The following is a 59741-nucleotide window of genomic DNA, read 5'->3' on the forward strand; positions in this document are numbered from 1 at the left end:
AGAGATGCTGGATGTAGTCCTGTGGAACGGCTTGCCATGCCATTTCCACCTGGCGCCTCAGTTGGACCAGCGTTCGTGCTGGACGTGCAGACTGCGTGAGACGACGCTTCATCCAGTCCCAAACATGCTCAATGGGGGACAGATCCGGAGATCTTGCTGGCCAGGGTAGTTGACTTACACCTTCTAGAGCACGCTGGGTGGCACGGGATACATGCGGACGTGCATTGTCCTGTTGGAACAGCAAGTTCCCTTGCCGGTCTAGGAATGGTAGAACGATGGGTTCGATGACGGTTTGGATGTACCGTGCACTATTCAGTGTCCCCTCGACGATCACCAGTGGTGTACGGCCAGTGTAGGAGATCGCTCCCCACACCATGATGCCGGGTGTTGGCCCTGTGTGCCTCGGTCGTATGCAGTCCTGATTGTGGCGCTCACCTGCACGGCGCCAAACACGCATACGACCATCATTGGCACCAAGGCAGAAGCGACTCTCATCGCTGAAGACGACACGTCTCCATTCGTCCCTCCATTCACGCCTGTCGCGACACCACTGGAGGCGGGCTGCACGATGTTGGGGCGTGAGCGGAAGACGGCCTAACGGTGTGCGGGACCGTAGCCCAGCTTCATGGAGACGGTTGCGAATGGTCCTCGCCGATACCCCAGGAGCAACAGTGTCCCTAATTTGCTGGGAAGTGGCGGTGCGGTCCCCTACGGCACTGCGTAGGATCCTACGGTCTTGGCGTGCATCCGTGCGTCGCTGCGGTCCGGTCCCAGGTCGACGGGCATGTGCACCTTCCGCTGACCACTGGCGACAACATCGATGTACTGTGGAGACCTCACGCCCCACGTGTTGAGCAATTCGGCGGTACGTCCACCCGGCCTCCCGCATGCCCACTATACGCCCTCGCTCAAAGTCCGTCAACTGCACATACGGTTCACTTCCATGCTGTCGCGGCATGCTACCAGTGTTAAAGACTGCGATGGAGCTCCGTATGCCACGGCAAACTGGCTGACACTGACGGCGGCGGTGCACAAATGCTGCACAGCTAGCGCCATTCGACGGCCAACACCGCGGTTCCTGGTATGTCCGCTGTGCCGTGCGTGTGATCATTGCTTGTACAGCCCTCTCACAGTGTCCGGAGCAAGTATGATGGGTCTGACACACCGGTGTCAATGTGTTCTTTTTTCCATTTCCAGGAGTGTAGTTACAATTTTCTGTGACAGGTAAAATGACAACCATAGCTCCAGATCGAAACAGCCTTGCGGGTAATGATCGGAGTCAGTGTACTGGCCAGCCTGTATGTGGTTTTTAGGCGATTTTCCACATCCACCTAGATAAATACCAGGCTGGTTCCAATGTTCCACTTTCTATACACATTACACAAATGCTTCGCAAAGCAATAACACAGTTTACCATGAGACTACAGTAGACTCACGCAGAAGGAATACACGGATTCTCACTGCAGAGGAGGAGAGGGGAAACTGGCAATAGCTTTAAAATGCATTTGCACAGGCCAACACTGTCACTGTATGACGATGTGACTGTTTTCTATGAAACTGCAGAAGAACCGTAACAGTTCTGACCTGGCTGGATAAAGGGCACTAGAAAGGAAGGAAGACAGAAAGGCCACAAGAGTGTATTAGTGTTGTTCATGTTTAATGTTGCTACCAAGCCTGATAGGATATATAAGAGATGCTAACATAATCAACAGTTGAGTGATCACAGAGGTGTTGTGAGGCAGTGTTAACAGTGTCTGACATGGTTTGCCAGTAGGTCTAATTGTGGAATATCCAGATTTTTGAGGCATTTGAATGTGACAGTGGGCCAATTTGGACTGTACAGGAACGTGAGGGCAGGCATACTCGTCATCCAGGTTCCAGTCAACAGTGTCTAATCACCACAAGGTTGCATCAACATATTGTGCACGAAACACATCATACCCCTCCCACATCTGCACCTGTGATCCAAGAGCAAGTAATGGCCTTCTTACAACATTCCATGTCATCCCACACAAATGAGTAGATATGAAGTGGTGCCATGACTGGAAGCAGGGACTGTTGACGAATGACAAAACATTGTGCTTAGTGATGAATTGTGGTTCTGTAGTACCTCGAGTGAATATCATCAGTGAGTATGTCGACTACCTGGGAAGGGGTCCCATTCTTTCAACGTTTTGGTGAGATGCAGCAGTGTTATTCCTGGTGTCATGGTGTGGGGAAAAATCGGGTATGACTTTAGGTCACAGCTGGTAGTGACTGGGGGAACTCTGATGGCACAACAGTATGTCACGGACATTCTGTGTCCTCATGCAACAGTACCATTGTGCCCTTTGTAAAGAGGACAATGCTCGTCCACACAAGAAACATCTTTCTATGACCTACTTGCATGATGCTGAGCAAGATCCTCAGAGCTGTCTCCAATAGAACATGTTTTGGACCAGTGTGGATGTCAACTCCAACCCAGTGCCAGTATTTAGGATATCAGAGACTAGTTACAACGTTTGTGAGCCACTTTACCTCGGCAGAGGATACAACGACTTCATGACACTTTTCTCCACAGAATCATTGCATGCATCCAAGCCAGAGGGGGGGAACGTCATAAAGTAGGCTCATGTTACCAGATTTGTTGTGAATTTGATTCAATTTGGTAACCCCTGAAATAACATCCCATACTCTCTCAACCTGTGAAGTTTCATTTCGTGTCCCCCTCCCCTTCTGGGTGCTCCACTTTTTTTGTCAGGCTGTGTACCTGCAACGACGTCCAGACTGCTGTTACAAATATGGTTTGATACTCAGTAAATTGACATTGTAATTCTGTCAGAGACAGCAAAGGACTTGGAAGAGCAGTTGAATGGAATGGACAGTGTCTTGAAAGGAGGATATAAGATGAACATCAACAAAAGCAAAACAAGGATAATGGAATGTAGTCTAATTAAGTCAGGTGATGCTGAGGGAATTAGATTAGGAAATGAGGCACTTAAAGTAGTAAAGGAGTTTTGCTATTTGGGGAGCAAAATAACTGATGATGGTCGAAGTAGAGAGGATATAAAATGTAGGCTGGCAATGGCAAGGAAAGCGTTTCTGAAGAAGAGAAATTTGTTAACATCCAGTATTGATTTAAGTGTCAGGAAGTCATTTCTGAAAGTATTCGTATGGAGTGTAGCCATATATGGAAGTGAAACATGGACGATAAATAGTTTGGACAAGAAGAGAATAGAAGCTTTCGAAATGTGGTGCTACAGAAGAATACTGAAGATTAGATGGGTAGATCACATAACTAATGAGGAAGTATTGAATAGGATTAGGGAGAAGAGAAGTTTGTGGCACAACTTGACCAGAAGAAGAGATCGGTTGGTAGGACATGTTCTGAGGCATCAAGGGCTCACCAATTTAGTATTGGAGGGCAGCGTGGAGGGTAAAAATCGTAGAGGGAGACCAAGAGATGAATACACTAAGCAGATTCAGAAGGATGTAGGTTGCAGTAGGTACTGGGAGATGAAAAAGCTTGCACAGGATAGAGTAGCATGGAGAGCTGCATCAAACCAGTCTCAGGACTGAAGACCACAACAACAACAACAACTCAGTAAATTCGTAGTTCGTTCACTAAACGACTTTGTGGAACAGTATCGAATGCCTTTTGGAGTCAAGGAACATCACATCAACATGGGCTCCTTTGTTTATCGCATATTGGATCACATGGACAGATAGTCAGAGGTGGGTTTTGCAAGATTTTTTGTGTAAGCAATAATTGTAGAGGAGATTTTCGTTCTCCAAAATGGTGAGAGCATAATACATGTTCCATAACAAAGAAGAATGTGTAACTACGTGATTCTTTGGAACTGTATGTCTTAATCTGCTTCTAATTCCGACATTCTACCAACAAAAAGTATCCTATATAATAACGAAGACCTCGTTTTTGGAACCTCCTGATAGGATGACGAAAGATAAAAATCACGTTACTAGAAGGGCGAGTGGAGAAAACCGGCAGTCTCCCCATGTGGACGATAAACAACGAAAAAAGGCATAGTAGCACCAGCTCTTCCAACACCCTGGTGTTGCGTTGATAGTATCGTCTTTTGCAGTACAAAAATTATTATAGTATCGTAAAAGGGGTATAACTAACTTGGAAAGCAGGCGAAAATCTGGGGGGGGGGGGGGGGGGGGAAGGAATCAATTTATAAATATCGAAGAATAAAGTGGCACAAAACTAAGAGTCTCGAAGATGACAAGGATTCCAGAATATTACAAAATATCTTTAATACAGGATACTTACCAGTTGCTAGAACACATGGATGGACTTGCGGTCTAACTGGCTGCAGATAACAATGCAGCCAGGAAAAGGCGCCCATTCACTGGCTGACCATAGCTGCTGTCAACAAAAGTCCAACATGATTTGTGAGTCCACAATAAGAATTGGCAAACTACAAGAAGTTAAGTAGTGCAAGCCAGGAAACGAAAGATGCATTATGAAGAAAAAAAAGTAACAGCGACTGACTTGCCAGGATGTAAATGGAATCCTCTTAGAGAAACATCATTCCTCACCATTTACACCCTCACATAGCTGTCATCTACAGAGCCATGTTCACAATGATAGTGCTAAGTGAAACACTGATAATAATGAGCACACACTTTACGTTTATTGTGTTTAAATTAGGTCTTTGTCATGGTTATGAGAGTATTTTGCTGTTTAGTTTTTAGATAAATTGCACGAAACATGTAAATTTCAATTTTTCTAACAAACGCTTTTCATATTATGTGTTTCTTTGAATTATAATTCCTTGTAGTTTTGATAAAGCGATGTACTAAGCAATCATCAAAATAAATTATTGTTACAATTATTATATTAACTTTTTAATAGATTTTATTATTTTATTAAAATCATAGGTTTCTGTGACATTTTGGAAGTGAGAGTGAGGGCAAGATATAATTGAGGGGGGGGGGAGGGGGAGAGGCAGTAGCAAACTAGAATCCCTTTCCCCACACCCAGGTAAAAGGACGTTGCAGCCGATAACTGAAATATTGGAAATGGTAGATATAGACAGGGAAACGCCAGAAAGGAAGAGAAATGCAGAACTTGAGTCAGACACAGGATTTGCGCAAGGGAGAGAGAAAAGTGAAGCAGAGAGTCAAGCCAGGGTCAGTTTAAGACACAAGCGACACAATCCTCCACTTGGGGTGCCAAACTGAGAGAGGCATCAGATGTGCCACAGCAGTTAAGTTTTCTATCGGAACATATCATAATTAGTAACAGATGCTTGAGGCATCAAGGTAAGGAGAAAACCATGGGCGCCCAAGTGAATCATTTGTATACAATGCAATTCACAGTTAGTAGTGAAAATTAACATGGATTAAAGTGTGCAAGAGAAAAGGAGGTAGAGGGAAGGGCGCCAAATGGTAAGTAAATTGTGTGGATAAATGGGGCGAAGATTCGAGTAGAGCTCAGTGGCATGTTTTTGTGGCTTTCTTGCAAAAGCAGTAAGAGGCGCAGGGTATGGTCCCAGTAAATTCCTCCTCCCTCCCCTCCTGACTCAAGGCAGGTGATGTGCCTGTACAGTCATTTGCAGCTGAGTGAACAATATGTTCTTCCCCACAGATGCTAGTCATATTTTGTCACTGAGATCCTGCATAGCACTAAGTATGGCTCTCCTGAACCCTTCATTTCCATATTCACATGATATTCGTGGAATCCTAAACAACACAAGCAGCAATATATACATAAAATAAAGATTAAGAAGATACAAAAGCATGAAATCCATTATTTTAAAACGAGTGAGCCGGGCGAAAGTAAGTTAGCTTTCGATATCAGGAGACGATGAGGCCGCCAAAACTTCCTTTCCAAGAAACTGTGACGTGACGTGACGTGATGGTCCGTTGGTGGCTTGTGTGAATGCTGCCATTTAAATTGTACAGTGGAATGTTTTGACGTAATGTGACGGTCAGTGTGAATTGGGTTTAACTCCTAGATTAGCAGACGACACAGTCGGCCCACCAGCGTTCATGCAATAACCTTCTTCCTAAGTAAACTTGACTTCGACGTCCCGCTCTGTTCCGTTGACAGCGTATGTGAACTCCACCACTTGATTTTCCGTTCCTGTACGTCAAGTGTGAATCGACGTTAATCGTACTAACAGCTTCGTAAGCAACATTCGACCATAGATCAATATCTGTGGTGGAAGTTGTCAACAGCATCCATTGTCATCTTTGGTTGTTTTTGTTTTTCGCGCTTTGATTGAAAAACAAATCTGATACATATAAAGAGAAAAATGAAACTGTTAGTAACTGACGGCATAGTAAGAAATGAAACGATTTTGCCGATATTTAATGGTTTCTTCGTGTGTTGTTTATGTGGTTGTCACCCTGATAGCTGTGTACAAACTATACTGTGTGGTTGGTGACAAAGGTACGTTACTGTATTTTTCTTTGTTTCTCACTATCTCACAGCTGTGTTCCTGGACAACAAAGAGAATGTTTTTTCTGTGCTGGCTGTGTACCAGTTTTTCATTTAAGTTGCATTTCTTCACACAAATGGAGTTAGATAATAATTTAGTTTCATCGGCTCTTGTGACGTGAAAGTTTGTTTATATCAATCTTGTGAAGTATTATTGATCAACGGGTACGTATGGATAGAGGAACTGGTAATACGGATTGAGGAAGGGTATCTTTGTCCAACCTGATGCATGGTGTTAATGGTTCAAGGCTGTACAGTTTCCTTTGAGCCTCAGAACATTCCATATTCCTGACATACCTTTCATTTCGTACTGCCTCTGCAGCTTAACATCATTAGTGATGAAAATTAGTAGATATGTAGGAAGGATTAATAGTACCATTGGAAATTCATGCGTTAATGCCAAATAGTGAGCACAACTCTTTAGACGAGAACAGAAACATTGAGAGACTCCAGACGTGATTGTAAATGACAAAGTGAACGTTCTAGATTAGGCTACCGATACAGTTTGTTAATTAATTGTGAAAATAAAGCAGACTTTTTGCAAATGACGTGCATTATTTACACTTTCGTTACACATCAAACAGGCAGGTCGTGTTATACATAGTTTGGTGAAAGAATTGAATCGTCAATAAGCAAGGTCTTCATCTTTGTGTGTGCCTGTTGAAAACTGAACACTTCTGCATTTTGGTGAATTAGTGTTGTAAGTGGTACTACATTTACTCTGTTAAAATTCTAGAAATAAACATGAACTCTTATGCATGTGTGTGGAAACGAACACCCCTGCTGTCACACTGAAAGCATTGAGAATAGATAATTATGTAATCAACTTGTATGTCTTAATAATCAGAGAAAAACTTCTGCATGAAAGGAATATGCCCTTACTCTCAGTATCAATAAAGGAGCTATCGTAATGTAGGACAAAGCTATAGGATAGGACCAAAATAAAAGGAGCAAATCAGATGATGCTGACTATAATGGTAGATAGTAATATTGCAATATGGAGTAAAGCTTTTCCTCTTTGTTACCATCCTTGTAGCTGAACAAATGCAATGATACTGCACATGAATTTATCCAATGCTAGGTTGTCATGGATTTGAGACTGAGGAGAATTGAGGTATCTAACAGGGAAATGTTTCTTATTCCACACCAGCAGCAAATGCAAGTGATTGCTTTCTCTATCAGTACTCCATTTAACACTACACTTTTCTGTATCTAATTTCGTGCTCATGTTTCTCTTGAAGAGTGTTTGAATTTGTTAAGCAATCTCCGCCATTGAACATTTGAGTGGTCATAGAGCCAATGTCCCACAAGTTGACTAACTGAGAACTTCATACAACCAGAGCATGTATGTTTTCTAAGTTTCTAAGTGCAGGGTACAGCACACCTTTTAGGGCATTACAGAAGTGCCCGATTCCACCCGTCTGCTTTGACCCATGATGTCATCAATATGACGGAAACAGCTAGTTCCAGTGAATACAATATGTGACAATGATGTCACTACATACACACACCACCAAACATGAACAAAAATAAAAATGATGCAATAATGTTTCACTACAAAAATAAAATGAAACTAATGGGACAGCTGTGGAAAATTGGGGGTTAAGAGCAGGGACAAGCTAAAAACATAACAATAACAAAAATACACTGCAACATCCTAAAACAAATAATATAAAAAAAAATTTTAGTCACAACATTCCGCTACACCAACAAAACCACAGGAATTGGACATCTCCCTTTATCTATAGCTATTGATACCAAAAAACCAATACTTACATCTCTGAAAGGTGGAATTAGACGTTTCCCTTGACTTCAATTGCAGCTTCGATATAAAAAAACCCAACACCTACAACTCCAAAAAGTGGAGCCAAAACCCCAACAACCCAAATACCCCATATCACAATTACTTTAGAATAAAGCCAAAACAAAAATTACTGACAGAAGCCTCCGGTAGTACCACCTGTACTTTCTGCACAACAAATACTGAACTAATCAGACCTAACAATCATACCAAACACATAAACAGAAAAAAAGCCTTAGTAACTCCCTGAATACACTTCCACAACCCACATTACTGCACCAACTACCTAAACTATGAACTGTGTTAGCACAATGACAACCAAAACTCAAATGAACCCAATACCACCTGTTATACTCAGCACATCCACCACCAGAGGACACCATCAAATACAACAACATCACATCTACAAACACAACCAACTCAAAAACACAGTGCCATAGTAATGTCACTCCACAACATTATTACATCCCGGATCAAAACAGATGGGTGGACACTTCCATTGAACTTTTCTTAGTGCAGAAAATGAACTTTTCTTTGTAGTTGTTCTCTGGACCCCTGTTGTTGGAGACATTGCATTGTGGCAAGAGTATAATGATTTGCACTATTGTAGCAACTTCCCAGTAATTGGCTACATATTTTTATTGAAGATAAATGCACGTCTTCTGCCAGATACGTATGTGAGGAGAATGGGAACTCCAACAGTCCAGTTGCAAAACAGCACACATTCTACTTTAGAGTGAAATATTTATTTTGGAAATGACACACAGGCTGTAGCTAAGCCTGTTCTTTGTGATACTGCTTCTTCTGTGAATAGTAGTTCAGCAACTTACACTTCTGTGATATTTGGAAACTGGGAGAGAAGTACTGCTAGAATTTAAGCTCTGAAGATGAGTTGTGATGATAACTCAGTGAGTAACATGATCATGACCAGACAGGCAGCCTGATTTGAGCTCCTGCCCAGCACACACTTCTGGTGTGCTAGGAAATTGTAAAGATGGTGATAAACTGAGTTTTGACTGCAGTATGTGGTTTTACATTGTTACAAAAAAAACAAAGGTTTGTGAATGTGTCACCAGCATTATTTATTTTGCTGAGTGTTATTCATGTCACCCAGCAACATGGAGTAGTATACTGCAGTTATCGTATTTCTGTCAAGAAGGAAGTTAGGAACAGTGCAGTTTTTGAAACCCGGTACACAGTTGCAAAATCTTTGCTTGCTGACAATCGAGTTTGGATTTTGATTTCTATCCTACTTACTCTTCATTCTGCATGCGTCATCTTGTTCCCTGGGTTGCAGTAAGGGTGACATTTTGTGGAGCAGGTGGCAATTTTATTAACAATAACCTCTCATGTTGCTGCAAAATAAATGGCAACTGCTATCATATGTATTTCCTGTTTTTCTTTCTGAGGATATAAAGAATCAACCTTCCAGACATATGACAGTGCCCAAAACATTCACAAAGAATGGCCCAAGTACTCACAACAATTATGCAAGCCTATCATTTAAATTCTGCATGTTCATTTCCTTAAGCAACATGATTACTGGTACATTTTTTGAACCAATCAAATACATAATAGACTAAACAACACTCTTGAACTGTGATCACACTCTGGTCAAAATCTCAGATGATTTGACCCATTTTTTGACAGCAAAGTGGGTAATATGAAATTGTGTGAAACAAGTGGATATGTATCCGATAGTTGCTCATTGCACCACTTATGAGGGGTTAGAAACTGAAAGATATGAAATTAATCTTACCCTCCATATGGTCCTGTATAAGTACTAGGAGCACACGAATCTGCTTACTGATAACTCAGACTCCACATTTTAAGCTTTGCGTATATTAATATGGCTCCTGTGCAGTGTAATATAACTAGCTGTAGTCAACCATAATGAACATGTTTATTATTATTTTCTGTGGACATAGGGTGACTAGTGGTTGGAATTACAGCTTGGCAAGATGGTAGTAATTCAGTGATGATTTTGTACACTTTTGATTTAGTAAGTACTGCTTTTAGATTTTTGGTCACCACTACTACTACTACTACTGCTACTACTACTACTACTACTAATAATAATAATAATAATAATAATAATACTGTTTTAAATTATGATGTTCATTTTTCAGAAAGTGATGGCATTTCCCAACTGCATTATCCTGGCATGAATACTCATATCTCCAAAACAGAGTACTTGAAAATCAATTTGAACAGTGAGACAACAGATAAAAGAAGTAATGTGGAAATTTGGGGAAAAGCTGCTATAGCAAAATATCTGTGGCATCACGTTTTGGATGGAAAAGTTGAAAATGGAGAAGGTGGTTTAGTTGAGACAGGTTTCAAAATACTGCATGGCATCAACTTTACGTATCGATATGGACCAGGTGTTATACAAACTACAGTGCCTAGTGATGTGGAAAAACTTGTGCTAGTGTTAAATGGTCGCTCAGAAGAGAAAATTAACGTTGCAAAGCAGTGGTTAGATTATGTTCCTCTTTACAAAAAACTGACCCACATTGCAGTTGTGTTATTAGGAGATGAAGGTTGTAGTAATGATTGGCTCCTTCCATATATGAAGTCCAGAGGAGGAAGAATTGATGTTGCCTTTCTGGTGTATGATTCACCGCTGATCGATAATGTCCAGTTTTATCAGTGGCCTCTTGGAGTTGCGATGTAAGTAATTATAGTACAGTTATTGATGCAAATATAAAATTTAATAATTATTAACCAACTATACAAATAATGCTGTAACTACTAGTTGCTTTCAGTTCTGTGCTTATATGTACTTATTTTTTTAAGCAAAATGTGCAAGTTAAGAAGTACAAGAGATTAGAATTATTGCTCTCTGTTGGGAGATTAATATTTTCACAAGTATTTCATTTGATGTTGAACATGGGTGTTGTTTGATTTATTGGTAGCCTATGTTTCTCAGATGATGACAAGAATTGATTATTGATTTGAAAGAAAAACTTTTTTGCAAACTGAAAAATTAATGTGGAGGGAATCAATTTTTTTTGTGCGTAATGGAGAAGTGATAGAATGTTACATCAGTGGAACCTCAATATCTCAGGGAGTTCTTTTCTTTCTTCTTCTTCTTCTTCTTCTTCTTCTTCTTCTTCTTCGCAGATTGATTGCTTAGGACCACTCGAAATCAACATTTATTGGCCTTCCTCTTCACCCAGTATTCCTTCATATGCAACGAATGGGCTAGTTTTCATTGGGCAGACCACATATGTTGGTTAGTTTTTCTCTCTCCTCCTCAAAACCCAGTGTGTTTGTGATTTTTCTGATTTCATTTCTGTCATGCACATTTGGAGACCCTAATTCTCCCAGGTATTTTTCCATCTGTTTGTACCAGTTCAGTCTTGTAGTTTTTGTTCTTTAAAAATGTATGAATTTTGTGCATTAATCTGTTTGAGTCCATTGTTTCTAAATGCCCCATGAATTGGATTGTTCTCATGCACATTTTGTCCGTTATTTTGGAGATACTTTTATATATTTCTGCATTGGATTTCGGATAGTGCACACCATCTTTATTTCTTGGTCCTAGGATTTTCCTCATTATTTTAAGTTCTTTCACTTTTATTAATTCCCCTTTTAGTGTTCTGTGTTGAAGATTTAGTGTCTCAGATGTGTAGAGAGCTTTGGGTTTAATTACTGTTGTGTAGTGTCTTATTTTGCAGTTCCAGGAGAGACACTCTTTGTTGTAAATGTTTATTGTTAACTGAAACACCGTCGCTATTTTCTGGACTCTTGATCTGACAGATTTCTTTTCATTACAATTTTCTGCAATCCATTCACCTAAATATTTTAATTCTTTTACTGGAGAGATGTAGTTATTACCAATTTTGAGATCAGAATGTGCATCTTTGATGTCAGTCATATATATATATATATATATGACTGACATCAAAGATGCACAGATATATATATATATATATATATATTTTCAAATGAAATTTATAATTCTATTTTTGCTGCCTGCTCTTATAATTCCAGCTGTTTCTGTGCATCGGTAATGTCTTGTGGGATCAGTGCCTTGTCGACAGCAAATGCTAAACAGTCTAATTATATGCCCTTACGTTTTGGTCCCAGTCTGTGTGCTGGTGCAACTGCTTTTCTCCATTCCCGAACAACTTTTTCAAACCACAATTGAAGAGAACTGGGGACAGCCCTTGTCATACTCCTGTGTCTATTTCAAATTCTGTGCTCAATTCTCCCATAAATTTTACTTTGGATTTGGTCTCCATGAGTGTTTCTTTTATGATGTTTGTTGTCTTTTGATCTAGTCCATCAAATAGGGATTCGCAGTCTACACTGTCGTATGCTTTTTCTAAATTGACATACGTGATGACATAACTTTTGTTTGAAATACTATGCAAATATTTTCAGAAATATGATTTTTTTCCCCTGTAGGAGATACGTCTGCCGAAGGTGGCTTGATAAATATCCAGGTAGCAGTGATTGAACAAGTTTATTTATCCAAGATTAATAGCACGTCTACTCTGACGTTGACGGAAACAAAACATAAAATAAGTCATTTCTTGAAACAGATCAATAATACTTCTAGCAAATGAAGGCTGATTAGATTATTATTGAGCCTAACTTCATTAAGCACATTTTATAGAACTCAAAGTCCTGTAGAATTCTCATTGTTAAAACAAAATCTGAATGAGCAAAATTTAAGTCCCTAACAGACAAAAATTGTCTTAAGTGCAGTGTGTAGCCATTTGAAAGTTAAACAGGAATAAATTTACAGGTCCAGAAGTCTGTCACAAGAACAGAGTCCTCTTCTTATTCGGCAAGGAGGCTGTGAAAACCCGTAAGTCCACAGCTGGCAGCTTCCGAGGTCATGAAGTCAGATGTGAGTCGTAGCAATATAATGAAGGCAGCTGTTGAATGAGAATTCTGATTGATGGAGTCTTCGCAGAACCAGCACCTGGCCTAAAAAATTCACTCAGAACAAACTGGTTTACGCTAAATACCACTTGGTGCTAGGGTACAGCTGGGTCTATTTTCAATATTGTGTCTTACAGAAGAGAATATGTCCGTGTGGCCCATGGCCCATAATGGAGCTTGAGTTGCCTCCTGGAGGATGGCTGGAGCATGATTGTCCATCTTTTAGAAAATTGTCGCCTGTTTGTTAGGCATCCCTCTCCACTCCCACCACTTGCTGGGGCAATTGGAGGGGATGATGTCTACATCCATTGGTGAGGGTCCTGACGATGTGGAACTGAAGAAGGCCTCTGCCGTGAGCTAGCCACCAGCACTGTTTGAGATGACATGGTAGTGTCTAGTGTGGAAACAACGGGTGGCTCTGTCTCTGGAACAAAAGATAGTGATAGGATCTCGGTGTTGGGAAAAGGACCATGGCATCGTATTCGTTTCCATGTTTGTGGCACAGTTTGGCATCCTAAGTGTCGCCTGAGCCATGGGCCTGACTAGTTACTTGGAAATTATGGCCGGAAACCAGTGTTAGGCATCCATTACTAAGAACAGGGGCCAAAATTGAATCCTTAAATGAAAAATGGTGGCAGCTAGACCTCTGAGTAATGGGCTATGAACTAGGGGGGGGGGGGGGGGGAGTGAAGGATAGAAAGTTGGGACCAATAAGAAGTTTCTCAGCAGGAGCCAAGCTGTCCTGTGATGTTGACCTGTAGGATGCCAGAGAAAGGATGAGAGCTTTGTCCAGAGGATGGCGATGGTGAAGTTTAGACTTTTGGGTTTTAACAGTATATACGAATTGTTCCACTAGTCCATTTGAGGCAGGGTGAAAGGATGCTGTGTGAATGAGGGCAAAGCCATTTTTGTCACAGAAGGTGGAGAATTCCGCAGATGCTAATTCGCGACAATTGTTTGTGACAGTGGTGTCAGAAACTCCTTTAATGGAAAAAAAATATAAGATGGGTTTGAATAATTTTGACTAGTTGATGTGACAGACATTAGGGAAACATATAGGAACCTGCTGCCAGTGTCTATTGCAATGAGCCAAGTGTGGCCCAAGAAAGTCCCATGAAATCCAAATGAAGCCTCGACCAAGGACTGCAATAGTCTAGTCAAGGGAAGACAGAGCTTTGAGGGGTGGCATACATGCTCTGGCACATGATGCAAGAGGATACCATTTGAGTAACAGCAGTGTCTATGCCACATCAATAGACATGGTGGCGGGTCAGACAATTAGTGAGCACAAAGCCCCAGCACCTAACATGGAGAAGAGTCAAAACGTGCTGCTGGAAAACTGCAGGGATGACCACCCAGGTGCAGCCATTTTGATGGCCAGCTGTGGCACACCAGGCAGAGGATCTCTCTGAGGGTTGGGCCCTCTGTGGTGTGGCGTGCGATGAGTTTGGCATCCAGTAGGAAATTGGCCATAGCTTCTTCCGCAACGATGTTGAGGTGCAAACACATTTGGGGAATCTTTGTCGAACGCTGGGTCTTGATCCAAGGGTACGCTCAGACCAGAAATTCTTGACCATGGAGCCAGTCTAGGAGAGACATGAGGAGATTTCCCAAGGCAACATGGAAGATGGCGGCCAGGCACTCGATCTGGTATTTGTGGGTGTGCTTTATCTGCTGGCGTAGAATCAACATCTGGGCAGATGGATCGACTGGTTCCATCACACTGTCATCAATGTTATAATGGGCATATTGTCAACTGCAAAACACATGCAAGCAGTGACTACCTGGACCAGAGCACACCTGTGAGCCAGCTGTGAACACAAAACCTCATTGCCAACTGATATGTCCTCCGATGGTGGCAGAAAAAATATTCCATTAGCAATGATTGAACAAGTTTATTTATCAAAGTTTAATAGCATGTCTACTCTGATGTGGATTGAAACAAAACCTAAAATAACAATATTATACAAAGGATGGAGTTATACTCACCATATAGAGAAGACTCTGAGTTGCCGACAGGCATGATGGAAAGACTGGCATACGATTTAGCTTTCAGCCAAAATCCTTCTTCTGAAGTAGAAAGCACGCGCGCGCGCACACACACACACACACACACACACACACACACACACACACATATATGATCAGTGTCTTTTTCCACTGTGGCCAGACTGAGTCATAATTGCACCTAATGGGACAGCAATTCTAAGAAGGAGGGGTAAAGAGGTGAGGAAGTGGGGGGGGGGGGGGGGAAGATAACGGGATGGGGTGGGAGAAGGTGTAGTGCTGCTTGTTGAAGTGTGCAGGGATGTTGTGGGGACAGGGTATGGCTGCTGGGTGCAGTTGGGAGGATTGGGGGGAGGGGATGGAAAAGGGGAAAAGCACTAGTTAGTGGATTTGGTGGGAGCAGAGAAGGAAATAGGTGTGGAGGACAGGGACTAGTGAAGGTTGAGGCGGATATATTCTACGATCCCCTAACTCCTGACCTCATCTTTTGCTAGTCCATGTTCCCCTTCCCTGCTCCCCCTCCAGCATAACACAGGTTTCTATTCCAATACCCCTACGAGTCCTTTTCCCCTTCCCTCCTCCTCTCCTTTTCCACTCCCCATCCCCAGCCCCCAAATGTCCCAACGGCACCTAACAGCCCTTCCCTACACTCGCCATATCCCTGCATGCTCCCACAAGCAGCACTCCACTTTCTCCCACCCTACCCTGCTGTACCCCCCCTTCTCCCCCCCCCCCCTCTCGACCCTATGCCTTGCTTTACCCCACCACCATATTGGGTAAAATTCTGGAATTGGGCCAGTGGCATACTTACGTGTTTTTTTGCAGGAATATTGTCAGTGTTTGGTGTGCAGTATGATGGGAACAAGTGAAGGTGTGTCAGCTGTTTGTGTTATGCAACCAGTGAGAGAGCAGCAGGCAGATGGTGTGTGGCAATGTAATACTTTGGAAGACAGGGTGAAACATTGCTGTAAATGGGGATTATAAATTTAATTGCTCCTTGTTTGAGTTACTGTTGTTTAAACTGTGCCAGAATCTGCAAACCAAGGACAGTGTTGCAACCCATGATATATTCAAAAAAGCAGTGAAATATTTCTTTGCTCTATGTTGCTACGCAATCAATCTGTGTGAGCACAATGAGTAAGTGCATCAATGTTTTTTAATTAAATTATGGGAGGAGGTAGGTGAATCAATGTTTTTCATTAGATCTTGGGAGAAGGTGGGTGAATCAATGTTTTTTTTTTTTTAATTAAATCATTGGAGGAGGTTGGTGGATCAATGTTTTTTAGTTAAATTATCAGAGGAGGCAGGTGCATCAATAATGTTTGTTAATATGAACATACATTGATCCACTTCTCTTCACCCATGATTTAATTAAAAAACATTGATCCACTTACTCAGTGAGCTCACACAGACCCCGATTGCGTTCTCATTTCATGACCATGTTTGATACATTTTAATATTAAGTCCCATAGTGCTCAGAGCCATACATTTTAATATCTCTGCAACTAATCCACGAGACATGCAGCAACGTCAATCCACTTTATAGTGCTCACTGCCATAATCACAAAACTTTCTCTTGAAATTCACCAGCACACCAAAAAACAGGAAGCAAGACGATGGTCTCAATTTTGGTGCTAGAAATACATTCCCTCTCTTCTCGCCCCTCATTAGTTATGCCAAAGAATCATCCCATTGGCTATGCAAAACTGTCGTGTTACCAACCTATGAGCAGTAGCTAAGCATTGCTTTAACCTCCGCTAACCCTGATCTAAACTTTAGCCCCAGATTGCTGCGTCCATGAGGCACAGTTATACAGTTATGACTCTGTCCAGCCACATCAGCCAGAAACAGTGTGTGAGCTGTGCTTCTGTGTGTGTGTTTGGGGGGGGGGGGGGGGGGTGCGCACCTTAGAAGAAGGCCATATTTAGCTGAAAGCTAAAATGTATAGTAGTGTCTCCTCTATAAGCTGGGAATCCATCCTTTTCATAGTGTTGTTGTTAATCCACCCTGGACTTTCCATTGATTGGAAACAAAATAAGTCGCTTCTTGAAATAGAACAGTAATATTACAGGTAGATGAAGGTAAGTTAGATTGTCACTGAGCCTAAGTTCATTTAAGACACACTTTATGGAAATCAGAGTCCAGTATGACGCTTAGTGTTAAATTACAAACAGAATTAACAGAATTTAAGTCCCGTAGGTAGCAAAATTGTTAAAGTCTGGCATTTAGCTGTTTGAAAGCTAAACAGGAATAAATTTATCAGTCCACAATTCTGCCACGATGACAGTGTCCCTGTCTTCTTTGTCACGGAGGCCACGAACACTCTTTAGGTCCACTGCTGGCCACTCCTGGGGTCACAAAGTGAGATGTGAATGGGAGCAACATCATGGGGGTGGCTCTTGAGTGAGACTCCTGGTTGATGGAATCCTTGCAGAAATGGCGCCTGGCCCAGGAAACTCACTTGGAGTGAATGAGCCTTGTCTGGATAGACCACTGCCTTACATACTACTCGTCACTAGGATATAGCTGGCCTTGCAGAAGAGAATAGCTCTATGCGGCCTGTAGCGTCACTTAACCTTGTGGATGGTCAGAGCATGGCCATCTAAGTTCAGGAAAATTCTCCCCTGTTTGTTAGGCATCTTCGAAGAACTGATGTGATAGTGGTTGCCGACACTACAGGTGTGAAGCATTGATACAGCAGTAAGGTGACTGTATTAACATTACGCAAAGACCATAGGTTACAGAGCTGTTCATACCAATAGTGATTTTGTCAACTGTTCATAATATACAGACTGTAATCTACAATTTTTGAGCCAGTAGAGGCTAGTGTTTTTTTTTTAAGTTGGATATGATAGACAGATGTGACTTGGAGACATTAGCAATGCAAGAGATGGTGCCGTCTGGGATTTCCACTAATCCAGTGGACTAAGGGTATTTGCTTTGAAACTGGGATCTGATGGATCAGTTTTCCCCTAATCACCTAAAGTTAGCCGTCAGTGAGATTCGAAATGATTGGCGAATTAGTGTTCCACATTTGTTAGGCTAGCTTGAAGATTTAGAGATTTTCCAGAGAATTACTGTTAGCAGAAGGAATGGATGATAAATGGGACTGTATGCATTATACCTACATATACATCCATACTCCGCAAGCCACCTGACGATGTGTGGCGGAGGGTACCTTGAGTACTTCTATCAGTTCTCCCTTCTATTCCAGTCTCGTATTGTTCATGGAAAGAAAGATTGTTGGTATGCCTCTGTGTGGGCTCTAATCTCTCTGATTTTATCCTCATGGTCTCTTTGTGAGATATACCTAGGAGGGAGCAATATACTGCTTGACTCCTCAGTGAAGGTATGTTCTCGAAACTTCAACAAAAGCCCGTATCAAGCTGCTGAGTGTCTCTCTTGCAGAGTCTTCCAGTGGAGTTTACCTATCATCTCCGTAATGCTTTCGTGATTACTATATACTCCTGTAACGAAGCACAGTGCTCTCCATTGGATCTTCTCTATCTCTTCTATCAACCCTATCTGGTACGGGTCCCACACCGGTGAGCAGTATTCAAGCAGTGAGTGAACAAGAGTACTGTAACCTACTTCCTTTGTTTTCAGACTGCATTTCCTTAGGATTCTTCCAATGAATCTCAGTCTGGCATCTGCTTTACCGACAATTAATTTTATATGGTCATTCCATTTTAAATCACTGCTAATGTCTACTCCCAGATAATTTATGGAATCAACTGCTTCCAGATGCTGACGTGCTGTATTGTAGCTAAATGATAGAGGATCTTTCTTTCTATGTATTCGCAGCACATTACACTTGTCTACATTGAGATTCAATTTTCATTCCCTGCACCATGCGTCAATTTGTTGCAGATCCTCCTGCATTTCAGTACAGTTTTCCATTGCTACAACCTCTCAATATACTACAGCATCATCCGCAAAAAGCCTCAGTGAACTTCCAATGTTATCCACAATGTTAGTGTGGTGTGCGTACTGTAAGACCTTCGGTACACACACCATCAGATTATTTGACTGGTCGCTCTAGCGAAGTAGGTGAGTGTCAGCAGTATGTCTCGGGGTCTTATCGTGGTGTGTTTATCTTCTGCCGTGAGGTCAGATGATAGAAATGCCACTTGCACGCTTAGAGTAGCAGATTGACGGTGACCAACTTTAAACAGAACTTGATTAATTTTCACACACATTTATTAAAATAATAACAAGCATAAAAATAACTTAACTTGGTTCTGGATGCTATTTACAATTGACAATCTGAAGTTCCTTTGGTTTTGGTATGTTAATCTTATTCTCACATATCTCTGATACTTGACAAAAGTGTCTATACATTTATCTTCATGGCTATGTACAGGAATATGATAATCTTATTAGGCGCAGACTGAAACTTGCCTATAGACTAATGCAGACTGACTAATCGGAGGTCTCGTGCGTTCATGTATCACTGCGTGAGTGTGATCCGCGAGGAGAAAAGGTTCTATGTTAGCAGCAATCTCATTGGCTGCGTTGCATATTAATATGCGGATCGGCGGAAGTAGAATTTGGTCCGTCTTTATGGCAGCGCCATCTCTTAGAGCAGAGACGGACGAGTGCTGCGTCTGTGCTGTTGTGCTTAGCGGGGCGCGCTCTAGTGGGAAAGTTGTGTACGCGCTGACTATGCAGAACTATGTACACAACACTTAGCAATGGTTCTACGACACTCCCCTCATTCCCCTGCGGCACATCTGAAATCACTCTTACTTCGCAAGACTTCTCTCCATTGAGGATGACATGCTATGTTCTGTTATCTAAGAAATCTTCAATCCAATCACACAATTGGTCCGATAGTCCATATGCTCTTACTTTGTTCATTAAATGACTGTGAGGAACTATAACAAACGCCTTGTGGAAGTCAAGAAACATGGCATCTACCTCGCAACCTGTGTCTTTGGCCCTCTGAGTCTAGTGGACGAATAGCGCGAGCTGGGTTTCACACGATCGTCTTTTTCGAAACCCTACAGCGTAGATTTTTAGCCTCCAGAAAAGTCATTATACTCGAACATAATACATGTTCCAAAATTCTACAGCTGATCGATGTTAGGGATATAGGTCTATAGTTCTGCACGTCTGTTTGACATCCCTTCTAGAAGACGGGGATGACCTGTGCCCCTTTCCATTATTTTGGAACGCTAAGCTCCTCTAGAGCCCTATGGTACATCGCTGCAAGAAGGGGGGCAAGTTCCTTCGTGTACTCTGTGTAAAATTCAATTGGTATCCCATCAGATCCAGCGGCCTTCTCTTTTGAGTGATTTTAATTGTTTTTCTCTCTCTCTGTCATCTATTTCAATACCTACCATTTTGTCATCTGTGCGCCAATGTAGAGAAGGAGCTACAGTGCAGTCTTCCTCTGTGAAACAGCTTTGGAAAAAGACATTTAGTATTTCGGCCTTTAGTCTGTCATCCTCTGTTTCATCACCATTTTGGTCACAGAGTGTCGGGACATTTTGTTTTGATCCACCTACCACTTTGACATTAGACCAAAATTTCTTAGGATTTTTTTCCAAGTCAGTACATAGAACTTTACTTCCGAATTCGCTGAATGCCTCTCCCATAGCCCTCCTCACATTACATTTCGCTTCGTGTAATTTTTGCTTGTCTGCAAGGCTTTGGCTATGTTTATGCTTGCTGTGAAGTTCCCTTTGCTTCTGTAGCAGTTTTCTAACTCAGTTGTTGTACCACAGTGGTTCTTTTCCATCTCTTATGATCTTGCTTGGCACATATTCATCTAATGCATATTGTACGATGGTTTTGAACTTTGTCCACTGATCCTCAACACTATCTTTACTTGAGATAAAACTTTTGTGTTGAGCCATCAAATACTCTGAAATCTGCTTTTTGTCACTTTTGCTAAACAGAAAAATCTTCCTACCTTTTTTTTAAATATTTCTATTTACGGCTGAAATCACCAATGCTGTAACCGCCATTTCCCTGAGGGGCTCCATCACCTGCCTGACACTGGAGCTCCCAATTACTAATAAACCCCTCCCTCTGTGTGCCTGCTAGGACCTTGCTGAAGGAGTGGCCACATGTCCACTCACAGGCAGAGCAGGCGATGCCACATGGCCAGCCTCCACATTGACCCTCCGCCTCGTGCGACGCGAACGCCGCTGAACCTGCCACTCCCCTTGGTAGAGGGTAGCCCAACCATGCCCGCTACCTGTGAAGATGTCTCAACAGCAGGGACCGTGGGTGAAGCATGCAACACCTGGGGTGTACCATGCGGTGCACCAGGCTCCCCACTGCCGCTACACTCCGAGGCAGCAGCCTGAAGACCGCGGCCGTCAGCACGTTCAGCTGTTCACAAACAGTGGTCAGCTCCTCCTGCGTCCGTACACAGCAATCATTCTGCAAGTCAAGTCTTTTTAGTTGAAAATCTTCAATGTTTAAACAGTTTTTGTGTTGCCTGGACCTTGAAAAATCTAGGCGTCCGTTGGCAGTGTCCCTGGGTGTTGGTTGTGGGGTCATGGTCATTCTGGGACTGAGGCACTGTTTGATATTGTTGTGTCTTACGTTGGAAGTTAATGATTCAGAGAAATCAAGGAAATTATTCTTCTAGTACAAAAAGCTTCGAGATTTGCCAGTGCATTTTCATGTGTGAACATGAATATCTGGTCAGTTGTTGTAGGCAACAGTTGCAGCTTAGTATGTGAGTAAGTGATTATTCAACAGCAGACCTCACATTAGATCATGCATAGATCTGCCTGATGTGATGGTGAGATAACAGTTTCCTGATTTCTCTCTTGTGCTGTCTTGCGGTGCCTTGTTTGACCTAAGAATATAGTAAACTGTCCTGTTTTATGATGTAGTCTCATTTTCTCCAAGTAATCCAAGGGTGTTAGCTGCTACCAACCTGAATGTAAATCCAGTGTGTTAACTACTGTGTCACCTCACGTGGTAGCTTACAGAACTCAACAATGTTGTCACTTTTGTTGCATTTTTATTGCTGCTGCATGGTAGGCAGAAATAATTTGTTTCTGTATTTAACGATAGCTACATATTGAAAACCTTTTTTTTATATTTAGCATTAGCTATGTGTATTTCTTCAAAAGTGTGTCCCTGATAATCACATAGAGTTTACCGCTACTGTACAGTGTGCCAATTGAGACTTACTTGTGTGTTCTTTACATTTATTCGCTATTCTCAGCCTGTAACATCAATCTCATTGTTCCTGGTCTCTCTACTATGAGATGTAGTTTGTTCTTTCTGTAACCACTTTTGAAAGTTACCAATCTTTTTTTATTTAGAAACCTAATATCTGGTGCCTCTTCGCACAGAATTCTGTTATAATGTGTTTCTATTATCTCTAATTCTTCCTCCTTCCCTGTCAGATACTTCCCAGGATTTTCTGGCCAATACTTAGAATCTAAAATCATAGTGCACTCAGACAAATCGGAATCATCTCCTTGAAGCAGTCACTTTCCAACAACTTTTTTCAGACATTTATAAAAATCAGATGACCTAACTGCAGAACTGCTTTTTGTGGAGCTCAGATCTATTGAATTTCATGATCTGTCTTCTTTTTCTTTCTGAAAGTGATGGATAAGGGCTTCAAAGTCTTGCAACACTGCAGAAACGGTGTGAAAGCTAGATGTAACCCTGTGAGTGCATAAAATTCTGTCAATTTTAGGAACCTGAAGATCCAGTTATGTAAAGTTAGTTCATAAAACTCCTGAAGTGGTTCACTGCTGCCACTCTGTTCACCATGTAACTGTTCACTGTTTAACTAGCCGACAATTCGAGGGAATGATTAACATGTTGCCAGGAAATAATATTAGGAAACTTTTCTTGCCTTAGGCTCCTTACACCTTTCTGCATGCCAAATTGCATGGCTGCACCATCAAAAGTTGTAGACAATAGATACACCTTTAAGTAATCTCTAGAGAGTCCTAAATCCTCAAAATGACTGAAGATTTTACAATTCCATTTGCAGCTACATCTGATAATTCTATTAACTATAGCAAAAGACTCTCTGGAGCTGAAAGTTTTGGAAGAACTACACATGTAATAACAATGAATATGGGTTAGTTGCTCACAGGTGCTTCTAGTGCAGATACATTATTCAGTGAATACTGTCTGCATTACATTGGCGAACAAAGGGTGACATAGACGTTATCTGTTAATTTGGTTAAAATTGCTGGTGGATAAATCATGTAGTAGTAGATTCTTTTTTAAGATTTTCCAGCAGCTAAAAGAAGAAAAAATATTTTATAGTGAGAGTGTTGTATCCTACCTACTCATCAAATATGGGGTGCCTAGGAAACCTGCTTTCTCAGATCAATTCAAGCAAATCATATTAATGAAGTTTATTGCAAAAGGAAGTGATTACAATACTTAACTTTGTGAAATACAGATGTGTCACAGGCAAAGGGTGACAGACAAAACAAGAAATCTCTTCAGTATAGACAATGCGACATAGTAGCAAGAAAGTGACTAGTCTTGATGCTCTTCTTGAACTCGCTGCTGTAGAACTCACAGAACTGGAAGTCTTCAAATGGACCGCGGCCAGTTGGGTGCAGCGCTTATGTTCTCTTTGTGTAGAGAGCACTGCCATCATGTTGTCGTCCTAGGGAGGAGTCTGTCAGCTTGCAATTGGCTGGACGCAATTGGCTATAAAATAGTCACTAGTAACCAGTAATGTGTTCAGTCAGGCACAGTGCAAATTATTGTGTGGAATGGTGTAAAGTGGCACTTTCTTACTGGTGTGATATCAGGGCAACACAGATGTTAGGAAGAGGTGCAGTGGCCCGCTCAAGTGATGTAAGACAGACTAACAGGCTGGCGGAATGTAAACTGTCTTGTAGATGGTGTGACATCATGTAATCATGACAGAGGGGTCACTCCCTCTACAAGCCAGTTTAATATTGAATTTTATTGCATACTAATGTTGTTGTTATAGTCTTCAGTCCGAAGACTGGTTTGATGCAGCTGTCAATGCAATTCTATGCTGTACAAGCCTCTTCATCTTCAAATAACTATGTCAACTTGCATCCTTGTAAATCTCCTTACTGTATTCATCTCTTGCTCTCCCTCTGCAATTTCTATCCCCCACACTTCTCTCTAATACTAGATTTGTGATCCTTCAATGTTTCAGTATGTGTCCAAGTGATCCCTTTTTCTAGCCAGGTTGTGACACAAATTTTTTTTCTCCCCAGTTATTTTCACTACCGCATCATTAGTTATGTGACCTACTCATTTAATATTCAAATTTCAATATCTTGTATTCTCTTCTTGTCTAAACTGTTTATCATTCATTTTTCACTTCCATACATACAGGGGATAGGCAAAATAATGTGAACACCTGTACTTGGAAAAGGTTTATTAATAAGGGGTTGGACCCCCATTTGCCTGTAATACAGCTGTGATTCTTCTTGGAACACTTCCATATAATGATTGTGTAGTCTCCAGTGGAATTTTATGCTACTCTTCGATCAGAACTTCTTCTAACTGATGTAGTGATGAGGAAGGTGTAAATCTGCTCCTGAGTCTGCACTCAAATACCGCTCGCAAGGGTTCAATAATAAGTCTGGGGACTGTGCTGGCTGGGGAAGACACTGCAGTTCAGTTGCATGTTCCTCGAATCGTGGGGGTGCACCTGATCACCTAAAATGTTCACATAATCATTGACTGTAACATGGCCTTTGAGAGTAATGATGGGACCAGCAGAATACCACGATGTGGCTGCCCACGCCATCACACTTCCACTTCCATGGTTAACCATTGGAATCAAACAGTCAGGACTGTAGCCTTCTTATGGAATTCCCCAGCTGTAAACCCAGCTCGATGTTGGAAATAATGAAAAGTCTTGTCAGACCATATGACGTGTTTCCACTGATCAGATGTCCAGGATTTATGCTCCAAACACCATGTTTTACTCTTCTTTGCATTGGTTGTCTTCACTAATGGTTTCGGTATAGCAACTCATCAATGAATATTCACTTTATGGAGTTCTCAGCCGACAGTGTCAATAGATACGGGGTCTTGATGATGGCTATTGACCTCTGCAGTCACTTTAGCTGCCATAGTTTTGTGTTGTTCTGACACAATTCATGTTAGCTACAATGATCTCTGCCATTTAGTTTTGATTCGCGTCGAATATTATGTTTACACAATGATGTTTTTCCATGTTTTGTGTAGGCTGTCATCACTGTTGAAACAGTTGCTCTTGAAATGTTCAATAAGTTGGCTGTCTTGGTTACTTATGCTCCAACTAATCAGGTCCCCACCATCTACCATCTTTGGAACCCTGTTAGGTCTATTATTGCACGTTGACCTCATCCTCTGACTGCAAGTATGAAGTGTGCACTACTTGTATACAACCCGCACTGATGTCTGGTCCATACTGAACGTAGACAGTCCAGCGTGACATGTGCCTTACCTGCTGTGTTGACCATCAAACACAACCATCTGATTACTACCACTGTTCACATTATTTTGCCTATCTCCTGTAGCTACACTCCATACAAACACTTTCAGAAAGGACTTCCCAACACTTACCTCTATATTTAATGTTACCAAATTTCTTCGCAAACACTTTTCTTGCCATTGTCAGTCAACATTTTATATCCTCTCTATGACAGCTATCATCAGTTATTTTTCTGCCAAAATAACAAAACTTATCTACTACTTTTAAGTGTCTCATTTCATAATCTAGATCCCTCAGCTGTCCCTGTTTTAATGCGAGTACCATCCATTATTTTTGTTTTACTTCTGCTGATGGTAATCTTATATTCTCCTTTCAAGCCACTGTACAGTCTGTTAAACTGCTCTTCCAAAATTTTTGCTGTCTCTTGACAGAATTACAGTGTTGTCAGCAGACCTTAAAGTTTTTTATTTCTTCTCCCTGAACTTTAATTATTACTCCAAATTTTTTTTGGTTTCCTTTAGTGCTTGCTCAATGTACAGATTGAATAACACTGGAATTGGCTACAACCTCTCACACTCCCTTCTCAACCACTGCTTCCTTTTCATGCCCCTCAACTTTTACAATTGCCGTCTGGTTTCTGTACAGGTTATATATAGCTTTTGCTCCCTCTATTTTACCTCTGATACCTTCAGGATTTTGAAGAGAGTACTTCAGTTGGCGTTGTCAAAAGCTTTCTCTAAATCTACAAATGCTATAAATGTAGATTTGTCTTTCTGTAACCTATCTTCTAAGATAAGTCTTAGGGTGAGTATTGCCTCACATTTCAGCATTTCTCCAGAAACCAAATTGATCTCTCCAGAGGTTGCCCTCTGCCAGTTTTTGCTTTCTTCTGTAAAGAATTTGTGTTAGTATTTTGCAGCTATGACTTATTAAACTGATAGTTCTGTAATATTCTCACCTGCTTTCATTGGAATTGGAATTATTACATTCTTCTTGAAGTCTGAGGGTGTTTCACCATTCTCATTCACGTTGCACACAAGTTGGAAGAGTTTTGTCATAGCTGGCTCTCCCAAGACTATAAGTAGCTCTGATGGAATTTTGTGTACTCCTGTGGCCTTGTTCCAACTTAGGTCTTTCAGTGTTCAGTCACATTTTTCTTGCAGTATAGTATTTCCCATCCCATCTTCTTTGTGTCCTCTTCCCTTTCTATAATATTGCTTTCAAGTTCATCTCCCTTATATAGACCCTCCATATACTCCTTCCATCTTTCAGCTTTCCCTTCTTTGCTTAGGACAGGTTTGCCATCTGAGTCGCTGATACTCATACAGGTGCTGCTCTTTTCTCCAAAGGTGTCTTTAATTTTCTTGTAGGTGGTGTCTATCTTTCCCCTTCTGAAATGTGCTTTATGTCCTTAGATTTGTCTTCTAGTCATTTCCGTGTAGCCATTTTGCACTTCCTGTCAGTCTCATTTTGTAGATTTGTATTTCCACTCAAATGCTTAATTTGCTGAATTTTTATGTTTTCACCTTTCATCAGTTAAATTCAGTGTCTCCTGTGTTATCCAAGGATTTGTACTAGGTCTTCTTGTTTTGCCTATTTGATCCTCTGCTGCCTTCAGTATTTCATCTCTCAAAGCTACCTATTTGTCTTCTTCAGTATTTGATTCCCCTGTTCTAGTCAATCATTGTGTAATGTGCCCTCTGAAACTCTCAGCCACCTCTGGTTCTTCCAACTTATCCAGGCCCCATCTGATTAATTTCCTACAACTCATAACCAGTAATTGTGGTCAGAGCCCACATCTGCATGGCCAGAGTCCACATCTGCCCCTGGAAATGTCTTACAATTTAAAATCTGGTTCCAAAATCTCTGTCTCACCATTATATAATCAGTCTGAAAGCTTCCGATGCCCCCAGGTCTCTTCTACATATACAACCTTCTTTACTGATTCTTAAACCGAATGTTAGTGATGATTAAACTATGCTCTGTGCAAAATTCTACCAAGCGGCTTCCTCTTTCATTCCTTTCCCCCAGCCCATATCCACCCATTATTTTTCCTTTTCTTCCTTTTCTACTATCGAATTCCAGTCCCCCATCACAGTTAAACTTTGGTCTCCCTTAATTATATGGACAATTTCTTTTATCTCATCATACCTTTCTTCAATCTTTTTAGCATCTGCAAAGCTAGTTCACTAATAAACTTGTAATCTGTGGTGGGTATGGGCTTCGTGTTTATCTTGGCTATGATAATGCCTTCACCTTGCTGTTCACAGAAACCCATATTCCTATTTTCTTAAGTCATTATTAAACCTACTTCTGCATTACCTCTATTTGACTTTGTATTTATAACCCTGTATTCACCTGACGAGAAGTCCTGTTCCTACTGCCACTGAACTTTGCGAAGCCCCCCTACATCTAACTTGAATTGTCCCTTTCCCCTTTTGAATACATACTAATATTTAATCATAGAAACAATGAAAATTTTTCTTTTTTATGAAGTATTTTTAAATTTTCTGAAGGTCTGGTGATTCAGTGCCCCACTTCACGGAAGTGCATTCTTAATGCATATCAGGGATTATTTGAGTTAAGGTATTGTTGTAATCTGTCTCTGATCCACAATTAATAGAAGTATATTAAAAAAGAAAAATGTTCTTTCCCATAGCAGGTCAGAGGCAGATTTAATGCTTACACCAGCCAATCAAAAGAACACTAATTTCAGTCGAATAACATATTTGGGTGCATTATCCAAAAAAGCAGGCAGATGTGTGAAGCCTAAAAACATTTTTCCAGCTTGTTTTATGCCTTCGGATCTATGTAGTAAACTCAGGTATAAGAAAAAGCTGTGGTAAATAAATAAAATGAAGTGGGTATATACTGCATTAGGGGCAGTGGTTGCCCTAAGAAATACATATGGCAAATCAATAGGTCATTTTGCAGAAGTTTGCAAGAACACCTTAACTTAAATAATCCTTGGTCCGCATTAACAACACACTTACCCAAAGTGGTGCACAGTGTCATAAAACCTTCAGAAAATTTAAAAATACTTCTTAAAAAATAAAAAAAATAAAAAACAAATTTTGAATATACAGGGTGGCGCACAAAATGTGTTACCATTTTGTTTTTGAATATAAACTTTATTGTCAATACAATCTGAAAGGAACATATACTACAATGAAGAGCTATCCATGGAGATTTGTTCTAACTCAGCACATGCTCAATATGTCCACCATTTCGTTTCCTAACTTCCTTCAAACAAACACTGAAGTTAGTGATTACCCTACGGCACATGTCTTCCGTAATTTCACTGCAAGCTTGAAGAATAAGTCTTCTGAGCTCCATTAAATCATGTGGACATTTCGGGAATTTTTTTTCCTGTAGGTACCCCCAAAGAAAAAAGTCACATGGATTGAGGTCTGGACTATTGGGGGGGCCAATTTTGTCCGTCATTGAAGCGACCTGGAAACCTAAGTGAAATGATCCACATGTCGAAATGCTCGTGTAAAAACTCCAACACAGTGTTTGCAGTATGTAACCTTGTTCCATCTTGCATGAACCACTGTGTGTTGAAGGGCAAGGCAGTAGCAAGAAGCTGTGGAATGAAGCTATTGCAAAGCATGCTCAAATAACGCTCGCTGTTCACAGTTTCTTCAAAGAAAAAGGGTCCAATAAGTCCATGACTGGAAATTGCTGCCCACGCTGTAATCCTCGGAGCATAATGTTGTCGTTCATGAAGCACTTGTGGGTTTTCAGTGGCCCAAAAGCGTACATTTTGTTTGTTAACCACACCGTCTAAATGAAAATGCGCCTCGTCTGAAAACCAAACGTTGTTGAGAGTTTCTTCCCTATCCTCCGCCCACTGAGCAAATAGTAGTCTCTGCTGCTTGTGTTCTTCAGTGAGCTTCTGTGCACAGATCATCTTGTATGGGTACATATGGAGGTCACTTTTAAGAATGCGTTGAACGGAGCGTCTGGATATTCCCAGTTGCACTGCTGCCTTTCTACACGATTTCCCAGGACTTCTCTGTACAGCAACTCGTACAGCTTCAATATTCTTCGGCAAACAAACAGGCTTAGGCTGAGGTCGCTTCGCTTCCAATACTGTTCCTTCCTGTACAAATTTATTGTACAACCTGTGGATGGTCTTCTTGCAAGGGACCCATCGTGTGTTAAACTGTTGTCGAAAATGCCTCTGAGTCGCAACAAGGCTTTTCGTTTCATGAAAAAGTAACACAATTGCTGATCGTTGCTGTGTCGTCAGTCTTTCATTGTCAGCCATTGCTGCTTACTAGTCTCCTAGCGGCAGTATCGTGAATTACACATCATTTCTTAACTCATTTGTTTTTCCAAGCTTTGCTGGTACTGCTGTAGAGATCCCAGCGGGATATCTAATGTGCATCGTAAATTGTGAAAGAAACAATTGGTAACACATTTCGTGCGCCACCCTGTAGTAGAGGAAATAGACATTTTCAGGTGTAAAAAAATAAATAAAAAATGCACAGTTCATATTCAGTAATCAATTAGGATTAAATTTTTCTTATTTATACAATCAAGTATTAGTACATAAGAAAATTAAGTATTAAATTAGCTTGTAAATAGAGCAACCGAGTGCTCCTAGTCATGAGCACATGATGTCACACCATCCTCAAGATAGTTTCCATTCCACCAGCCTGTTAGTCTGACTTAGTCGCTTGTGCAGGCCACTTCTACTCTCTCCGACATCCGGGTTGCCCTGCCATCATACCAGTAAGAAAGTGCCACCTTATACCATTCCATACAGAAATTTGCATTGTGCTCCTACTAAACAAGTTAGTAGTGACTATTTAATAGCCAATATGGCTTTTCACAAAAAATTTCTGTAGTGTCCTCTCACTATAAAATGTCTTTCCTTCTTTTAGATGCTGGCAAATATTAAAATAAGGATCTATAACTACAAGATCCACCCGCCAGCAGTTTTAACAAAATTAACAGATCATTCCTTGTCACCCTTATTCGCCAGGATGTAATGTAGACAGTATTCACTGAATAATATATCTTGACTAGGAGTGATGACTACACCTATGACCATTTAACACTGTGAGTGTATGTTAGATATTATCTTTATTACTTTTAATAATCTATATAGTTGAGACACTGTGTATTGTTCTTTACGATGTTGGTTGCACCTGATGATGAGGCTTTAGGCTGCGAAACCAGTTGTGTGTCAATAAAACAAAAATTTTGCCAACTGTCAGTGGAATTCTTAACATCATACACTTCAACCATTGTTTTCTTTTTTCCTTCAAATATTATGTTTTGGTAAGCTTTTTGCCCCACACTCTCCTTGCGATTGTGTATCTTTTTTCTTAGGGACATTGGCCTAACTGTTGTTTGTGGAATTCTCCAAAATGACTGATTTTACCATTTGCTTTCTCCACTGAAATTTTCATTCCCATCCTTTTATTAACAGCTAGACTTCAGATATCATTGCACTGTTTATTGCCCAACATTCTATTCTTGACACGCAACTCCTCATTTCTCTGACAAAAGTGATTTTTCTGCAACAGTGTCCAACACTGTGGCCATTGATAAACAGTATCTTTCTTTTCTTGACCATGTGTAGATTCAACAAACTCTGCGAGCCTTCCTTTTTTTACTGATCATGTAAGAAACTATCTATTTTACTCATTTTGAAGAATTATTGCAGTTGTTTAACTTGGACTCAAAACTGACATTAACAGCTCCAAAATACTTGCTTGTAACAGTGAGAACACCACAGCACAAGAAAAACTGATGTAGAAAGTGAACTGAATGCAACTTCCTGTTTTGACACCAATATATGAAACAAAAAAGTGTGGTGATAACTTATAAGGAGGAAAACTGGAAATTTGGTTTGTTGTTGTTGTCGTCGTCGTCGTCATTGATGGCTCAAAGTCTTGTCTAGGGGTACATTCTTGCAGCTGAACCTGTGCAAGAATTGTTAGTGTATATGGTATCAGTTACCTCTACAGAAAAAAGTTTAATGTTAGAGGAGGGTGACTCATTATTCTTGATTACTAAATAACTTATGAAGATTTGCCTGTATTATTCGTGAATTTTATCCTTTGTTACATCTTTCAACATCACACCGTATTTACATTTTCCACATTCAAAAAAAACAATAATTACATTGTTAGTGACAAACTTAGAAAACATCTACTTCCATCAGAGGCATGCCCACCATACTTACATTCTGCGGTACTCACATTAGTCCAAAGAGTTCACAAAGCAAAAGAGTTTACAAACTTTCTTCACCAAATCATATCATTATTTTTATAAATAAATCCAGAAATAAATTTAATAACTAGAGTTAGATGAATTTTAAGTATACCAGAAATTTTGTAATTTCCGATATTTTTAAAAGAAGAGTAATTTTAAATGTTACTACCTATCAATTGTAACAAATGAATTTCTTTTTTATATATTTTAATCTGAAATATAATGCATCGCATACAAAATAATATGAAAAAAAAAATGTTAGAGGAGGGAGTAAACCTGATATTTTTGAAAATGTCACCAGAAAGAGAGGGATTAGTGAGCATGATGCTGTTCTACACATACATGATAACTCTGCAGTTCACAGTAAAGTGTTTGACAGATGGTTCATTGAACCATTTTCAGACTGTTTCTCTGACTTTTCACTCTCCAATAGTGTGCGGGAAAAATGAACACCTAAATCTTTATTTCTGAACTGTGATTTATCTTATTTTATTATTATGATAGTTGCTCCCTATGTAAGTGGGAGTCTACAGGATCTTTTCACATTTGGAAAGGGAAGTTGGTGATTGAAATTTTGTGAAAAGGTCTTGTCCCAATGGCAAATGCCAAACTGTTAGATATACACTGATCAGCTAGAACTTTTCACCACCAACCTATTATTGATATAAACCAGTCCAGGTGATAGCAGCATCGCCTGGCGAGGAATGACTGTTAGTCAGACACACGCATGGGACACGTAGTATCAGTGAGCATGCTGTCCATGTGTAGAATGGGAAGGCATGTGATCAATCTAAGTTTGACCATTATAGACTGGGGGCTGAGCACGAGCATTTCAAAAACTCAGTGACTTGTCAGGTGTTCGTGGAGTGCTGGGGTGAGTGTCTTCAACACGTGACAAAACCAAGATGAAATTACGTCAGATGTTGTGGGGTTATGCGGCCACCACTCATTACAGATGTTGAACATTGTAGGTTGGGCAGACTGATAAAACAGGACAGGTGGTGAACTATTGCGGAACCAACATCAGACTTTAATGCTGGGCAGTGTATAAGTGTGTCTGAACACACAGTGCACCAAACACTCCTATCGATTGGCCTCTGCAGCTGATGACCCACGCATGTGCCAGTGTTAACACAATGACTTTGGCAACTACGACTGCAATGGGCATCTGACCATCAGCACTGGATGTTGGTGCAGTGGCAGAATATCACATTGTCTGATGAATGGAGATACCTTCCTCAATGTGCCGAAGGGAGGGCACGAATCCGTCATCTTCCAGAGGAACAGCTCCTTGACACCTGTAGTGTGGGATTGAGAAAAGCTGGCAGCAACACCATTATGCTCTGGGGAACATTCACATGGGCATCCAATGGAGCTCATGCAAGGCACCGTGATGGCAAAAAAGTATCGTACACTGGTTGCAGACCCAGTCACGTTTCCTATCGGCAGTATCATTTTTCGACAAGATAATGTGCCATGTCACAAGTCCAGGAGTGTGACTGAATGGTTCGAGGAACACAGTGGTGAGTTCCAATTGATGTGCTGCCCCCCCCCCCCCCCCCCCCCCAACACACCAGATCTGAACGCAATTGAACACATCTGGGATGTGATTGAACATGGCCTCAGATTTCATCACCCTTCTCTCTGGAATTTACGGGAATTAGGTGACTTGTGTGTGCACATGTGGTGCTAACTCCCTCCAGCAACCTACCGAGTCCTCATTGCTTCCGTGCCACGATGCGTCGATGTTGTTATCCGTTCCAAAGGTCGACATACCAGCTATTAGGTACATGATTGAATGTTCTGGCTGATCAGTGCACACTATCAACCTATTTCAAACATTAATTGAGGACATTCAATTTAAAGAGGTCAACCATATTCCAGACAAAAACATACCATGTGAAGTAATAAAAGACAGCAAATACCCGTCTCGGTTTAATGCTACCATTGAGAGAATTGTTTCATAAACACAGGTTATTACTTGCTCACTACAAAAGAGAGTGCTGGGAAAGTCGCAGAGAAACATAATTTAATTAGGTGCATCCGTGAAAAGATATACGAGTGAAGCATGGAGTGATTTCCGCTGTCAGATCCTCATGTAAGATCTGTCAGAATATCCTAAAAAATTCTGGTTGTATGGGTAAAGTCAGTGAATAGACCCAAGCATTCCATACAGTCTTGTCATGGGTCAGTCTGGTCTTGAAATTGAAGACAGCTGACACAGAGTGGAAATCGGAAATTCTTCGCTTAAAAATGTATTCACAAATATGGAACTACTGTAGCAGTGTTGAATGCCTCACATTCTCACAGATATGAGATATTGAAATAAGCATCCGACAAAATCCATGGAGTTGCATATGTGATGTGAACACTTCCTGACATAGGGGCTAAGCAAATTCTTCAGGTGCTTAGCAAGTGAGTACACCAGGACACCGATGTTGGTAACAGTGGGTCTTAAAAGACACCGCATCTTTGTGGGGTTTTGGCTCTTCATAAAGTCTCAGTGGATCTGGTGCTGTCTGTAGTAGCTTCTTAACAAAGTTGTCTGGCAAGCTGGATTCTTTGAGAAACACTATAGTCATCTTCCCCACCCTCTTGGTAGGATCAGTATCAGTCTTCTAGTCTTCTCTGAGGTCCTGAATGTCAGACATCAAAATTAGAGTGTGTATCAGAGAGAGAACTATGTGATGCTCCCTGCAAGACTATCACCAATCGCAAAGATGTCTAACTTCTGGAACTGTGTTATTAAAGAATCTGTCGAGATTTGAGTGAGGGAACCACTGATCGATTGTGATAGCGGCTATATCCTTAGTAAGGCTTGGGAACCTGCACTGAGTCTGATTAAGAAGAGCAAGGAGGTATCCCACTATGAACCAAGTGTGGAGGCAAGAGGAGGAACAGCAGAGGTGACACAGCCTGCATACCTGGACTCGAACTGCCGGCACACGTACGAGTACGGAGCAACGTGTCAGTGAGAGGGGTGGGGGAGATTATGCTGGGCATAGATGACGGACAGAGTGGCAGGTCGGAGGGAGGGGGGGAGGGGAAGAGAGGAAGAGACAAAGAGACAAAAATGCAACTCCAGCCCCCAAGCAGTCAATTCGTCAGTGTACACGATGATGGCAACACGGTCACTTGCCGAAATACTTTTCATCTTCGACACTGACATCTGGCCACTCACCTGTGAACTACTTTGTCACGGAGTATACCACAATGAGCTGAAGAGGCACTGACTGCCTTATTGTTGTCATAAATCTAAGCATTTTAATGTGATATTTTGAGATTTACTGCTGCTTTCGATGTCTAATTTCTGAAGAACAGATTTCTCCTACCACATTTCTTGTAAGCATTACAAGAGATAGTTATAAAGTTTGCATTATCACCTGAAATACACAGAATTACATAACTAATTTTTTGTTCTTTTGCAAATACATATGTGCAAACCTGGTAAACATTGAAATCCTTGTGCTACAGTATCGTAGCATGCTGCCAGAGGAGCAAAGACACGAGGCACAGCCCATTGATAAAATTTAGTTGGGGGTGTGTCAGTGTGTACTAACTCCTGATTGTGTGGTGTGGTACTGAGGCCCAATAATTTCAGTATATACCAGGACTTTAGACATTTACATGCAAACATCAAAAAATTCACTACTCGACTCGATTTTTCGAAGTAATAATTAAAACTTGATGACTACTCATAGTATGTACTCGACTTTATTAATGGGGTGCATCAGTTTGTTTCCGCTCCTGTAGCAGCGTGCTGTTGTGCTGTGGCTAGGGGATTTCAGTATGTATCAGGATTGCTTTTATGTACATGCAAGCAAATAAAAATAATTACATAACTTTTTTTCTTGTGGCAGTGACAAAATTTAATGGCTTTCCCTTGTAAGGCTTCTTAACATATTGTTCCTATCACTGGTATTGGTTTGTAGTGCAGACTCTCAGCTGATCAGTATTCTCAGGTTTTATCCTATGAGAAGACTGATAGTTCCTCTGAATACCTCTGCTGCTTTGCATTTAAATCTGTAGTAAATTTCAAAAAAAAAATTTTTTTTTTTGTCCCCACTTATGTGCTTTAACACTTTCATCTACCACAGCGCTTTTATTTTGAATACTGACTTTAGAGTTCTTAAAAATTAAATTATCCTATTCCAGTATGTTATCAATTTTAACCATACTGCACATCTTATTGCTACATTTCTTCACATGAGTACCAGATCATGACTTTTCCTTTTGTGTAAATAGAGGTTATAGGTTTTATACTTAAAATTGCATTTCATCACTGAAACACAGGTTCTGGTATTTTCTGTTGGTTCTGACACCAACAAGAAGCACAATTCTAAATGTCCCTCCTCGATGATGACATCGAGGTATCGTCGTCGCCATCGTCATTGTCGTCTTCAGATGTACGGTTCAATACTTCTATATTTTGTAATCTAGAAGGCTATAAATGATTACAGGAGATAACAAGCTAATCATATGGACAGTTCCTTTTTAATTTCTTTAAAGTGATACAGGAAATTTCTCTTAGTGTATATGCATAAAATAATTAATTTTAACTTGAGTGTCAAACATTACTTTTGAAACATGACTTATTAGCTTATGAATAAGCTCACATTTTCATCTGCAACTCTGTTAAATTATGAAATTATTCTTTCGTTTTCAGAAAAAAACACACTACCTTCATTTGGCATCATTTGATGCTAATGAAATGCAGATGCCAATGAAATATAAATATTTCAATTTTTGATAACTGCATATAGTAGATTAGTAGTAGTCATAAAATAGTGATGTGAGCTTCCTTTGAACTGCAGCGAAGAACAGTTGTATGGTTTTAGGAAAATATGACTACAATGGATTAGTCATTACCTGTATGGCTGATTATTGAGAAATTTTATGAGGAAAAGGAACATATTACCTTTATTATCCTTGATTGAAAGACTAGTGATTATGGTGGTGATAAAAAACTCAGAGACTTAGTAATGTGTGGAAGATAGATGTACACCACACATATTTATTAAGTCAAAATGATGAATGAAAAATTCCAAAGTTATGTTCAGTGGTAATCAATGTTCCAGTTGCTTCAGCCCAAAACAAGACAACATACAATACAAGCTTTTATTCGTTAATGTAGTATTTAAAATAAAGAAGAGAATTAAGTTCTGACAAATGCAAATAAAGAAGAGGATTAAGTTCTGAAAACTATCTGAATTTAAATTGCTTGCCATGATTAATGATGTTGAATGAGGCAGAAGTGAAATTGAAATAAAAAGGAACTGAATAGCATTCTAGTGTCAAGGCAGGTCACAAAAAACTTTGGTGTCACTGCTCATTGCCTAACGATAAATACTAATACTACATTATACAGAAAAGAAGTTGTGATAAGTGCACATTCCAAGAAATTGTAACATTAAAAGATGGAAAACAGCATGTGTTTACTACTTCAGAATAAAGTTAGTTTTTTTTCTTTCAGAAAAGCATTCTACAAGAGCTCCTTTCTACCAGTTACCACATACAGTCTAAATAGTACCAGATGGGAAACAGAATTTTCAAGAAAACAATGGGCAAGATAAAGAATAATGGTGTAGAATGAGATTTTCACTCTGCAGCGGAGTGGGGCTGATATGAAACTTCCTGCCAGATTAAAACTGTGTGCCCGACCGAGACTCGAACTCGGGTTTGCAGGAGAGCTTCTGTAAAGTTTGGAAGGTAGGAGACGAGGTACTGGCAGAAGTAAAGCTGTGAGTACCGGGCGTGAGTCGTGCTTCGGTAGCTCAGTTGGTAGAGCACTTGCCCGCGAAAGGCAAAGGTCCCGAGTTCGAGTCTCGGTCGGGCACACAGTTTTAATCTGCCAGGAAGTTTAATAATGGTGTATGTTACCAAATCTGTATGATACAGCCACTCATGGTGCTCTGTGCTATATCAAATTAAAAACGTTTGCTTGTATTAGAACAGCCAAAATATGGTTTGTAACAGAAGAAAGAAAGATGAGTGGTACCAGATGACCCAAGACCTTAAAAGGCAGTAGACTAAAATGGCAGCAGCTTATGAGCGAAACTGCTTTTCTAACTAGGCCAACTGTAGACCACTCACTCAATGGAACCATATGACTGTTTCCAGGATTGATAAATGAAATTTTCACCTATTAAAGACACCTGGCCCTTTGTGAATTAGATGTAGGAGTGTTAAACTCATCACTATTCAACTTTTTTATTTTATTTTATTTTTGTTTTAGGAGATATGGCTGCATAAGCCAGTGCTGCTTGTAGTTGTCAAACCTGTAAGATGTTGCTTTGATAAACCATAAAGCCTAACATAGCTAGGAGCACAATGGTCAAATATGCCTTGTGAGAGTGACCAGAGCCTTTGGCAGTTCTCACCTGTGTGCTCATAATTTTCAGTGAGCAGTTGATGATTTATTTCCATTACAGATTTTACATGACATGTTTTATTTTCTCACCAGTCTCTCTCTATTCTTTTTTTTCTTTCCAGTTACCGTGGCTTCCCAGATGTGAAACCTAAAGATTTGGATCTCAAGTCATCTCGATCCCTCACCTGTAACTTTTTGGGAACAATATACGAGAACTCATCACGCCAGTTACTAACGGATGTAATAAAAAAGTCTGGTCTGCAGGATAGTTGTTACATAAAAGGCCGTAAGAAGTTAGTATTTTTCTTTGTTATATGTACCATCTTTAATCTCTAATGACTGCAGTATACCTTTTTCGAACAACAGGTTTTCTGTTGTGTTAGATTTTAGATTGAATTCCTTCTTCACCATAGTTGATTTTCTGACACATATCTATAAATATTCTGCAGTGTTTTGTGCCTATATATAAATGCCAGTAGGCAGTGAATGTTGGCTGTCAATATATCATGCTGTGCAGCAACCTTTGCCTGTTTTTATGGTGCATGTGAACATTTACATCATGTGCAAAGATGCTTAAATTGTTTACAGGCCTCTATCTGAAATTATTTCAAGTTCAGTATATTGAAGATTTTGGTTCTATTCCTTTTTACTTCAGTTGTGTGTATATGCTGCATGCAGAAATATCTATCAAAGTATCTTGAGAAATATGAATAACAAAACAAATCCTCCGTAAGCAAACCTAATTATACAAAGGGGGAAATAAATATTGCTATCAGTTTTCTAACAGATGATAATTTTAATGGTGAAATCAGCAGTAACTTAATTTTTCAACTGGAATTTCTATTTTTTTTATTGGAGTGTTAAATCCCATGAGAAAAAGTTACAGTCCTCCTAAGTAACTAAACAACTGTATCAGTGAGGTGGAAAAGAGGTCATGTGCCAGAAAGTAAATTTTTTAGGAGGGACAAAAAACTGATTTACTACGCAGTGGGATTAAGCATGGTGTCATGAAGTTGCTACATAGCAATTGGCCCCAATGTGGAACAATATACATCATTACAATATACTTGAGCCATTGACTGTGGTTCATAATAGAATTTGAGTGTACTGGAGAACATCCCTTTTCAAACCTGGCAATGTTTATGAGGCAACTACCATTATGTTTCCAGTTGAAGGATTGTGCTATGCAAATTTATATTTTTTTGTAGTCATTATAGCAATAAAAATGTGTGTTATGAGCACACAGGTTTATTCATGGTGTACTCAAAATACAACTATAAGCAAAATACAGCAAAGCTCTGGCAAATGCTGTTATAAAATGGTTTCTGCTCATCTGGTATGTATTATACAATAATCTTCACCTCGTTTAGTTTCTTCTTTTTTATTGGAACATATCCCCTATAATCTTGTTTATACGTACATGGCCCCTTCTTTAACTCAATACCCTTCTAAGAACAACTTCCATTGATTTGACCTTGTTGTACCAAACAAAGCGTACAGATATAATGTTAAAAGTGGTTTTCCATTTCTGTTTATTGTCCTACACAAGGAAAATCTACTTTATGCTGCAGTAAGTGAAATATCTGTCAGGCTCACTTTAGTTTGGCAGTGGAGTTCATCTAGTTTCACAGATAGGGATGACTAGTACAAACATTATTTGTGGTGGATCTGAAAGAAACATATACATGGGTCTTAACATCTGTAATAAATAATCTTGTGCTTTATTAATTGTGTTGTTGATGTGTTTCTTGTCAAAGAAAGTGGGTGCTAACTAAAAACATCAAACAGTGAATTACTGTTACTCACAAAAAATTTCTGTCCTAGTTGTTGTTTCTTCTGCCTCGTATTGTGTAATTACTTGCATGATACAAATGTACACAAAAAGCCGTTGGAAGTGTTGGAGAAATTTCTGGGTATTTCTCAAACTGGTATTATGAAAATATTTAAGCCATGTAAATTTCATAATTATCATGTTTTGATGCTTCAGTAGCTTCATGAAAATGGTTTTCATAATCATATTTTGAGAATGGGGACATGAAAAAAATGGAAAGACAAATAACATTATAGGTCAGGCAACTACATCTAAAGAGCTTGTACATAATGTGAAGGACAATCAGACAATTTAAAATCAAAGATGATAAAATAATCTATGTTAAACTGAGTGAAAGTCCAAATCCACAATTTCCATTCATTTATTTACTTTTTTCCCCCTGCATGATGACTGTTTTCATACCCTGGAAGTATATCTGCAGATTATATAAAACCAATACTTCTAATGCCATGACTTCCAAGGTGTAAGTGCACATAAGAACCTGTCACTCGGCAGTAAAACTATAGATGAACCGGCAGATGGGCATCCGATATGAACCATGTATCCGATATGAACCCTTTCTGTACTCCCCACTTGCCTCTCCCTGTGTGTTCTACTGGAACTTTCCTACAAAATTACTTCAATTTCTGTTGAATGTTTGCAATCCAGTATGACATACTGTGTTAAATCAGTGTAAACTTTCTTGAGTCAGTCATGTACCTGAGAATATAATCCTTTAAATCATATCTTGGTTATTACTAAATGATTTGGCACAGTTTCAAATGTCTTGTGAAAATCTAGGGAGACAGAATATACCTGTTTGGTTTCATCTATTCTTTGCAGACATTGTGAATGAAAAATAGAAACTGTATTTTTTCCTAAACCCATGGTGAATATTCCAGAGAAACTTCCTTCCTTTCATTAATTTTTTTGTGTTTGAGCATAGAATATGCTTGAGATTCCTGCAGTAGACAGACTTTAGGAGTACTGATCTGTAATAATGTGTGCCCATTCTTCTGCCATTTTTTTGTAAACAAGAGTCATCTGGTCTCTTTTTCCAATCACAGGGGATTTTCCCTTGCTCATGAGGTTCTCAGTAAGTATGAACTGAGCAGGTAAGAAGCTAATTCGATGGTGTTTTAAATGTAAAATTTAACAGTAACTGAACCAGGATCTTGTTCATTTTCAGTACTTCTGCTTTTCAATATTTAAGCTTATTTCAGTACCTTTCATTTGAATGTATATGTGGTGGTTTTACATTGGTATGATAGTAACATCCCGATATGTGAATGTATTTCTAATTGTAGATTTCATATTTGTGCCATCTGCATGTTGTTGGAAGTTTCAATAGCATACTGATCCACAAGAGACCAAATGAAAGGTTTGGATCAGTTTATTGACTTGACATAGGAACAGAACTTACTAGTATTTTCAGATTGGTCTTTCTGAAGGATCTGGTTGTAGAAATTGTCGGCATTATGTATAGCCTCCTTTATGGATGCATGTGTTACCATTTGGTTTTCTCCGTCAGTTTACCTGTAATCTAGTTTGAAGTGAATGTGTAACAATATTTTTTTGTAACAGTCTCTAAAAGATGCATCTTTCTCATCATTTATTACCTTATTTGTTAAGCTTTTCACAATAGCACAATTTGTCATATGTTTGAGGCTTAACCACAACTCTTTGCAGGCTACTGGACTAATTGATTCAGACAGTTGTGTAGTAATGTGTTCAAGATTACTTTGCAGTACCGTTTGTGTATACCTTTGGTAACATGTGTAGTTTTCATTGTCAATATTAGCCAAGATAAACTCTCCCACTACTATTGTGATATGATCACCGTATATCCACACAAACAAATGCTAATTTTGAATGACTATGACCAGTTTAGTGAATTTGGCAGTTAGTATAAATATTAAAGTAATTATCTAATGTCATTACCACCAATTACTCTTGTCCATGATCGTTTGCAGTTGTATATATTTTTAATCTAACTGAACTTAATTTTTTTATTCATTTAATGTTACACAATTTCTGTGACAAGCCATTACAGATTTCTATCTGTTTTAGCATACAGAAGTTTAATTTGGATGGAGTAAATTTTATGGGCATGTGTATTTCGGACAGTGCATCATACAAAAACTAAATAAATGTGACCTCAATCTGTTCATTTTATCAGATGCAGTTTACGTACAGGATATCGTTGTTTCTGCATGTGAGAGGTGTGACACTGACCATAGTAAAGAATTGCTAGGCAACTTATGTAGGAAGATTTACATTTTCTATGTAGATGCATTTTACACATTACCCTCTGACGAAGATATCAACTAGGACAAGATGGCAGAGAGCTTCTAATCTCCAGGCAGAAATGGGTGGGATATGCAAAACTAGTCCAATGGTTGTTTGGGGAGGGGAGGGGGGGCAAGGGAGGGGTGGTGGTGCAGCATGCTGTGACCAGTAAGAACACTGTCCTGACACTCAGTAAAATGTGTATGCGAAGCGACATTCATATACCTGTATACTTCTCGGCTCTCCTTTGTTTATACTTCAGACTTCACTCTCAATTTCTCAACTGGGCTTATGACTACTTGTCTTCTATTTTGGGTACAGTTTGGTTCTTGATTCACTTTGTAAGCATTTCAGCAGCATCTACACCCATCTGTGCATTGTTTTTTCTGTAGTTCCACAGCTTCAAACCAGGCTTGTGCAGCTCTGCTGCTATTTCAAAACTTATGAATATATACAGGATGGTCCATTGATCGTGACCAGGCCAAATATCTCATGAAATAAGTGTCAAATGAAAAAACTACAAAGAACTAAACTTGTCTAGCTTGAAGGGGGAAACCAGGTGGCACTATGGTTGGCCCGCTAGATGCCTCTGCCATAGGTCGTACAGATGTCAACTGCATTTTTTAAAATAGGAACTCCCATTTTTTATTACATATTCCTGTAGTACGTAAAGAAATATGAATGTTTTAGTTGGACCACTTTTTTCGCTTTGTGATAGATGGCGCTGCAATAGTCACAAACATATGGCTCAAAATTTTAGACAAATAGTTGGTAACGGGTAGGTTTTTTAAATTAAATAACAGAATGTAGATACGTTTGAACATTTTATTTTGGTTGTTCCAATGTGATACATGTACCTTTGCGAACTTATCTTTTCTGAGAACGCATGCTGTTACAGCGTGATCACCTGTAAATACTACATTAATGCAATAAATGCTCAAAATGATGTCCGTCAACCTCAATGCATTTGGCAATACGTGTAGTGACATTCCTCTCAACAGCGAGTAGTTCACCTCCCGTAATGTTCGCATATGCATTGACAATGCGCTGACGCACGTTGTCAGGTGTTGTTGGTGGATCATGATGGCAAATATCCTTCAACTTTCCCCACAGAAAGAAATCCGGGGACATCAGATTCGGTGAATGTGTGGGCCATGGTATGGTGCTTTGACGACCAATCCACCTGTCATGAAATATGCTATTCAATACCGCTTCAGCCGCATGCGAGCTATGTGCCGGACATCTATCATATTGGAAGTACATCACCATTCTGTCATGCAGTGAAAACATCTTGTAGTAACATCAGTAGAACATTACGTAGAAAATCAGCATACATTGCACCATTTAGATTTCCATCGATAAAATGGGGGCCAATTATCCTTCCTCCCATAATGCCGCACCAAACATTAACCCGCCAAGGTCGCTGATGTTCCACTTGTCACAGCCATCATCGATTTTCCGTTGCCCAATAGTGCATATTATGCCGGTTTACGTTACCACTGTTGGTGAATGATGCTTCGTCACTAAATAGAACGCATGCAGAAAATCTGTCATAGTCCCGTAATTTCTCTTGTGCCCAGTGGCAGAACTGTGCACAACATTCAAAGTCGTTGCCATGCAATTCCTGGTGCATAGAAATATGGTACGGGTGCAATCGATGTTGTTATAGCATTGTCAACACCGACGTTTTTGAGATTCCCGATTCTCGCACAATTTGTCTGCTACTGATGTGCGGATTAGCTGCCACAGCAGCTAAAACACCTACTTGGGCATCATCATTTGTTGCAGGTCGTGATTAACATTTCACATGTGGCTGAACACTTCCTGTTTCCTTAAATAACGTAACTATCCGGCGAACGGTCCGGACACTTGGATGATGTCATCCAGCGTACCGAGCAGCTTACTTAGCACACACACGTTGGGCATTTTGATCACAATAGCCATAGATCAACACAATGTTGACCTTTCCCGCAATTGGTAAACGGTCCATTTTAACACAGATAATGTATCATGAAGCAAATACCGTCCGCACTGGCGGAATGTTACGTGATACCACGTACTTATACGTTTGTGACTATTACAGCGCCATCCATCTCAAAGCGGAAAAAGTGGTCCAGCTAAAACATTCATATTTCCTTATGTACTACACGAATATGTAATAAAAAATGGGGTTCCTATTTTTAAAAAATGCAGTTGATATCCATTTGACCTATGGCAGCGCCATCTAGTGGACCAACCATAGCGCCATCTGGTTTCCTGTTTCAAGCTAGACGAGTTTCGTTCTTTGTAGTTTTTTCATTTGACACTTATTTCGTGAGATATTTGGCCCGGTCACTGTCAATGGACCACCCTGTATAGCTCCACTGCCATCATAGTGCTCTGAACCATTTACTACAGAGTACAAAAGAAAATCCAGTATTTCAGAGATGGAGGCTGCAAATACTGCTTTTGTGGGAACATGAAAATTCAGGTACATTACCTCATGCAATGAAAGGTTTCAAATGTAAGTGAGGGAATTTTTTGGCACTGTGTAAGGGGGACAAATGACATGTTCACATGATAAGCAAGGGGCAAACTTCTGAAAATACTGTGTAGTGTGTTCCTAGAGCGGCAAGAGACTAAGCAGAATTGTGTGCTACAGAAGTGCTAGCTACCAGTGCAGTGAATGTAAGGTAGCACTTTGTGAGTTACATTTATTCAAAATTATCATATGGAACAAAAAATTGCACTATAAAAGCATCCCAAAGAACATTCCTTACATGTTATATGCTGTGTTGTTTGTTGTAAAATAATTGTTTATGAGATCTACAGCACATGTATTTTTTTCAGAACCGTTACCCTTCTAATGGGGTAGTGGTCTTGTTTCTGGCACATGGATTAGTGAGTGGGAACGAGGAAAGTGAGCAGAAGCCCCAGAGCAAGAGAGAATGAAATGATAAACCTAAAAATAAGCATTATTAATATGTGAGAAATTGGGGACTGAGATACAGGTGGCAAGGTGATTAAGTGTGGACTTATTATAGGTAGGTTAAGAAAGAAAGATGGTTACAGTTTTCTAGTGTAACAGGGTACATGAGAAAAGGCAGTTGGCAAGCTAAGACTGCTGGACATTGAGACTAGAAGGGTTACAGATCCATAGGATCTTCAGGAGGTATAATTCCTATCTGCAAAACTTAGAAAAGGTGATTATCATCAGGATCCAGATAACATGGCTGATCAAAAATCCATTGGAAGTTCACTGCATTGTGCTGAGCAGATTGCTCTAAAATTTGGTTCCTGATTCTATTTTTTGTCAAAATATAGCCTTGACAGTTTGTGTATGTGACTAGTTGATTGCATCCACGAAGAAAGCTGTCCAATGAACACAGCTCCATAGTTATAACCTTTTCACAGTAGACTGTGTGTGTGTGTGTGTGTGTGTGTGTGTGTGTGTGTGTGTGTGTGTGTGTGTGTGTGTTTTTCTTACAGTACCTCTAGTATGTATGCTTTAGATTCTCTTTGTAAAATCTTTTCATTCATTCTTCTGACATTTCTGTCTCAGGTGGCAGCCAAGTGAAACTCCAGAAACGCTCAAGATATATATGTCAGCAATTCTTAAATCAGACTTAACACTTAGTCCAGTGGGAAAAAATACTGAGTGTTACCGTATTTATGAAGCAATGTCATTAGGAAGTGTCCCTGTTGTAGAAGATGTTGTTACTCCAGGAAACTGTGATACGTCTGCAGACTCTCCACTAAGGTTATTGAAGCAGTATGGGGCCCCAATTATTTATGTTAAAAGCTGGCACCAGCTTCATATTGTGCTTCACCAGGAATCACAGTTGACTATTGAAGAAAAAGCTGCAAGGAGAATACAAGTCACTGAGTGGTACAGAAATTTCAAGACACACATGAGTGCCTCATTTGTTCAAGTAATTGAAAAGAAATTTTTATAAAAAAATATACTTTTCATTTTGTATATTACAAGTTACAGTGTCTATATTCTATTGTTCAGTATTAGCAGGTAATTTTTGTGGAACTAATATTTCTGGTAGATGATATTTAAATGGAGTTAAGAACCTTATATGATCTGCTGTTGTCATTGTGACAGAAAACCAGAACAGATTTATTACTGTATATGAAAAAAGGTGTTTGTGCTTTTTGCTCTTGAAATACAAAGTATGTGTTTGCTAAAATTAATTGTTTAAAGCAACAAATGTACATACATTGTATCTAATGTGCCAAATAGGAAAAAGGATTGTGTGCCACACTTTGTTTTGTTTATCTTCAGTATGTTATAAACTTCTTGACTTGGTATTTTTTGTATGTTGATGTAGTTGATTTAATAACACCAATAAAATTTGTCATGGGTGGAACCCAGCTTTCGCATGTTGTGAAACTGATGGCATGAAGTCAGTGATCATACACTTAATATGAAGCTAGTTTTTATAGATATGAAAATAGAAAACTCTGGGTGGAAGGGAAGAGTAAAGATAGCAACTCATCCTACAGTTGAGATGTTGAGCGGACAGTAGGAACATAAACAACATTGGGAACATTAATAAGCTTTCAGTGCCTTCCTGCAGAGCTAAGTAAAACAGAAAACACACACACACACACACACACACACACACACACACACACACACACACACACACACATGAGGTGTGTGTTGAGAAGTGTAGTGGTGAGGAGAAAAGGGGAAGGGTGAGAAGGGTAGCTGATGGCTGGAAGAAAGAATCAGAGATTAGAATCTTAAAAGGGATAGTTAGAAAGACAAAGAACATGCAGAATGTTCTGTACAAGTCACATTCTTTTTGATGCCATTTACTATAGACAAATAATGGCTGAAGTAAACCACTTACAGTTTGAAATTGAGAGCAGCTTCCTTAAATCATGAGTGGCCCTTCATCAGGCACTATCAATTATTTTTAAGTTACTATTTTTAAAGTTGGAGACAAAAACACTAGCTACCACAATAAAGTAACAAAAAATTTTGTATCCCATAGGATAAGACTAATTAAGACATTTACTTTTGCAGTTATATGGAATACATGTCAGAGGCTGAGATGTAATGTTCTGTGCAATGTTCACATGCCCAACCACTGCTGAAAATTTCTATGCAGTAAATACTACAAAGCACTGTTTTTATTCAGAATAGATTTATAGATTTGACTTCATCTGCAACACTGGAGTGCAATATTTGGTTACCTATGGAAACTGGAATTTGAGCCACTTCTCATTTTGCACTGGATGGTCAAGAAGTCGGAAACTATCAACACCTTTGTGACATGTGGGTGATGATTCCGTATCTAACATTTTTAACTTTTGTAGTCCTGTCTTCCTCAGCTGCTTGGTAATGTTATGGTATATTGATAATTTTTAGTTTTGAACTGTCTAACTACAATTGAATAAAAAACAATTTTCGTTCCATACGCATTTTGCCTTTATTCTCTGCAAGGCATTTTCAGTGGCCTGAAATATGTACATATTTTTACTATTTAGTTTATCTCGTGGGGCAATGTCTCTCTATCCAACCACCAGAATTGTTTATAACCTATAGATAAATTGCCCCAAAGTGTAAACTAAATAGTAAAAATATGTACATATTTCAGGCTATTGAAGATGCCAGGTAGAGAAAAAAGGCAAAATACGTACAGCATGAAAATTATATCATTCAGTTGTAGTTAGACGGTCCAGAAGTAAATATTATCAATGTACTGTATTTCTGTATCTCTTTATGGATCTCCTAATACTGAAATGGTGAAAACCAAAACAGTTCATTGTGTGATAATTAAGATTTTCTAGTTATTTCTATACATCAGATCTCACACAGATAAAAACAGTTTGTTCCATCATATGCATCGAAGCATGTGATCTTCAGAAAATGCTAATCTTTCATATTGAGTGTTAAACATTTTTCAAGTTAAGAAAATACATAAAAATTGTATTCACATGTATATTTGGAAAATTAAGCCCTTTGTTAATCCATTCAGACGTTTAAATGATTTTATTCAGTTAGTTATGGAAATCTTACAGTTTTCACAAGATTTTGTTTCCAGTATTCAGTACATCTTTTTCTGCCAGTGGTATGCTGCGCAGCCTGCTTTTGTGTGTACTGTATGATTACTTAGATATCACATGTGGTAGGTACTTTGATTGATAGTGGTCATGTTGCCACAAATTTTCAGCAGAGTGCATACTTCACCTAGAGTAGAAATGTTTCACCTCTAGTTGTAACTGCTTTCCTGTAGTCATGTTAAGAAAGGAGCATTAAGAACTTTGACCCTCGAAAGAACATCACACAAATTTCCCAAAAGGGTGTTTCATAGGCAGTAGCTATGTGCAGTGGCACAGCTGATAGGGTTTTCTATCGGTAGATGGAGAGCTCCCTTATTATGTGTGACTATTTTCTGTGTGGACTCTTCCATCAGTTACAATCTACATATTCCATCAATATGCGTCAGTTTTAATATTTATTTTCCTCTGCTCAATCCACTCTTGAGACACCTTCTGTATGTTACAGATTCATGCAACTTGTGTTTGAATACAGTGCCTGCAATCATTTACCAATTGCTTACACATGATCAATCATTTCTCATTTTGATGTGGCCTTCCTCATCAGACAGATGAAAACATTGATCTACATTATTCAAAGTGTTGCTGAATAATGGCTTATTAATCAGGCATCACCATCATCATCATTTTCACCACCACCACCACTATGTATGTTAGCCCAGTACTTAGCCATATCTGTAACTTTTCCTTTAGGAGTGGTCGGTTTACTGACCGATTAAAGTACTCGGTAGTGAAGCCACTTTATAAAAAGGGAGACACTGATAATGTTGACAATTTTAGACCTATTTCTATGCCATCGGTGTTTGCTAAAGTTATCGAGAAGGTTGTATATACAAGGTTACTGGAGCATTTAAATTCACATAATTTGCTGTCAAATGTTCAGTTTGGTTTTAGAAATGGTTTAACAACTGAAAATGCTATATCCTCTTTTCTCTGTGAGGTTTTGGATGGATTAAATAAAAGGCTGCGAACGCTAGGTGTTTTCTTTGATTTAACGAAGGCTTTTGACTGTGTTGACCACAAAATATTACTGCAGAAGTTGGACCATTGTGGAGTAAGGGGAGTAGCTTACAATTGGTTCACCTCTTACTTTAAGAACAGAAAGCAGAAGGTAATTCTCCGCAATATTGAGAGTGGTAGTGATGTTCAGTCCCAATGGGACACTGTTAAGTGGGGCGTTCCCCAAGGGTCGGTGCTGGGGCCACTGCTGTTTCTTATTTATATAAATGATATGCCTTTTAGTATTACAGGTGATTCAAAAATATTTCTGTTTGCTGATGACACCAGCTTGGTAGTGAAGGATCTTGTGTGTAATATTGAAACAGTATCAAACAATGTAGTTCATGAAATAAGTTCGTGGCTTGTGGAAAATAATTTGATGCTAAATCACAGTAAGACTCAGTTTTTACAGTTTCTAACTCACAATTCAACAAGAACCGATATTTTGATCAGACAGAATGGGCATATTATAAGCAAGACAGAACAGTTCAAGTTCCTAGGCATTCGGATAGATAGTAAGCTGTTGTGGAAAGCCCATGTTCAGGATCTTGTTCAGGAACTAAATGCTGCTTTATTTACCATTAGAACAGTATCTGAAATAAGTGACACTTCAACACGAAAAGTAGTGTACTTCGCATATTTTCATACGCTTATGTCATATGGTATTATTTTTTGGGGTAATTCTTCTGATTCAAAAAGGGTATTTTTGGCTCAAAAATGGGCTGTTCGAGCTATATGTGGTGTAAGTTCAAGAACCTCTTGTCGATCCCTATTCAATAGTTGGAGAATTCTGACATTGCCCTCACAGTATATATTTTCTTTAATGTCGTTTGTTGTTAGCAATATTAGCCTATTCCCAAGAGTTAGTAGCTTTCACTCAGTTAATACTAGGCAGAAATCCAATCTGCATGTGGATTGCACTTCCTTGACTCTTGTGCAGAAAGGAGTGCAGTATTCTGCTGCATCCATTTTCAATAAGCTACCAGAAGAACTCAAAAATCTTAGCAGTAGCCCAAACTCTTTTAAGTCTAAACTGAAGAGTTTCCTCATGGCTCACTCCTTCTATTCTGTCGAGGAGCTCCTGGAAGAGCTAAAAAATTAAGCAAATTCCAGTGTTACATTGTTGATTTTCTTTATTTAACCTTACGACTTGTCACCTGAATATGTTTTTTTATATTTCATTTTATCTGTTTCTAATATCGTGTTATAATTTCATGTATCGACTCGTTCCATGACCATGGAGACTTTTCCTTAATTTGGTCCCACGGAACAATAAATAAATAAATAAAAATAAAAAACCACCACCACCACACACTGACATGCAGTATCCATAACTGCGCATACTAGTGTATACAGAATTGTGTATAGAAATGTATTCCTGTATCTTAAATGAATTCCTGTGTCTGAAATATGAATAAATATAGTGACCTGAATCGCATCACATCATATCACATTTCCCCCCCCCCCCCCCCCCCCCCCACACACACACACACACACACACACACACACACACACACAAAAAAACCACAACCATACCACTTACTTCATCCATTGTTACTTTGATTCCCCATTCTCTTTTATTGAAGAAAGGTGGTGACATAAACTGTTAAATCTAAGATGGCAATGGAAAGTACTAGGTGGAATGTGAGTTGTAGAAAAAGGTAGAATAGACCCACAGCCCTTCCTTGCCTGTCGTAAGAGGTGACTAATGGGATTCTTTTTATTTGGTCATGTTTTTACCTTGGTATTTTGACTATACTGTGGACTTCCTAAGGTTTTCGATTTTTGACGCTTTTCCCCCTCACATTTTTTGGCATTTTAAATTCTGGTCCCCATTTTGGGTTTGACCTCCACTTCCCAAATTTTACAGAAGTGCGGACCACTTGGGAAAGGACACCTTACTGTCATGCATTAACTGTCCACTATGCCCTGTTATCTTTTGCACCTACCAGTCAAGTGGATCTGCCTCTGCACCTGAAATCTGGCATAGTAGCCAGTCCATCATGGTGTGGTTGTCATGTACCCTCTCGGAGGTAGCCCCTGACAATGCAGGGATCACACTGCTGATGCCTGATACCTCCTCGTGTTAGCTAAGGAGTAGGTACCTATCAACTTTGGGGTACTGGGACTTCAGGCAATGGCTGCTGAGCCAGGTGGCCTTTGCATTGGCGGGATAGTGCCCATAGGGAGAGCCTGTGATCAGAGTGAGTGGCATTGGGGTGGATGGTCTGCAATGAAATTGATCAAACTTAATGGCGGCTGTGCCAACACAGCTGTCTCAACAGTCAGAAACAGTGATTTTGACACAGAGGTTTACAATCTTATGGCATTTCCGTTTTTGACCATGGCTCAAGATGAGAGCCAGATAAGGAGAAATGGAAGTGGACAGTTTGCTGAGTTTTTGGTTTGTTTCCAAACTGACGGTTGACCTTTAGCTACAATGAAGCCACTGTTTTTTGTTGAAAATGTTGAGGATTGATTTGGGGAGGTTTCAGAAATAAAGAGTATGAGAAGTGCATCTTTGCTGATCAAAACATCGTACGCCAACTGATCACATGCACCTCAGGCGTGTGTAAAGATAGGAGATATACTAGGCACCATTTCTCCTCATAACGAGCTCAACAGAATCGAGGTGTTATCCTCCATCTGGGCCAAATGCTACAAAATGATGAAGAGCTGCATACTAATCTGACACGGTGTGGAGTCCATTTTATTCACCACATCCAGAAGGCACCCAAAGATAATAGAGTGGACAATGGAGCTTTTATCCTGGCCTTCAGTGGCAACATTTTACCCAAGACGGTTATGGTCATGGTTTATAAGTGTGATGTCAGGCCTTATCTTCCTCCTCCGATGAGATGTTGATATGTTTTACATGCCAGAGGTTTGGACACATGTCCTCCTACTGTTCTAGTGAATCTATCTGTTGGGCATGTGGACAGGCATCCCATGAGGGCAGCCATTGTGACCAACGATCCCTTACTCCTCTGGCTCATCCCAACAACAGCTATCAGGGAACATTTCAGGGTGCTTCAATGGCACAAGCACTATCCTTCAATGCATAATTGAATAGCATTCAAGAGACTCCAGGTGAAAATGTGATTTTTAATCAAGAAAAGGAAGCAGGAATGTTGAGAGCAATATGTATCATCTGTGTGATCCTACACTCCATCGTCCCAAGTATGGACTAATCTCCATTGCATTTGTGGCTGTCTACCACCCACAGCGGCTCCTGGCATTCTTGTCAATGGTAACACGTGTACTGATTCCGTGGTGCTTGCCGACTGTTTTGAGGCTCACTTCGCTGAAGTACCTGCTTGCAGTAATTACCACCCTCATTTCCTAACCCATAAAAATCTTGCTGACTGCTCCCACTATCCTTCCATGCACATGACTCTCTATCATATAATGCTATTGTCAATGAATGGGAGCTTCACAGTGCTTTGGCAGTGTGTCAAAATCGGCCCCTGGACCTGACAAAATCCATAACCAAATGCTCAAACATCTTCGTGGTGACATCCTGCAACATATTCTCAGACTTTTTATTTATATTTGGCGGGAAGGAAAATTTCACACTCTATGACATGAGGGTAGTATCATTACTGTCCCGAAACTGGGAAAGGGCCCACACAATTTAACTAACTACTGGCTGATCTTTCTGACAAATGGTCTGCATAAGCTATTCGAACAAATGGTCAACTGCGGTTGTTGGTGGTGCCTTGGAGCTGGAAGGCATATATCACGAAGGCTTTTGGGCCTTCTAGTCCACCACAGATCGCCTAGTTCATTCGGAATCTGCAGTGCACAATGCTTTCACACATCGCCAACATCTGATTGCCGTGTTCTTTGACCTACAGAAGGCATATGATACCACGTGGTGACATCATGTCCTGTCTTCACTGCATGAGTAGGGTTTCTGGGGCAGTATACCCATTTTTATCCAGAATTTCCTATCTCCGATTTTTCCAGATTTGGATGAGCTCAACTCTCAGCAACAAATATGTACAGGAAACTGGAGTACCTGAGGGATTAGTTCTGAGCGTAACACTGTTTGCTATCACCATCAGTGGCATCACAAATGCAGTGGCCCCCACTGTCTCTCCGCCACTGTGTGTGGATGATCTTTGCTTGTACTTGTGTGCTCAGCATCACTGCACACAGCAGAGTGTCAGCTTCAGGGGGCTGTCTGGAGAGTACATGACTGGACTTTGAATCATGGCTATGTTTTCACCTGCAAAATCATGAGTTGTGCATTTTTGCAGACTGTGCACATACACCCAAAAATTTATCTTAGTGACCATTTACTTGAAGTTGTTGAAACTTTCTGTTCTTGGGTATTTTATTTGAGAAGAAGCTGACTTGCCTGCCACATGCCCACCAGCTCAAGTCCACCCAAACGAAGAAGCTAAATTATCTCTGTATCCTTAGTAACTTCTCATGGGACATAGACCACATAGTTCTTCTGAGATTTTCAAAGTGTTTATTTTATCCCACTTGGACTATGGATGTGTTGCCTATGGGGTGGCAGCACCATCCGCACTTAGATTGCTGAACCTTGTTCACTGCACTGGTGTGCAGTTGGCAATGGGGGCTTTCGTACAAGCCCTGTTGACAGCCACCTGGCAGAACCCAGTGCCTTTCTGTTAGACAACAGCAACTTGTGGCTGATTATGCAGTCACAGTCAGTCTCATGCCTGCTCAACCATGTCACTCAACTCTGTTCCGCAGCCAACAGTTCAGGCTATTCGCACACCACCCTAAACTGGGTAGACCAGCTGGTATCAGACTTGATACTCTACTGAGAGACCTCCAACAGCCTCCCTTAGTGTGTGTTCATAGGGCTCCCTTTCGACCCCACCCCCGTTGGTCTGTACCCTGTCCTGTGATATGGATGGGCCTTTTTTGTGGCCCCAAGAAAGATGCTGATTCTGACCTTCTCCGACATCTGTTTCGTTCGATTCTCCATGATCATTCTAATTCGTTATGCATCTACACAGATGGATTGAAAGTGAACGACAGGGTTGGTTACGCTTCTATACACGCAAGGGGACACAAGAAGCACTTCCTGCCAAGCGCCTGCAGTGTATACACTGCAGAGTTGGTTGCTATATCTCAGGCATTGCTGTACGTCAAATCCCTTGCCACAATGAACTTTCTGATCTGTAACAATTCTACGAGTTGCTTAAAAGGCATATCCCTGTGCTATCACAAAAATCTTTTGGTCATCAACATCCAGGACCTACTGGTTGACATCTACGGATCTGGAAAGACTGTGACCTTCATCTGGACTCCGAGCCACATAGGCATTCCAGGAAATGAACTTGCTGATCATCTCACTAAAGACGACACTACAGAGGATCCACTTGATGTTGGAATACCAGGCTCTGAGTTAAGATTACAACTTCAACACAATATTTTGAGGCTCTGGGAGTTGGAATGGCAGGCTACTATGACCCAAAACAAGTTAAGAGTGATTAAGCAGTCCACTAAGCTGAGATGTGCATCTTCACAGGCCTCTCAGAAAGATGCCGTTGTGTTATGTTGACTACACACTGGCCACATGAGACTCCCCCGCAAGTTCCTTTTGCATCGGGAGGATCCTCCTCACTGCAGCTGAGGTAGTCTACTGATGGTAGTGCAAGTTCTTGTTGAGTGTGCCCTGCTGGCTGATCTGTGGCATGCTCTCAGTTTGCCTACCTCACTATCTCAGATGCTTGCAGGTGACGAGACAGCCACTACCAAAGTGTTGAATTTCCTGAGGGAAAGTGGACTTGACACTAAACTGTAACCCCCACCCCCCATTTTCAGTGTTAGAGGTTGGTTGTGTGTGTGTGGGGGATGGGGGCCAGAGAGCCTCCCCTTGTGGCAGGTGTACCCCCTCCTATGACCACAGGTTACTTTCTTCCCCACTCATCTTGTTGTGCATTCAGACTGCTGCCTGAGTAATCTCAATTTTCTTGTACCTATCTTGCTACAAACACTGTCACACCCTTTTTAAACTCTTTGACTTGCTTATATAGTTGGAGCAGCCAAGTCCCCACTTTTTTCACTTTTTACCTTTTTATGTGTTTTCCTCACAGAATGGAGGGCTTGATGACCAAGTAATTTAGTCCCTTGAAACAAATAATCATCAATAATCACCTGTGAAATACTTGACTTACATGCCAATGTATGACGTATTATGGTTCTATTCACGAATGAAATATGGGAAGAGTTACTGCTTAAATAAATGCCTTTATGCACACTGTAATTTGTCTAATATTGTCTTTGTGGTACCTAGAAGGTTGTAGCATATTTCTCACTTAACAATTGTTCCCGAAACTGTAAGTAGGGCTTTAGGGGATAGTTGGTGTCTATCTTCAACTGTCTGCCATTTCAGGTCCTTCAGTATCCCCTGTTAGTCATATCTGAAATGGCTCCCATATACTTGAGCAATATTCTATGATAAGTCATGCAAGAGGTTTGTAAGTAATTTCCTTTATAATCTGCTAGCAATTCCCCAGTATCTTCATATACTAAAATGTGAGAGATAGGGAACAGCTGATGTATTATTCAAACAATGGAAAATCCAGGATGGAATGTAACAATATTGTGAAAAGGAAAGTTGCTACCCACTATATAACGGAGATGCTGATTTGCAGATAGACAAAACAAAAGACTATAATAAATATAGCTTGTGGCCAGTAAGGCCTTCATCAAAATTAGACGATAAACACACACACACACACACACACACACACACACACACACACACACACGCACGCACGCACTAGTTCTGATGCTCACAATGTGGCCTCAGTTGCCTGAGACTGCAGTCGTGTGTGTGAGTTGCATTTACATGAGTGTGTATGTGTGTGTGTTTTTCATCTAATTTTGACGAAGGCCTTACTGGCCGAAAGCTACACTATGTGATCAGAAGTATTTGGAGACCTGGCTGAAAATGACTTAAAAGTTCATGGCACCCTCCATCAGTAATACTGGAATGCAATATGGTGTTGGTCCATCCTTAGCCTTGATGACAGCTTCCACTCTCGCAGGCATACGTTCAATCAGGTGCTGAAAGGTTTTTTGGGGAATGGTAGCCCATTCTTCATGGCGTGCTGCACTGAGGAGGGGTACTGATGTTGGTTCGTGAGACCTGGCATGAAGTCAGCATTCCAAAACACCCCAAAGGTGTGCTATAGGATTCAGGTCAGGACTCTGTGCAGGCCAGTCCATTACAGGGATGTTATTGTTGTGTAACCACTCCGCCACAGGCCATGTATTATGAACAGGTGCTCAATCGTGTTGAAAGATGCAATCACCACCCCCAAATTGCTCTTCAACAGTGGGCAGCAATAAGGTGCTTAAAACATCAATGTAGGCCTGTGCTGTGAAAGTACCACACAAAGCAACAAGGGGGCAAGCCCCCTCCATGAGAAACATGACACACCATAACACCACTGCCTCCAAGTTTTACTGTTGAGACTACACAGTCTGGCAGATGGTTTTCACCGGGCATTCGCTATACCCACAGCCTGCCATCGGATCGCCACATTGTGTACCATGATTCGTCACTCCACACAATGTTTTTCCACTGTTCAATTGTCCAATGTTTACGCTTCTTACACCTAGCGAGGCATCATTTGGCATTTACTGGCGTGATGTGTGGCTTATGAGCAGCCGCTCAACCATGAAATTCAAGTGTTCTCACCTCTCAACTAACTGTCATAGTACTTGTAGTGGATCCTCATGCAGTGGATCCTGTGCGATGGTCTGGATAGATGTCTGCCTATTACACATTACGATCCTCTTCAACTGTCGGCGGTCTCTGTCAGTCAACAGATGAGGTCAGTCTGCACGCTTTTGCACTGTACATGTCCCTTCATGTTTCAACTTCACTATCACATCAGAAACAGTGGACAAAGGGATGTTTAGGAGTGTGGAAATCTCGTGTACAAACGTATGACACAAGTGACACCCAATCACCTGACCATGTTCAAAGTCCGTGAGTTCCGCGGAGTGCCCCATTCTGCTCTCTCACGATGTCTAATGACTACTGAGGTTGCTGATGTGGAGTACCTGGCTGTAGGTGGCAGCACAATGCATGTAATATGAAAATCGTATGTTTTTGGGGGTGTCTGGATACTTTTGATCACATAGTGTTTATTGGTGAAAGTCTTTTTGTCGTGCCTATCTGCAACTCAGCATCTCCGCTATATGGTAAGTAGCAACTTTCCTTTTCTCAATACTGATATATTATTCACCAGATATAAAAACTGAAGCAGGCACTATTGACTGTAGTACATTATGATGATGATTCCATAATACAGAAGCAAAAGGTAAATGAAAGTATCAAAGATGAAGTCTGCAGTTGTAGATAAAGTACTGAATGGGAGCAAAGATGTGAGTAGGCCATTTAGGTAAATGACACTGCTAATTGCAGTAAGGTCCGGAAACCTAGAATTTGTAGCAGGACAGGAAAAATTCAGAGCTCCATTAGCCTACATTTGTAGAATCATTAAATTGGTTTTTCAATATGCATGACTGACTGTGCTTAATTCAAAGGTATACAAAGAAAGCAGTTTGGCTTTCTTTTTCAATCAAAGTGTCTAGTGTAGAAATTATCTGCTAGTGACATGTGATCTACATCAACATCCATAGTCTGCAAATAACTGTCAAGTTCATGGCAGTGAGTGTGTCCAATTGTACCAGTAATTAGGGGTTTTTCCCCATTCCAGTAATGTACGGAGCACAGGAAGAATGACTAAATGCCGCTGTGTATGTTGAAATTAATCTAATATTGTCCTCACAATCCATATGGAAGCGATATTTAGGGTGGGGTTTTGTAGTATATTCCTAGCACCTCTGTTCTTATCACAGATGTACCAATCGGGCACAACTGACTGCTGTATCATTCTCAGCCAATGGCATCATCAAGATGTGGTGGCACATCACTCTCCCACTATTGTTGGGTTAACAGACCTGTTGCTGCCACTACTCAAGTAGCTCCTCAATTGGTATCACAAGACTGAGTCAATCGAAACTTGGTCCCCTGCATGGCAGTCTGTTGTACTGACCACTTAGTTATGGAAGCAGAGGGTATATTCCGTGAGTCATCATTGACAGCTGGTTCTTGAGATCTTGTAAGTAGACTTCATAGGGATAGTTTATCTTGGGCTTCAAGAGTCAGTTACTTAATTTTTTTTCGACATCTCATTGCCACTCTCCAGTGGGTCAAACAAATCTGTGACTATTCATGTTGCCCTTCTCTGTATATGTACCATTTCTCCTGTTGCTATGTTTGGTCCCACACACTTGAGAATATTGTACGAATGGTTGCACTAGTGATTTGTAAGCAGTCTCCTTTTTAGACTGATTGCATTTCACTAATATTCTACCAATGAAACACAGTCTGCTATCTACTGTTCCCGATGACTGCTCCTGTGTGATCATTCTACTTTATATTCCTACAAGATGTTACATCCAAGTGTTTGTGTGAGTGGACCAATTTCAGTTGTGATGCACTGATACTGTAGTCATAGGAAAATATGTTTCTTCCTTCTGTGAAGTGGACAGTATTACTCATCTAAAATTTAAAGCAAGTTTCCAATCTTTGCACCATTTTGAAATCTTATCGAGTCCCAACTGAGTATTTCTGCAGCTTCTTTCAGGGTACTTCATTATAAATAATTGCATCATCTGCTATATTTCTGAGGTTACTATTAATATTGTCGACAAGGTCACTAGTATAGAACATGACTTCCCTGTAGCACAACTGAAATTACTTCTGTTTGTGTGAATGACTCTCCATCCAAAATAACATGCTGCATTCTTTGTACCGAGAAATCCTCAATCCAGTCACAAATTTCACTTGTTACTCCAAAATGATTATATTTTTGATAAGAAGCTTGGGAGTGGTACTGAGTCAAATGCTTTTTGGAAATTGAAAATACTGCATCTGCCTGGCTGCCTCGATCCATGGCTTTCTGGATGCCATATGAGAAAAGTGGAAGTTGCATTTCACTTGACCGATGTTTTCGAAATTAATGCTGATTGGCATGGAGGAGATCATTCTGTTCAACATACCTCATTATGTGTGAACTCAGAATATGTTCTAAGATTCTACAACAAATGGACATTGCGGATATGGGATGGTAGTTTTGTGGGTCTCTTCTGTTACCCTTTTTGTAGACAGGTGTGACTTGTGCTTTCTTCCAACTACTGGGCATGGTTTTTCTTGGGGTCCACAGTAGATTATGGTTAAAGGAGGAGCTAACTCAGCTGCAAATTCAGTGTAGAATCTGATAGGGATGCCATCAGGACCTGGAAGTCCGTTCAGTTTTAGCGATTTCAGCTGTTTCTCAACACCATTCACACTAATATCTATGTCATCTTTGCAGTGGTGCAAGGATTATACTGGGTCAATAGCCCAGGATT

At 40.2% G+C, this 59741-nt stretch overlaps 1 protein-coding gene across 1 annotated transcript; it reads left to right on the forward strand.

The window, feature by feature from the left end:
- The first annotated feature begins 6205 nt into the window (after positions 1–6205).
- Positions 6206–46906, forward strand: LOC126470340 (ribitol-5-phosphate xylosyltransferase 1-like). The gene is made up of 4 exons (XM_050098128.1): positions 6206–6400; positions 10379–10922; positions 38290–38460; positions 45808–46906. The coding sequence occupies exons 1-4, from the start codon at positions 6298–6300 to the stop codon at positions 46199–46201; spliced, it is 1212 nt and encodes a 403-aa protein (XP_049954085.1). The 5' UTR covers positions 6206–6297; the 3' UTR covers positions 46202–46906.
- The last annotated feature ends 12835 nt before the right edge of the window (positions 46907–59741 follow it).

This window comes from Schistocerca serialis, chromosome 3 (assembly GCF_023864345.2).
Source record: "Schistocerca serialis cubense isolate TAMUIC-IGC-003099 chromosome 3, iqSchSeri2.2, whole genome shotgun sequence".
NCBI lineage: Eukaryota > Metazoa > Arthropoda > Insecta > Orthoptera > Acrididae > Schistocerca > Schistocerca serialis.

Coding starts and splice junctions, on each gene's coding strand:
- LOC126470340 (XM_050098128.1), top strand. CDS start 6,298: ATGAAACGATTTTGCCGATATTTAATGGTTTCTTCGTGTGTTGTTTAT. Junction 6,401..10,378: donor CTGTGTGGTTGGTGACAAAG/GTACGTTACTGT, acceptor TTCATTTTTCAG/AAAGTGATGGCATTTCCCAA. Junction 10,923..38,289: donor TGGCCTCTTGGAGTTGCGAT/GTAAGTAATTAT, acceptor TTTTCTTTCCAG/TTACCGTGGCTTCCCAGATG.